This window comes from Adiantum capillus-veneris, chromosome 19, assembly GCF_014529385.1.
Source record: "Adiantum capillus-veneris isolate H3 chromosome 19, ASM1452938v2, whole genome shotgun sequence".
In the NCBI taxonomy this organism is placed as follows: Eukaryota; Viridiplantae; Streptophyta; class Polypodiopsida; order Polypodiales; family Pteridaceae; genus Adiantum; species Adiantum capillus-veneris.
Genome location: NC_140949.1, coordinates 117,067,112 through 117,139,200, shown reverse-complemented (window position 1 = coordinate 117,139,200; position 72,089 = coordinate 117,067,112).

Sequence of the window (72,089 nt, the reverse complement as noted above, 5' to 3'; positions counted from 1 at the left end):
TGGTCATGCACCTACTTAGAATTTGGTTATAATAAAGTATGCAAGATAGTCATGATTTTGGAATTTGTTGATAGACATACCCAGAATGCTAAGTCGTTTATAGATTTTTTATATGCTGTCATCATTATGATACACTATTTGGTGGTTCTGTATGAATAATGATGAGTCGAAAAAACATTGAAGTTATAAATATCTCACATATTACATTGCAGGATAAAAACCAGGTGCTGAACTAGCCTTAAAATTTATCTTAGAGTGTCTCAATAAAGATAGCAATCGGGCTTTTTTGTACAATTGTTCATTTTGCAAAATGCATAAACTTTTAAACTGCCTTATGAGGAAGTGAGGAAATTGTTGGTATTCTTTAAATGCATTTAAAAAGCTATGGTTTAATGAATTTTGCTTTCATAAATTAAAAAAGGAACTTGGGTGTATGCCATGAATGTAAGCCGTAAACCTCCCATGGAGGGTCTTACTATGAGATGGCACAAACAAAAAATTTTGAAATTTTGTTTGATTTACAAACAAGATGCTGTCTGAATTTGGTCAAACAGACAATGTTAACCTTACACACTGCGATCTTATTCTCTTTGATTGGCATAAATGAATGGCTTGTAGAATTGTTCTATCTACAAGCAAGAATTTGTCCAAATTTGGTTAGTCAGGCGGTATTGGTTTTTTTACATATTGAGATAAATGCATGCCATTTTGCGGATGCTATCTTACATGCTTCTCTAAGACTCTAGCTATTTTGAATTTGGATGGCAAACATTATGGGATCTGGGAACTATCTTATAACTTTCTTACTTGTGTGGGTGGGTAAACTTAGAGAAATAGGATTCCTCAATCAAACACATTTTATTCATAGTCTTATAGGGTGTTTATGATACTACAGGTTTGTGTTTTTTTGGGATCGGTTCTCATTGCATAACATATATACATAAAAGAAATTAAGGATATGTTTTTTGGAAACCTTTTTGAGATACAAACAAGATGCTACCAGATTTTTATAAAGACAGTTATATGTGTTAGTGATATGTGATGTATTGCTAGGTTTTGACACATGACATACATGGTTTTTTCATTGATGATGCCGTAAACCTTCTGTGAGTGTCTCCTTGAGAGATGACATAAATTGAGTATTTGAAATAGTAATCGTATTACAAGGGAGATGCTGCCCAATTTTTCTCAGGAGGTCTACAATGATCTTTGAACCAATATTACCAAAAATACATAGGTATCTACATCATATATGGTAGTAGTCATTAGCATCATTTCTTTGGGGAAACTCAATGAATATTGGGACACACATGATTCAACAATCAAAGGTTATCTTACTTAAAAGCCCAACTTAACGATCAATCCTAAGGGTAGGCTGGAAACTAGGTCTACAGGTGTGACATGAATGACAACCTGATCCAGTGTGGACACCTGCAATACACACAAACATAGCCAGTTCTAAATGAATGTTTTTGTATTGATGCAGGTAACATCGTGATCCTTCTCCATCTAGATGTAGTGGAAGCTCATTGCAAAGGGTGGACACACATAGATACAACATTAGATATCAATTTGTAATGATCAAATATCAATTTTTTGATCTAAATGACTGTATTATCCATTAGATACAGAATGTTGTATTGGTGTATATGAAATGTTAGTTGAGTTTCATGACATTTTGTAAAAAATATTTTTATTTTATTATACTATTTATTTAATATATAATTTTATACAATTCTCTAAACATGGTTTAATTATGAGGGGATTTTCATATTTAAACACACACACATGTGCACATATTTAGAATTTTAATTTGATAGGGTGAGAATGTCGGATTTTGGAGAGCTTGTTTAAGAGATCTCCAAGAGCACCTCCTCCACAAACAAGTGGCATAATGGTTTATGGCTTAGAGGGAAATCAATTGAAGTTACAAAATATGCCAAAATTAACAGCAAAATGCACATTAAATACAAATGCAAGAACCTAAATAACAAATTGACAAATCCTAATGCTAATCGAGTATCCAATGGAAAATGAGTAGTGAACTAAGAGTCTTTAAACTCAAGGACAAGCTTTTTCTAATCAATTGGATGCTACTTATGTATGATCTATGTAATGGGAAGAGTGGAATAGTAAAATGAAGGATTCCAATGATGATTAAGAGTTGTTAATCACTAGCTCTGATACTAATTGAAAGGATAAGGGGGACTTTGCAAATGTAGCATTCATGTTAGCATACTTAATTAGCACAATAAGTACTCAATGCAAGAGAGGGATATTGGTAGACTTAAAAATAACTTGATTGATGATGAGCTAACAACATGCTTAAAGTGTACAAGATGAAGCTACTTTATGTAGTAATTTAGCAAGTGACTAGGTGCACCTCTCGAGGGTCACATACCATCTCTTTGAAAGGTCAAGAAATCAACCAAATGGCCACATATGTCTCCTAGAAATATGAGATTCTCTCTTGGACCCTTGTGTAGCTCACCATGCCATGTGTGCTAGGCCATGTGCCCTCACATGCTCATATGAAGGCTACAATGCTAGTTGTCGAAGAGACGATTCACCCACTAGCTGCTGATATAGGCCAGAGGCCACAATCCTAAGATCCAAGGCATTTACAAAATTAAATTTTTGTTTTGCATTGGTGCTACTAGAAAATATCGTGAGTCAATGAAGTCTCATAATTGTTATTGTGAATCCTTTACCATAAATACACAATTTAATTTGATTCCTTTGAAATCTTCTAAATTACTTTATAATTTGTAGGAGTCATATGAGATTCGTGGGAGTCATATGTAACTATAAATTTTGTGCAATACGTGTAGAAATAAAATCATATCTGCTTCCATCATCATGTAATAACTTAAAAGTATCATCACCAATCTTAACTTGCATACGTAGGAGATTATATAGCTTATCCATCTCCATGTTGTGCACTTGAAGGTCATTATCATCTTCCATCCCCTCAATAAAGTGTGAGGAATATGCAAAGTTGCTTTTAGGACACTTGTTAATTGTATGTCCCATCTTATGACAAGTGTAACAAACCACAATCTTCATATCAAGTTTCCATTATTCTTATTGTGGTTTTTTCTTTGTGACCATGTGAATTCTTGTTTAGTGATTTCAAGAAAGGATTAGATGAAGGTTTAAAATAATTACTTGAACCATTCTTATTTCACTTCCTTTGTCAAAAACTAATTTGATTAGAATTTTTTGATTGTGGTCTATATTGATTGTGATATTGTATCCACCATTGTCCATTGTCCATCTTTTGAGATTCCACTTATGACTTTGTTTCCTCTCATTGAGCTGTGTTTTCATTTTCAAAAGGTGATACCTCTCTATAGTCACTGATCTATTGTTTGTGACACTAGCGCTACCCATTTCTTCTTTAAGTATGGAGCCTGATTCAACCCTTGTAACTTTTAGTCTTAAAAATACACATTTGTAAAGCCCTCATTATGAGGAGAAGCGACTGTGTGTAAGAAAAATCACTTGTCAGGAAGATAAAAATTCATGCCCCATTGGAATATTCCTTTTTGTCAAAATATTATGGTCGAACAATAGCCAAAAAGTGGTCTGAAAAGGGATGGTGGGTTGGCCAGCTGGCACGTTGGATGGGGGGAAGGGGGAAGACGCCCGACACACTCTACATCACAAGATAACCACTGCACTTCAATCCACTAGAGTTCACCTTCAAAACTTGCACAACTGATAGCAGACCACACCATATTTTTTCCTGTTTATGATCATGCCACAACACACACCATTCTCTCTTCCTCTCTCTCTCTCTCACACACACACAGAGGCCTCGTGAGGCACACACATCTCAAACACCGGCACCTGATCGGTGGAACAGAGCAAAGAGAAGAAAGGGGAAAGAGGAAGAAACAGAAAGAACAAATGATATGGTTTGCTTCAATTGTGGTTAAGAACATCATCTACAAAACCATCAAACCTCGGCTACAAAGGCTCCGTTGGCATGAACACAATGAGCAACCAAAGCTTGGGAAACCTTTAGATTCACCTTCACATGGCCCTCTCTCTCGAGCACCAAGAAAAAAGACACACTGTCCTCAAAACCTTCACTGGCTCCGAGCACTTTCCTTCTTCAATTTTCTCTATACTTTCAGAGTGCTGTATCAATTTTCGTTTCAAATTTATTTTGTACCATTATGTTTGTTTTTGTTTCATGATTCATTTCAGTACTTAAGAGTAGGCTAAGTAGAAATTACAACCATTGTTGGGAGCAAAGCGACACCCGAACCCTGATGACCTCTAAAACTCCGGGGGCCGATGGCACTCCTCGAGCCTATCACGGTAAAGCGAACAGGGGGCACCACCTAGCTTTGAGCGGCTAGGACGTAGACCACGATGATGTGAACACTGTAAACTTACACACACACCCACACACACACACACACACACACACACACACACACACACACACACACACAGAGAGAGAGAGAGAGAGAGAGAGAGAGAGAGAGAGAGAGAGAGAGAGAGAGAGAGAGAGAGAGAGAGAGAGAGAGAGAGAGAGAGAGAGAGAGAGAGATTGACAAATGATGAAAACCCTCGGGGGTGTGAGGGAGAATTATTTATGAAGTATTTACAATGACCTTCCTTCTAGCGAGGCAACACACCGTGGTGATAGAGAGGTAGGGAGAAAAGATGGTGAAACTACTTGGTGCATTCTCTAAAGACGACTCAATGATTGTGAAACTTGCTACCAAGAATGTGTATGTGTGTGTGCATCGACCATTGGAGTCGAGAGGTGGACGTGGCTCCCTTCACATGGTGCAATTCCCAAGGAAAACCATTACACAAGCCCCCTCCCGGTGATGCCAATAGTGTCAATTCTTCCCACTAAAACTCTACCAAGTGCTGACCTCTCATGAACTGCCCCCCCTCCCCGATAGTGACCTCTTAGTGCCCTTTTATAGGTGTTGGCTGCTTGGATTAGGGTAATCACGATTTGATTAGGGTAAGCTAATTGGGGAGACAAAGCAAGGTGGTGGGCCCGGTGTGGTTGACCCTTGCTTTGTCTTGGGAGTTATTAAAAATGAAAACCTTTAGGTAGGCCTTTGTGACCATCACCTAAAGAGAGGGAATTTACAAATTGAGAATTTTACAAGGCTTGGGTGAAAACTGAAAAAATGGTGATAACCTACGGTTTACTGAAAATGGTGTCGTGGTTGCGTCATGCCGACGAATGATGTGTTGCTGGTGCGTCGGTGTAGCGTGTACATCTTTTCGGGGTCGACCGGGGCATGCCTTTGGCACATTTCTTCTTTTTGTTGTCGATGTTGTGTGCTTTGGGTTCCTCCTTCTTTTCCGTTGTCGTCGTAGTCGTGGAATTCTTTGGTTTTTTTTGTTTTATGTGTGGTGCGTATATGCGTGTGTGTATATGTATGGGTGTGTACGTGTGTATGTATAAGTGTAGGTATATATAAGTGTGTATTTGTATATGTGTGTGCTCGTGGGTACGTGTGTGTACATGTGTATGTATAAGTGTAGGAATATATAAGTGTGTATTTATATATGTGTGTGCTCGTGGGTACGTGTGTGTACATGTGTGAGTGCGTAAGCATGAGTGTGTGTGTATATGTATTTGTATATGTATGTGTGTGCGCGCGTGCGTGCGTGGGAACGAGGGGGGGTGGAAAGCCTTATTATGTATATAATATATATATTATATTTTCTAGTTTTTTTTGGTGGTTTTTACTGCAACGTAAGGACGCGATGACGGGAATGGGGAGAGAGATGGGGTGAGAGAGAGGGTGTGTGTGTGTGTGGTGTGTGTGTAGAGAGAGAGAATCCTGTTTTGCGCCTTCGAGTTGGAGAGAGAGAGAGAGAGAGAGAGAGAGAGAGAGAGAGAGAGAGAGAGAGAGAGAGAGAGAGAGAGAGAGAGAGAGAGAGAGAGAGAGAGAGAGAGAGAGAGAGAGACAGAAATGGCCTGCTTGCAGGCTCGTGCACAGCGCCAGAGAATGAGGGAGATGGGGTGAGGTGGTGAGGTGGTGAGGGAGGGAGAGGGTAAGGTGAGCGGGTGTGGGTGTGTGTGGATAAGAGAGAGAGTGAGAGAGACCCTTATCTGCCACCGCCTTCGGGCTGAAGAGCGAGAGGGAGAGAGAGAGAGAGAATAAGAGGGCTGCGGGCTCTACACAGAATGGGAGAGGGGGGGGGGTGTTGGTTGCTTGCGCCTGCACAAGATTATCTGAGAGAGAGAGAGAGAGAGAGAGAGAGAGAGAGAGAGAGAGAGAGAGAGAGAGAGAGAGAGAGAGAGAGAGAGAGAGAGAGAGAGAGAGAGAGAGAGAGAGAGAGACTAATGAGGTGGTGGGGGGGGGGGGGAAACACCCTTGCTGGCCTCCGCCAAGAGAGCAGGGAAGGGGGGGGGGGTTTCTTTGGCAATGAAGTGGGGTAAGGGGGGTGTGTGGTTAGAGAGAGAGAGAGGGAATATTATCCCTTACTTTGCATGGAAGCTCAAGGACGAGAGGAGAGGGGAGAGTCAATGGGGTGGGGAAGAGAGGGAAAGGGGGTGTGTAGCGGGCCATGGGACGGAGAGTGAGGCCGAGGGAAGGGTGAGGCAAGCGGGTGGGGGAGAGAGAGGGAATATTTTCTGGCTATCGGCTTGCATAGAGAGCGAGGGAGGGAGTGTGAGAGGGGGCGTGTGCATGTGGATAAGAATACGGGAAAGAGAGAGTTCGCATGTGTCTATGGGCTTGACACAGAGGGAGCGCAAGAGAGAAAGCGAGAGAAGGGGGGGGGGGTGGGTGCTCGAGTCCGCTCCTGGCCGAGGGTGGCCAGTAAGATGGGGGGGAGGGGGGTCATTGAGGGTCAACGGGGTGTGGGTAAGAGAGAGAGAATATTAGAGAGAGAGAGAGAGAGTGATCAACCATTTGTAGGCAACAAGGGAGATAGAGAGAGAGGATTGCCGGGCCACCTGCATGGGCTGTGATGAATAGCACCGGGCCACCTGCGGCTTGTGACCATCACCTTGGTTGTGAGCGAGAGAGAGAGAGAGGGAGAGAAAAAAACGGAATGGATGAGGGGAAGAGAGAGATGGAGGCCTGCGAGGTTGGGGTATGGACGAGTTAGGGCCATGAGGTTGGCCAGTGAAGGGGATCAGGGAGCACCACAGACGGAGAGTGAGAGAGAGAAGAAGACACACGACACACAGATATGGGTGGGGAGACTCAAAGAGTGAGTAGTCCCCTATACACTTATGCTATGTATAAGGTATACAAGTCAGTGGACGCCTAGACTCTGGGCGGCCGGGCAAGGCACAGGCGCCTATACCCCAACAGCCAGGGCATTGCTTAAGCCTTCTGATGGTGTCGCAAAGGCTTCGGCAAGTGAAAAATAAGTTTTTTTCTTTCTTTTTCTTTGATTTCCGAAAATCGTCCATCGTTAGCCCTCCCCTTTTGGCTAGAGGCATTCATGCTTCTAGCCTTGACTCTGATTCTTCTTCAGCTGAGTTGTAGGAGCTGATATCGAGTTGCCTTCTGAATTAGCCATTCCATTTGGCCATTGGTGAGATTTCTGGGATATTCATGAATCTGCAACAGGTCCCGGTGATAGCTTGCTCCTTGGAATAGTGTCAGTTGATTAAATGGTGAGCCCATGGATTCCACAACTCTGTGTCAGTGTCCTCCTGGATCCCAAGTGAAAAATAGGATCATTGTCTGCAGTGTCCAAATAATAAAATTTGCATGCCAAATAGGACCAAATTTGTAACCACCAGTAGCTAGAGGGGAAATGAGCATCTTGGCTCCTGCAAAGACAGAATTGAGAATTATGATTCCCATGAGTGTACCAAGAATCCACCATATATGGCCGCCTTGTTGGTGTGGCGAGCTCCAGTTGTCTCCAGAATCTTGCTTACTGATGCGATTGGAAAAACTTACATCATGCTTCTCTTGGGTGTGCTCAAACATGTCACTGTCTTTTCTGATGCTGATAGTAAGCCATCTACCTTGCGGCTTAAATACAAGCATGATCCACTTACCTCTCTCCATAGAGAGGATACACTGTTTGTAAAAACTTGCACCAAATTGGGAATGAAGCCTTCATTCTTGCACTCTATCAGCCTTTTGTCTATCCATGGCTCCTTAACTCTTATCTCCATGCTGATCTTATCTCTATATGTTATAGCGGCTAGCCATAGCCATAGGTCTGATGCATCCCATGCAAATACAATTCTGTGTTGTGGAGGAGTCTGGAACATCCTTTAAATGTTGGCAACTGTATATTGATCATCAAACTTACTCTGAACACCCTCACATAAACTGGAGGCATTACCCATCTCCAAGTTTATAACACCTTTCAGTAGACTAGAGGCATTACCCATCTCTAAGTCTATAACACTACACGATAAAGTCTTGCTCGGCTGCCAAGCCTCTGGAGCAATATCCAACTCCAAACCTTCAGTCTTGCTTACCTCTTCTCTATGGTTCTCTAGTGAAACTTCCTTGATGCAAAATTCCTTTAGCTTGCTACACTGTCCTTGGTTCATGCTGGTGCACGGGATTCTGTCTTCAAAGCCCTCCCCTTTTCTTGATATGTTGCCCATCTTCTGCAAAGCCTTGCTAGCAGGCTGGTTTTCCTCTTCTCTTGTTTCTTCCATGCTCTTTGCATTCCTCCTACTCTGACGAGGCCTGTTGTTTGGCGGATACGCCGCGACAAACGTCAGCACAACGAGAACTCAACTAACAAGATTTGTCAGCTAAGGACGAAGTTGGACCCTCAGTGCGTGGAAGCAAGCATAGGGTGTCAACCTACACTCAACCGACTCTCGACTACTTCCTACAGAGGTGTCTACCCAATGTCTAAGCTATAGCCTTCAGGAGTACATAAGAGGAGATTTCCTACAACACTTTCAAGAGCCAAATACCCATCAAACGTTCTTGAAACGCTACAGAACTTGAAGGAAACCCTATTAACACCAATAGGTCGCTCTCCCTAAGGTCCATGAACCAAAACCCCAACCCTAAACACCAGGTGCAAAATCACGTAGGATGTCTGGTCGAAATTTGCAGGTCGTCGTTTCCGAAAACTAAAGTGCCTAATGTGTAGCTCTACTCAATGCGAACGCGTGGATATGCTGAAATGCGAAAACAGACAACATATGCTCACCGAATCATTAGATATAGCTCGTGGGTCGAGCTCGCAAAGCCAGATCGTACACCTGCAATGTAGGTGTTGGCACGTAGCTCTCTTCGGGGCAACACGTTGCACTTCTCCGCACTCGATTCTGACCACCGGTGCGCACGTATTGTCAAGGTAAAACTCTCACTCTCTCTCGTACACAGAGTACGCTCACTCACACAGACAAAACTTATAAAATGACAAAGGTCCCTTGCATTAAGGTCAAAAGTGGTATAAATACCTTACAATCTCAAACCCTAATGTTCCAATATAACCATTCACTTAGTCTAAATGTCAAAAATGGGATACAATGTGGAAGCTTCTGCAAGCCCCACTATTTACAAAGGTGAAATGATGATTTTTGCTCAATTAAAGAATAATTACAAAAAATAATATCCTGTCGGGCAATCATCCTCCGTTGGGTGTGTCCCGCCGCTAACACTTCCCCCTCCTAGTTCATGTCGTCCCTGACATGGCAGTAGAGCTGCTTCTTTAGTGGAGGCTTTCGCACATCTTCAAAAGAGACTCATACCGCGCATGCTGGGCCAGTAATGTCGAGCCAAATATTTCTGTATTGATGGTGAAGAAACCAGTGTAGAAGGCTTCTTCAAAGGCCTGGAGGTGGTACGAGGGCAAAAACATGATTCTCTGATAAAGGGCATGTATCACCTCATGAGAAGGCTGAGCAGATAGATCATATGCACATCTATATGTGTCTTGGAAGAAGAAGATGATGTCTGTTGCCTGTCTAGGTTTAAAGGTTTCAAAAACCGCTAGAAGGGTTTTACAGATTTTTTTGAGCATGATGCAAGAGAGGTCAGGCGAGCCAGTGAACAATTTAATGGCGCCCGTTAGGGTTTTCACCATGTATTGCTCACTCATTCTCTCGCCTGCCTTCAAGCCTAGCAGCTTTGGGTAGTTGAGCCATGTGGGTTGGATTTTCTGCAGTCAGCAGCTCTTGTGCTTTCCAGGTTTGCATCCTTGGTAGAGGGCAAAAGCTAAGGTTGTTTCTGACTCTTTTAGGCATCTCTACCAGATGAACTAAATACTGCGGGTATTTGGTTAGCCATGCTTTCTCCACTTTGGCTGAGAGTCCACAATCAGCTTAACTCCTTCTGGTTTGGAGATATCTGATTTGTACAGTGGTAATATTGGCTCCTCTTTAATCCGTTTGTTTATTGTAGCAGCTTCATACTTTAGAAGAGGATATGGGAGAGAAGATTGTAGCTATTCATGCCAAATGATATTGGCATCTAACTTCTGAATGGTCATAGACGTCGTGTCTTTTATTGCCGCTTCTATTGCCTTTTGTACATTTTCTTCTTCTTCTTGTGTCAGATCCTGGGGTTCTTGAATGTCCTCTTGCATAGTGGTGTCCACTGGATCTGACACATTTTCTATGTCAATGCCTTCCATTGCTGCTGGCTCTGTGCTCAAGTGTTGCTCTTCAGTCTGTTGTTGGCCTTTCAGCTCATCTATCTGCTTCTGATGTGCATTCTTTTTGTGTTCCGCTTGATCTCCCATGTTCACTAAGAGGTTGTTCACATCTGCATTGGTTTTTTCAGCCTCTTCTAGCTTCCTTTTGGTGTCTTCATTTTCCGTTTGCAATCTCTTTAGTTCCTCGTCCATCTTCTTTTTCAAGGCTTCTAGCTCATCTTTCATGGCCTTGTTCTCATCTTCTAGACGGTTTTGCATTACTAGGGAGCGCTCAGCCAACATCAGTCTTTGTCTCTTCTCTAGTGTCAACTCCTTTTTGAGTTCCTTCATCTGTTCTTCATATAGATCATTCTCTGAAGCAGTGCCAGTGGAGGTAGCAGCTCTGACTCTGGCCGGAGATGCCCTTAGCTTTTGGATGGTCTGATCTTTCACTTTCATTTGATATTTTAGCTCTATCACTTCATCCCGGCTTGCCTCACGTTCTAGCTCAGCCTTTTCCTTAGCATTCCTCAAAGTTTCAACCTCTTTGGACTCATCAGCAAGTTGTAGTGTCAAATTGTCCCTCTCTTTCTCCGCATCTGTTAGTGATTTGATGATTTTCTTGTACTCCTCCTCTGCTCTTTGAAGCTTTTGTTCTGTTGCCTGACTCTGTCGTTCCATCTCTTGGCATCTTTGTAGTGCCGCGTCCAGATCGGCTTGCAGCTTTGTTTGTTTCTCTATGTTCTCTTGGTCCTATTTTTACAGTGAGTCCACTTCAGCTTTGATTTGAACTTTATTTGTTTTGAGATTATCAATTTCAATCTCAGTGGCCATCAACCTTGCTCTGAGCCCGGTGAGTTTTTGCATCACTACATCCCAATCATTGGTTGGTGGCTATAGATCCAATGTATCTGTGGCCATCTCCTTCAACTCCACTAACTGAGCGCTCTGCATATATTCCTTGGGTCTTGTGCTCGACAACTCAAAAGCTGCATTAGCTGCCTCTTCTTGAGAGTACCCAGCAGCTAGGAGATCAAGAAATATTCTATAGTTTCTTTCTTCTGGATCTGGCTTCTCATCTTTTGCCTCAACTTCTGCCTTTTGTTATTCTCTTCCTTGGAATCTTTTTGCCCATCAGGTTTGTTCAATTTCTCTTTTTGTTGGGTTTGTGGAGGACTAAGAGGAGGTGGTGATGGTGGTGGGCTGGATTCTCAGCTTGATGGTGGAGTTGGTTGCTTCTTCTCGATATCCTAATCCGCCTTTGTTTTCCTCTCTCTTTCTTGGCCTTCCTGCTCTTCTAGCAGAGCTGCCGTCTCACTTCGTCCACCTCCTCTTCTGTAAACGGAATATTTGGGATATTCTCCGCTGTAGCATCTAAGATCTCGAGGTTCTTGATATAATCTTCAAACCGGTCCCTGTGAATCCTTCAAGATGATCCAGACATAGCCTCAAGGGATGGCTTCCATAACTCGCTCAGATCCCCCTTTAGCGCTCTTTCGGCTCTGAAGCTTTCCATCACTCTTTCTAGCCTTGCCGCTTTCTGTGAATTTGTTTCCTTGATTGGCACCTGTAGAGTTTCTTTCTTTCCCTTCTTTGGCTCTGGCGGCTCTTCTAGCACTGTATCTAAACGACACTTCAACCTTGTGGCTAGCCTGGGCACCTTAGGAGGTTCTTCTTCTTTGTCTTCCTTCAGCTTGAGCCAATCATTTTGTGAGGGAGGTAGAGGCCAGTTTCCCTTCGCATGCAATGCTCCATAAACGACTTTTGTTATCAACTCACCAGGTACAATATAGGTGGGAGTTTTGGTCCCCATCTTCACAAGATTGTCGTGGATGTAAGCGGCATAATTTATCTCTTTTGGTTTTCTCTTCTGCATTGCCCAGGTGAAAGTGGTTGCAATAGCTCCAGGTGGCATCCTGTATTTCTGTGGCCGCTTGGTACATATGTGGAAGTATTGATTGTATAGTTGGCTCATGATAGCCACCTTTGGGTTTGCAATATCTTCAAATGTATAGTTATTATTCTTTTCCGAGTAGACCTTAATGTCATCTCGCCTCTTTGTCACATTGTCTCCTTCGTTAGAGATGTCAAGTGCTGCTGCCACCACCTTCTCTGTGATGACAATCATTGTATTAGGCTTGCCTTGGAGATCTGTAACTCGGGCTATGCCATCCTCTTTGATTGTGGTGACAAATTCCCACACTCTTTTAACATCAATCCCTGCTGGCAAGTCTTCAAAGTAATTTTGGAGATCCAGTTTCTCCAAGTAATCCCCCATCTTTCTCTTGACAAATTCATTGAGCTCTCGAGGTATCATGGGTAGCTCCACTGCATTTCCCTTCGGATCTTTAAAGACTCCTTGGTAGATTCTCAGATCATTGGCCTCTAGCAGGTCATCTTGAATAGAAGTGCTTGTTGGCTTCAGGTTTCCCTCTAGGATAACAAAAGGCTCCACTTCTTCTAAGTAGTCCTTGATGCTCATCCTCTTCTTCTTTGCAGGTGATTTTGTGGCTGCCATGGATCCTGTTGCACTCAGTAGTCCAAAGTTAGCGTTTTTTACATATTAGCTGCTGATAAACTGAGTTCTGACTACCCAAATGACTTGAAAATTGAAATAAGAACCCAAAAGGAACTAGGGAAACCCTGCATGTGCCCACAATAGATTTTTGGCTGAAAAATAATCATGTAGACATCCTACGCGTAGGATGTCTACCTTCTCTGTTTTTGGTGAAAATTGACAAGCTTGTGGCCCTTGACTTGTGCAACATGGCTATGTAATTGGAATTGGGTTTGGGCATCAAAAAGTGCAATTTTGAGCAGATTTAGGCTTTTGGCTCACAAATTGGGTAGGATGTCCTAAACAGGTGGCAAATGATATTCAATTGGGTGGAAATTTGATATATAGGCTTCTTATACCATGTAAGAGGCTCCCATGAAGTCAATTCCTGCACAGAAGGTCAATATGACACTGGAGACATCCTACACGTAAGATGTCTATTTTCTCAAAATGACTTGAAGTTGGTTCTGTGGGTAGCCCTTAGCATGTAGAACATGGCCCTGCTCTTAGATTTTGATTTGGATAAGCATTGGTGTTGTTAAGAGCATGTGTAGTGTTTTTAGGCTCAAAAAGTGCATCTTGGAGGTTTTGGTGGCTAAATGTGATGGGAATGGCTTGAAATTTGATATGTGAGCTTGTGGAGGTGTTTTAAAGACATCTAGAACTCAAAAACACCAGCTGGAGGTCAAATAGGTCAAATAGACATCCTACGTGTAGGATGTCTATTTCATTAATTTTCATATCTGACCCCACAGTTAGCTGGGCAATGTGCTAATGAGTATATTGTGCAAGTTTCATGTGATTTGGACTAGTTTTGGTAGGTCTATGAGCCATTATTACCTCTATTCTCTGACTTTCTGTTTTTTGATGCCATATGAGGTCAACTCTTCTCCAAATGTAATGAAACTTGATGGTTAGCATGTATAGACTATGTATGAGGTGAGATGTTGAGTTTGGTTCCAAAACATGGCCTTGAGACATCCTACTCCTGATGAATTTTATATGAGAACTGCTACTGGTGCATGCCTTGAGCCCCCCTGAGTCCCCTTTAAGCCCTATTTCAATAAAAAAGTCAAAAAGATAGATAGAAACTCCCTGTTTGGCTTTTAGAGCCTCTGAGCCGTTTTTTGACTCTTGGAGTGCTTTTCGGCGATGAAATTTCTTGATGTTAGTCTCCATAGCTTCATGGTTCCTTGGGGATCCTTGCCATATGGTTTTTGTTGGCTTTGGCTTCATTGGGAGCTCCGTTTGGCAATTTGTCGCTCTGGAAGCGCCCATGGTTGCGTTTGCATGCTGTTGATGATTTGTGGTGGTCTACCACCATAGGACTTGGTTGTTGATGGTCTAGGAATGTCGCTCATGAAGTTTGGTGGCAAACAGACATCCGGTTTGGTCGTGAGAGCTAGTTGATGCTTTGTGTGTCTGATGCCGTTTCGGACGCTTAGTCCCGCTTCGGGTCGCCTTATGGCCATGTGGGCTATATAGCCTTGTAGAGCATGTCGAGATGCTCCTACCCATGACTTTTGGTAGCGTTTGGGCGCCTTTCCACCAATTTACCATTTGGTGGCCTCTTGCAGGCCTCTAAAAGTTAGGGTTTTTTCCAATGGTTTTTTTGCCGCATTTGTGCATTCAAGAGTGGTCTCCTATGCTATGGTAAACCTCCGATGAAGCCTTATTGATTTTGGGTTAGCCGTTAGGTGGCCACCTCTACCTGTAGGTCTCTACTACTCGTTTCCCGTGTGAACCCTACACTAGTTTTTGCGACAAAACATCAAACATACGCGAAAAGATCAAGGTGGTGAGCCTACCTCTCATATCTGGAGCCTGTCGGGTGGTTGTGCGCGTCGTAGAAGCAGCTGGAAGTCCGGTTCTCTCTAGGTGGCAAGAGCTCTCTCTCTCAAGAAGGAAATAGTAGAAATGAGCTCTAAGTGAAGTGAAAAAATCTTATAATGGGGGTCCACGAACCACTTTCTATAAAATTTGACATGTGTTCCCAACTTCTTGCGAGATGCAGTTTAGGCTCAAAAAATTCTTGATTTGGACTCCATTTGCCCAGTTTCCGAGAAATTTGACGTTTCGGTCAAAATCTGGCCAAAACACGCCTTCCGCTCCATTCACATAATTGCACCCCCATTGTACCATAGGTTTTCCTATAGTCACTGATTATCCCCATATTTTTTGTTTTTTATTACAATCGTATTTCATCTGCTTTTTGTATTTTTGAAGTTTTTCTGCCGATAATTAGTAAAATTAAAAAGAAAATAGCAAATTAAACCCAAAAAATCCCCAAAAATCCTAATAATTAAAAAACATCACCGCAAAACACTATATACACTCATATGAAATTTTTATGGCCGGATTTCTCCGTTTTACCAATATTTTGTTCGAAAAATGGCTATTTTTACATATATACACACACCTAGGGGCCTGATTTGGCGTTTGGCCCCATATACTTGTAGATTCATGCTGTATAAGGGCATATGTACTTAGGTTAGTCCAAAAAATTTTGCAATCAAACGAAAACCCTTCAAAATAGTGAAAAACATGTCCTTTTTTTCTCTTTTTACCTTCATTGGGTCTGCATTTGAGAATGCCTCCCCCCTCCTAGTCGGAGTCCTCCCGGATGACAAGGTATCGCCTCGGTGTATGTGTGTGCATGGGTTAAAAATTGTGCTAATGCTCGGCCGTGTAATGTGGCCCTATTTGATGCATACTCAATCAATGCATGGAAAAATCAATGCTGTGCGAGAGGAGGGAATAAGCAAGATACTTATTGACATTCGACGTCGAGGTTTCCTGTTTGTTGTTGATTTTGGTTGGCGGATTTTCTTTGCAAGTAAAAGTTGTAACTCCACAACTCTCTGTTTGATCGTATTTCTTGCAAAAGTCGCTTGGTTTGCCGCTACTGTCGATATGGCCATGGTTGTCTCCGTGGAGAGAATTGTCGTGGCGGAATTGGCCGTAGTATTTTTCTCTTTTTCTTTCCATTTGTAGCTTTGTTTTGGAGATTTTTGTAGGTTTATTGCCACGTCCATGGTCGTCATTGTTGTGCTGCTGATCGGCACCCACATAGATTGGTTTGCCTGTTTCATATGTAGTGTGTTTCTGCATGCTGGTGTTGCTTGTACTGAAGGGAGTTCCTGTTGCTTTGGTTTTGGGATCCAAATGCAAGTCGCATTTAAGTTGTTACTGAGCATTCTCTTTGGGATCCATATCTTTTTTATTCCCGTGGTTATTGGTTGAACTGCGTTCTTCTGCTGACTTCTTTTGTTGTATTGTGGTTTGTATGCCATGTCACCTCTATCCTTCCGCACTCATACTTGTTTTTCACATGTTGCTAACCTTGATCTTTTCACTGCGGTCTGTGTTGTTTTATGTTTGTAGTGAACATGGTTGATAGTTCCCTGGTTGTTCTCCATGGGTATCGTGTTGTTCTTTAGTGGCACCCATCCTTTTGGTTCTTTATCCAGTGATTGTGGTGCTGTCATCTGGTTCTTCCGGGTTTGTTGGGAAAAGGCTACCACCTGTTGTTCTTGTGCATGCTGAATTTTGACTGTATCCGAATTCCAATCTATCTGCACATTATACTCTTTTTGCCAAGGTTATCCCAACAACATGGGGTACAGTGTGCTCACATCTTCAACCACGTAAAACTTGTGGGGGTAAATATATTGATGTATTTGTACATGCAATATAGTCCAGCCGAATATTCTTAGTGAATGTGATGTACTACTTTCCAGCACTTGTGGAGTAGGATGTAGTTGATCTTTGGGCTTGAGCTGTTTATATAATTTGTAAGAAATCAGATTTGCTTGAGCCCCAGAATCAAGCAATGCCGTCGATTCAACTTGATTGCTACCCACTTTGACTACAATTATTGGTTCCACTGTGTCTTCACCAAAATTCTTTAGTCGAATAGCATTGGGCTTCTTCTTGTACCCTCTGTTTCTCCTTCATTCGTTTTTTTTCTTGATGGATTTGTTGAAGCATATCCTGTGTTAGTGGTAAATAATACTTTTTTAACCGACACCCACTAATCCAATTTGGCATTTCTTCTCTTGCCAATGTAGCAAGTTTGACAGCTCCACTTTGTGATAAGTCACTAATCACAAAGGGTCCCATCCCTCGCTTTTTAAGTTTCTTGGCATGTTGCTTCAAAGTATAAACAAGTACATAATCACTTGTTTTGAACTCTTTGGTGCGCACATGCTTGCCAAAAAACTCTTTTTGTCTTCTCTTTTTAGCATAGATCGAAGCTACAACTCTTAGTCGAAGTTCATCTAGCTTTTCAAGATCATCTATTCTTGAAGAGAGCTCATGCCCTGTCCATTCTAATTGTTTCGCTACTCGTGGAGTTGGAACTAAAAACTCTATGGGTAATATAGCGTTTAGTCCAAACACCATGTTGTACGGTGTTGTTTCGATTGATGTTTTGTAAGCTACCTTGTATGCCCATAGTGTTGAGTGTAACTGTTGATCCCAGTCTGTCCTTGACTCTGATACAATTTTAGTCAGAACAGTGCATAGTGTTTTATTTGTGGCCTCAGCTTGTCCATTTGCCTGTGGATGATATGGAGAAGATTTTCTATGTATGACCATGCATTCCTCTAGCAGATATTCAATGACTTCATTAAGAAAATGTGTTCCTCGATCACTGACAATTTATTTTGGTAATCCATATCGTAGAAAGACATTCTCATACAAAAATTGTGCAGTGGTTCTTGTGTCTGCATTTTGTGTTGCCTTAGCTTCCTCCCATTTTGTGAGATAGTCCGTAGCCACAATGATATATTGGGTATGGGTGCGATATGCAGGGGGTGAAATAGGCCCCACAAAATCAATGTCCCATTTTGCAAATGCCCATGCTCCCATCATTGGCCGTAGTGGCATCTCATCTCTCTTTATCGGCACCTTAGTGCGCTGACATGCGTCACAACGCTTTACAAACTCCTCAACATCCATATGCAATGTACGCCGCCATATTCTTGCGGTTAAGACAATTTTTGCCGTCTTATCGCGTGAAAAATGACCTCCACTTATTCCTCCATGTGCATGTTCTAGAATTAGCAGGTATTCGCTTTCACTCGCACAGATTCTAAGTTGATTGTCCTTTCCTCGCTTGTAGAGTTGATTTCCAATTAAATTAAAGTCGCGAGCCTCCAACTCGATAGCCCTTTTTCGCGCTTTTGTTATGTTTTCAGGAAATGTCCTTGTTGTTAAGAAATCAATGATATATTGACTCCATACAGGTGCAATGTTTACTCGAAACAGTGTCGCGTGATCCACCGGTCGTTTGGCACTACATATAGTACAATTGTTAACATAAGCATGTGTGTCAGCATACATAGTGTTAGGAAATAAGACGTAGCTAAATAGATAATTGAGTAGATTACTTAATGGAGAGAGACAGATTTACATACACGAGATTATAGAGTAGAGAGAGAGAGAGAGAGAGAGAGAGAGAGAGTACACACGATATACGTGGTTCACCCAATGTGGGCTACGTCCACGGGAAAGCAACCACTCAATGGCTTTAGTACTTCAAAACAAGAAGTAATTTACAAAGGGATTATACCCTTAATGGAGATCCCGCCTTGCTTCACTCTCACCACCTCACACTCACCTTGTTGCATCAACTTCACACTATGAAATGTGTGTAGAAATGGCCTCCTTTTATAGGCCAAAAGGGCTGCCCTCTCTGAATTCGGCCACCGGCCATTGAATTCGGCCACCGGCCACCGGCCATTGACTTTCGACCACCGGCCACCGACCATTGACTTCCGACCACCGGCCATTGACTACCAACCACCGGCCAACTGACCGGTTGTTTTCCGACCACTTTCCAGCCGCCGTCCGGCCATAATATTCCGGCGAAAAAAAAGTCTCGGGGGCCTCCACCCCCGAGGCCTTTAAAGTTGCCCCTAATTCTTGTCCGTGAAAATTTTGGTTTCCGGTGAGTGATTTTCCTTCACACACGATGGCTTCTCCTCATAATGGGGGCCTTACAAATGTGCGCTTTTACCACAGAAAATTACAAGGGTAAATCAGGCTCCATACTTAACAATCTCCCACTTGGAGACTGATCTCCAAACCAAACCTGTGACTGCTTTCCATTCTGGCTTCTTATCCTTGAATGCCGATTGAAGATGAGCAAAAGCTCAACTTCTCCTTGTTGACCACCTTTGTAAACATGTCTGCAGGATTTTCACTTGTATGCACCTTTCCTAGCTTTAGTTGTCCCTCTTCCAAAAGAGTGCGTATGAAGTGATATCTCACCTCAATGTGCTTTGTCCTTGAATGAAAGGCTGAGTTCTTCGCAAGATGGATAGCGCTTTGGCTATCACTGTACAAGACACAATTGTCTTGTTTGAATCCAAGCTCTTCTAAGAATCTGTGAAGCCACAGAATTTCTTTGCTTGCCTCCGTCATTGCTACATACTCTGCTTCCGTGGTAGAAAGTGAAACCACTTTCTGCAGCTTTGAAGCCCAGCTTACTGCTGTGCCTCCAACCGTGAACACATAGCCAGTAGTGCTCCTTCAAGTATCTTTGTCACCTGCCATATCTGCATCAGCATACCCTTCTAGAAAAATATCAGTTCCTCCAAAATACAAAGCATTTGTTGTTGTCCCTTTTAGATACCTAAGTATCCACTTCACAGCTTGCCAATGCTCTTTACCTGGGTTGTCCATGAACCTACTCACAACTCCCACTGCATGTGCAATGTCTGGCCTTGTCTAGACCATAGCATACATTAGAGAACCTACCGCTGCAGCATATGGAACTTTAGACATATAGGCTATCTCATCTTGTGTCTTTGGACACATATCCTTTGTTAGTTTAAAATGACCAGCCAAAGGTGTAGAAACTGGTTTTGCATTTTGCATTGCAAACCTTTCTAGTACCTTCTTGATGTAATCTTCTTGAGATAGCTTTATTGTCTTCTTCGTCCTGTCCCTTGATATTTTCATACCAAGTATCCTCTTTGCAGCACCTAAATCTTTCATTGAAAAAGATATGGACAGCTCCTCTTTTAGGTCTTTGATGTCTTGCATGTTAGCACTTGCAATCAACATGTCATCAACATACAATATTAGGATGATGAATTTCCCATCTCCCAAATTCTTCGTGTAGACGCAGTGATCCGAGTTGCATCTTGTGAATCCATGATCCAACATCCATCGATCAAACTTCAAGTACCATTGTCTTTATGCTTGCTTTAAACCATACAAGCTCTTCTTTAATCTGCAAACCATTTTCTCATTACCTTTTACTTCATACCCCTTTGGTTGAAGCATGTAGATTTCCTCCTCTAAGTCACCGTGAGGGAATGCCGTATTTACATCCATTTGCTCGAGATTTAGATCATGAGCAGCCACAAGGCTTAAGACAAGCCTAATTGAGTTCATTTTTACAACAGGAGAAAATATTTCATTGAAGTCAATACCTTTCTTTTGAGAAAAACCTTTTACCACAAGCCTAGACTTGTACCTTTTCTTCCCACCTTCTTCTTCCGTTATCTTGTACACCCATTTGTTTTGAAGTGCCCGCTTATCTTTAGGCAACTCAACCAACTCCCATGTTTGGTTGTGATATAGTGAGTCCATCTCCACTTGCATGCTCTTCGTCCATTCTTCTTTGGATTCATGTTGCATAGCTTCTTCATATGATTCCGGCTCTCCAGAATCTGAGATCAAGAGATGGTTGAAGGAAGGAACAAACCTTTCTGGAGGTCTACTTGCTCTTGTAGATCTTCGGGGAATAGGTTGAGGCTCCTCATTTGGTTGACGTTGTTGCACATTGTCACCGTTTGCAGTCCTTGAGTCTTCACCGTCCTCAAGCTCCATGTACTCATCACCTGTTTCTTTTGTTTGTTTTCTTTCCAAGTAATCTTTGTACATATTTTGTTCGTTAAAAATTACATCCCTACTCCTTAAGATTTTACCATCTTCAGGATTCCATAGGCGATACCCAAAGTCTCCTTCTCCATAGCCAATGAAGAAACACTTTTTGGAATTTGCATCTAACTTTGATCTTAGGCTTCTATCTATGTGCATGAAAGCCTCACAACCAAACACTTTGAGAAATGCATAATTCACCGGTTTACCTCTCCATGCCTCTTCTGGAACTCCCCCATCCAATGCCGTTGAGGGTGACCGATTGATTAAGTACACAGACGTACTTACAGCTTCCGCCCAAAGCTCAAGCGGTAGGCCTGCATGTAGCCGCATGCTTCGTACTCGTTCCATGATTGTCCTGTTCATCCTTTCCGAAATCCCATTTTGTTGAGGTGTCCTTGGGGTTGTCCTTTCCCTCCGAATGCCATTGCTAGCACAAAAGCTTTCAAAAGCTTGGCTGCAATATTCGCCTCCATTGTCAGATCTGAGGCATTTAACCTTGGTACCTGTTTCATTCTCCACAAAGGCTTTCCACCTTTGAAATATGGAAAATACATCGGATTTATTCTTCATGAAATAAACCCATGTTTTTCTAGTCGCATCGTCTATGAATGTTACATAGTACAATGAGCCACCAAGTGATGGTGTACTTGCAGGACGCCAAACATCAGAATGAACCAACTCAAGTTTTTTATTTTTTCTTTCATTTCCTGATTTTTGAAATTTTACCCTCTTTTGTTTGCCATAAACACAATCTTCACAGAACTCTAAGTCCACTTCTTTCAAACCTGGTAGAAGCTTCTTTGTTTGAAGGATTTGCATTCCTTTGGCACTCATATGCCCAAGTCGATAGTGCCACACCGCACTGTCAACTTCTGTAGTTGTTGCACAAGCTGAAGGTTGCGTGCTAACAGTACACAAGTAAAGTGTACCGACTTTTTCACCCTTGGCAACCACCAAAGATCCCTTTGAGATCTTCCACCGTTTGTTTCCGAATGCAATGTTGTGACCTTCATCGTCCAATTGTCCTGTAGAGATCAAATTTTTGCGAAGAGAAGGAACATGCCTAACATCTTTAAGCTTCCATTCATTTCCGTTAGCAGTTTTGACAGAAACTGTACCTTTGCCGACAATCTCACAAGCTTCATCATCTCCCAAGTATACATACCCAAAATTACCTTTAGTGTAGTCTTGGAAATGTTGCTTGCGTGGTGTCGCATGGAATGAAGCCCCGGAATCTACTATCCAGGAATTAGACACATTGTCTAATGAGAGAATTAGAGCATCTTGCTCTACTTTACCTGCCACATTGGCCTCCGATGTTGGCTTGTTGTCTTGAGACTCTGTCTCCTTCTTCTTCTTGGACCAGCAATCCCTCTTGACGTGGCCTTTCTTGCCGCAGTTCCAACATTCAAGAACTGACTTTGTGCGTGACTTGCTCCGCCTTGAGCGATCACGAACCTTTTGGTTTTTGAACCTCTCCTTAGGCCTTCCTCTTGTTTCCACTGATAGTGCAGCACTTGATGATTCTCCTGTGCTTCTCCTTCGCATTTCCTCGCTTAGGAGAACACCCACAACATCATCAAACTTAAGAGTATTTGTGCCAGAGATAGAATTACTTACAGCCATCACAAGGCTGTCCCAACTATCTGGTAGAGATGATAGTATAAGGAGAGCTCGTACTTCGTCATCGAAATTGATTTTCACTGATCGAAGTTGACTTATGTTTGTGTTAAAGTCATTTAGGTGTTCTGCAACTGAACCATTCTCTGCCATCTTTAGATTGAACAAGCGCTGCATAAGAAATACCTTATTGGATGCTGATGGTTTCTCGTAGAAGTCGTCAAGTGACTTCATCAAGTCCTCCGTGGTCTTCATCTCCGAAACATTGAAGGCCACCGTTGACGCCAAGCTTAACCGGATTGTTCCCAGTGCCTTTCGATCAAGGACAATCCATGCTTCATCTGCCATTGTTCCGGGCTTCTTCGCAAGACCGCCTAGTGGCAAATAGAGGTCCTTCTGGTAGAGATAGTCTTCAATCTGCATCTTCCAATGTTGGTAGTTTTTGCCGTTGAACTTCTCAATCTTGAGCTTCCCTTCCTCCGCCATAACTCCCACTCAATTCAAGGAATCCTTTCCTTGAGATAATTTAGCTACGAGAAAACCTTGCTCTGATACCAGTTGTTAGGAAATAAGACGTAGCTAAATAGATAATTGAGTAGATTACTTAATGGAGAGAGACAGATTTACATACACGAGATTATAGAGTAGAGAGAGAGAGAGAGAGAGAGAGAGAGAGTACACACGATATACGTGGTTCACCCAATGTGGGCTACGTCCATGGGAAAGCAGCCACTCAATGGCTTTAGTACTTCAAAACAAGAAGTAATTTACAAAGGGATTATACCCTTAATGGAGCTCCCGCCTTGCTTCACTCTCACCACCTCACACTCACCTTGTTGCATCAACTTCACACTATGAAATGTGTGTAGAAATGGCCTCCTTTTATAGGCCAAAAGGGCTGCCCTCTCTTATGAGAGACAGCCATGTGTAGCCGCCCTTGTGCGAATAAGTCCAAATCGGACCCTCCAATCCGCCCATGTGTGGCCGCCCTTGAGAAGACAAGTCCGCTTTTGAATTCGGCCACCGGCCACCGACCATTGACTTCCGACCACCGGCCACCGACCATTGACTTCCGACCACCGGCCATTGACTACCGGCCACCGGCCAACCGACCGGTTGTTTTCCAACCACTTTCCAGCCGCCGTCCGGCCATAATATTCCGGCGAAAAAGAATATTCCGGCGAAAAAAAATTCTCGGGGGCCTCCACCCCCGAGGCCTTTAAAGTTGCCCCTGATTCTTGGCAGTGAAAATTTTGGTTTCTGGTGAGTGATTTTCCTTCACGCACGATGGCTTCTCCTCATAATGGGGGCCTTACAAATGTGCGCTTTTACCACAGAAAATTACAAGGGTAAATCAGGCTCCATACTTAACACATAGTTGGCCAATAAACCCCTAATTGTTTCAGTCTTTAGTGTATTTTCATTGTTGAACAATGAAATGCACAATCCTAGACGTGTTCTTCTTCAAGATAACACTCGAATTCCTCTAGATTTATACATAATCGTAGAATTTGTTCCGAGCCTAGATGGTACAGTCGTCTTGCAATCAACAGGAAGTTTTTTGTTTGTCAAAATATTTGTTGTTTGGATCTGTCTTCCTTGTTATCAAATCTACCTCCAAAGGAAAGAATGCTAACAATTTCCTGAGACCATTTAGGTATCATTTCAATATTGAAAAGATAATCATCACTCCTTCAGGAGGTTCCCCGTTTTGCAGCCTTGAAAGATGATCCGCCCGTAGATGAGTTTTATCCTTTTTTACTACCACTGTGAAGTCAAAATCTAGCAATATAATAAACTAGCGTACAATTCTTCCAGTATTGCATGGTTTATTTACTAGATACAAAGGAGCTTGATGATCTGTGAAGAACACAAATTTGTTTGCGAGCAAGTAAAGCCGAAATTTCTTTACAACATAAATCATTCCTAATCCCTTTCTTTCAGTGGTTGTGTAGTTCTTTTCTGCACTATTTAGCTGTCGGCTTGCATAACAAACTGGAAAATCCATTGTTCCGTCTCCAGGTTGAGCCAGAATACTCCCAATTGCGTATGCAGATGCATCAATGTGAACATGGAATATCTTTTCTCAATATGGTGCTTTGAGTACAGGTGCTGATACAAGGTTTTCCTTAAGCTTTTGGAATGAAGTTTCACACTCCTCAGTCCAGTCGAAACTGACTAATAAACGATACAGAGGTTGTGCAATGACTGCATACGTATATATGAATCTTCGATAATATCCGCAGTGTCCCATGAAGGATTGTAATTGTTTGGCATTAGTAGGCCTGGGCAAGTCTGCTATGACTCTTATTTTGTCTAGGTCAGTGGTTATGTCATTTCTTGAGACAATATGTCCTAAGATGCAGCCTTGCCTAACGATAAAAATGCACTTTTCTGGGTTGAGACAGATTCCATATGTTCTGCATTTCTCAAATACCTTTTGTAAATGGTCAATATGTTCTTCTCGTAGAAGAGAGTGGACACAGAGATCATCCATATATATTTCTAAGAATATTCTTAGGTATTCTTTGAACGCATGAGTCATTAACCTTTGGAAGGTAGCTAGGGCATTGGTTAAGACAAAAGGCATAACTCTGTACGCGTATATTCCCCATTCTGTGGCAAATGCTATTTTGTGTTGATCTTCTATTGCAATTGCCAATTGGTTATACCCTGAAAAACCATCTAAAAAGGAATAAGCCCGTTTCCCTGCAACCCTCTCAAGCACATGTTCTGTGATCGGCAAGGGATAATTATCCCTTATTATGGATGCGTTTACTTTTTTGAGGTTTACACACACATACACACAGCTTTTCGTTCTTTTTGGGGACAACCACAATGGGTGACACACAATCTATATGTTCAATTTCATAGATGAATTTAGCATCCATCAGCTTGTCAATCTTCTCTTTGACTCGTTTAGCAAATGTGTCATTATATGTGTAAGGACGCTGTTTGCTAGGTTTGGCATCTGATTTCAACGGAACTGTATGTTGGCATATCGATGGATCAACTCCTTTGAGGTCTTTGTAGGACCATGCAAACACATATTTATACTTATTGAGAAGTTGTGTTAGCAGTTCTTCTTCTTCAGGCTCTAAATCAATTTGCTATATAGACAAGCTGAGGGTCTTCGCCTGGCGCATCGAGGTCTATCCGTTTTGCATTTTCCGGCCCATCGCAAGATTTTTGATTTATTCTTTCCTTGATTGGTGGTGTCATTATGATTTTTCTGTCCTGTATGGTGAATTTTCGATAGTGGGATGGTACATACATGTTTTCTTTTTCTGACTCCTCCTTACCATCACTTTCTCCCTCAGTAGTCCATACCTCTCGTAACGACCGTTTTAGTTCTTGGTATTTCTTTTTACGCTCCATTTTGGTCCACTCTAGGTCTTTTGTTTTTTCCCGTTTTGATTGTTGAGATTTTTTTGATTTTGTTTCTGTTTTAGTCTTCCGTACTTGTTTTATTTCCTCACGCGTCCTTTCCCTTCGAACTCTTGAGAATCTTCCTGATATTTGGTCTTTTACACAATCCTCTACCTTGACAAGCATTAGATAGTGATTTTTATCTTTTATCATGGGCATCAGGTTCTCTCTAATTTTATTTTCTACTCTTTTTTTCCTATACCGTTCCTGGCGTCTAGGGTGTTGATTTGCAAAATCATAAAACTTGATATTCGCTGTTTTCTCCCCACGCTCGCTTGAGCTGTCTGAACACTCGTTATCTGCATCATTATTTAACTCCAGATGCTCAAAGGAGTCATAAAACTCTTCTTGTTCTGGTGGGTCTACATTCTCATCTCCTGATGGTATAAGGCTTACCATGTAATAGGGTAGCACATCATAGCCATCCTTAACGTAAAATTTTGTCGTTGGGCTATCTTTAATGGTACAGACATCCAATGTTGCTAGTATGTTTTCCCATTACAGAGGTTCTAAGGCATCTTCGGGAAAAGATTTCAAAATGTAATCCTTGTCCTCAATAGCTCTTTCTAAGATGCATTCCTCTCTTTTTAAGCTCCCACAATGTGAAGCTCCGCACATCCAAGCTATTTTTTTTGCCCTAACCATGCTGGGAGTTCGGACCCTACCAATGTAGCTGAATCAAATTCTTCCACTGATGTCTGGTTCACATCTTTGTAACTATGGTCTTTTAAGTATATTTTGGTTGTAGTCTCGCCATGTCTGAGGTATATGTGGTCGTAACCCCAATCCTAGACCATCTTTAATTGCCTCATGAATGGTCTTCCCAAGATGATCTCGTAATTGTTCTTTTTGTCGAAATCAACTATTGCAAATGTATACTCATACTCGATTCCGCACGAGGTGACAATTACTTTTTCTAAAAGTCCTAGAGGCTTTTCCATGAACCCATCTACCAGTTGCAATTTCATTCTGGTAGCTCTCAAAGCCGGTTTTCCCCGTTTTTTCTAGATTTCCTTGGTGGCGATAGCGACTCCTGCTCCACTGTCAAGAATAGCTTTGGAAACTACTCCTTGAAATTCTACTGGTAGTGTGGTATTTCCATGTTCTCCCTCACAGTATTCTCCAACCTTGTTTAAAGGTACTGGCCTAGTGTTTAGTTGAGCCTTGTCCAATTCTCTGATCCCTTCCTGAAGCTTCGAGGTGGGGTCTTTTACTCCAAATTTTTCTAAGCATTTGCCTATGGTGGTCCACATGTTTGGTCGTAACCTCTGGAGTTTGGATAATGTGATTGTGCATGCCATAGGGGTGGACAATAACTCAATCCACCCTTGTGAGTCCATCACTCTGTTGGAAAAAAGTGTTTGAGATGGGATTGCTCTCACCTCAGACTTAGCTTCATACTCCCTAGGTAAGAGGGTAGAGTTTTTAGCGAGTCTGGTTGGCTGTGCCCCAAACTAATTGATCCCTGGTCTCCCCCTTGTGAATGCATATCAAAGTTCATTTGTGACCGGTATCAAGGTGAGAGTAAGCCAAAAACTCAAGAGTCGACAGAGCCTGGAAGACAACCCATAGAACGAGTTCGAAGAGATGAACCACCTCTTGCAAAAACCATCAGAAATTATGGCTTAGGGGCACCTCTGGGAGAGGGACCGTCCACTACCGAAGGCTAGAGGAGGTATATCGAGTAGGACGAGGAGAACCAATGATGAGATTTGTAGACCATCATAGAATTAGACCTTCTCAGGTGCAAAAATGGGTATACAAGAAATACACGAGAAACAGATGAAGGAGTACAAGCGGAAGTGCGATGCGAGAGAGAGTGCGAGAAGAAGAGCACGACGATATGGTGAACTCGCTCTACTGTAATGTGTAGAGCATAGTGAGTTCTTATTAGGTTTTTACAAAAGAATATGTGTACATACCTGGCGGCCCGCCCACTTACCTGGGCGACCACATTGGGCTTTATACCCCAACAACCTCCCACTTAAAGTCCAATGTGGTACTTTAAGTGTGAGAGAAGCTACTATACAAGCTAATATACAAGAGATGTAGAGAAGTGATGTACTACCCTACACCTATCTGCTTGCGAAAATGCGCAAAGCTCTTTGAGGGAAGTCCTTTTGTAAGTAGATCAGCAGGATTTTCTATGGTGTGAACTTTGACAAGCTGAAGTTGCTTATCCTCGAGCGTTTCCCTGATGAAATGATACTTCACATCCACATGCTTTGTCTTTGAGTGATAAACTGGATTGCGAGCCAATTGTATAGCACTTTGACTATCACAAAATAACAGAGGCATCTCTTCTTTGATTCCCAAATCTGTTACTAGTCGATTAAGCCAAATTGATTCTTTGCATGCCTCTGATGCTTCAACATATTCAGCCTCTGTAGTAGACTGAGTAACACAATCTTGTAATCTAGAACGCCATGATACTGCTCCACCAGCCAATGTAAAGACATACCCTGACGTAGACCTTCGGTTGTCTAAGTCACCTGCATAATCTGAGTCTGTAAAACCCTTTACACTTAGCTCCTGACTCCCATAGCATATACGCATACTCTTTGTAGCTTTCAGGTATCTCAATATTCCTTTCACTGCCTCCCAATGTTTCTTGCCTGGGTTTGATATGTATCGACTTACTACTCCCACTGCAAATGCAATGTCTGGGTGAGTATCAATCATTGCATACATCAAACTACCCAATGCAGACGCATATGGAATCTTATCCATTTCAGCCTGTTCTTCCTCAGACACAGGACAATCTTGTTTGCTAAGTTTCACATATGGTGGCAATGGAACACTCAGTGCCTTTCCCTTCTCCATATTGAAACGTTGCAAAACCTTGTCAATAAACTCTGTTTGAGATAACCAAATCAACTTCTTTGATCTATCTCTCTCAATGCGCATACCAAGTATATGACTTGCCTCACCCATGTCTTTCATGTCAAACGATTTTGCCATCTTTGACTTCAAAGCTGAAATTTCTTCCAAGTGCTTGCCAGCAATCAACATGTCATCCACATACAAAATAAGGATCAGCCAACTGCCATCCTTAGCATTCTTTGTATATAGACAGTGATCGAACTCACTACGTTTGTAGCCTTGAGAAAGCATAAACTTGTGGAATTTATGGTACCATGCCCTCGGTGATTGTTTTAAGCCATAAAGACTCTTTAACAACTGGCATACCCAATCTTCCTTGCCTTTCTCAACAAACCCTTCTGGCTGCTGCATGTAAATTTCCACATCTAAATCACCATGCAAGAACGCTGTCTTGACATCCATTTGGTGCAACACCAAATCTAATATGGAAACCAATGCAAGAAAGCATCTCAATGTAGTCATCTTGACCACCAGAGAGAAGACTTCATCAAAGTCAATGCCTTGTTCTTGCTTAAAGCCCTTGGCAACAAGCCTTGCTTTGTACTTTGGCTGACTATCATGAGCGCTGATCTTATACCTGTAAACCCATTTACAAGGTAGAGCCTTTTTGCCCCGTGGTAATTTAAGTAGCTTCCATGTCTGGTTTTTATGCAGAGCTGTCACCTCTGACTGCATGGCCAATTGCCGATTCCCGGAGTCCTTCATTTGCACTGCTTCCTTGTAACATGAAGGCTCATTGCAATCAGTCAACATGACATAGTTCATAGATGGAACAAACCTATCAGGAGGTCGCATGACACGTCCAGATCTACGCACAATAGGTGGCTCAGGCTTAGCCACAACCTGTGGTTCCACTCTATCCTATCCTTGCTCCTCTTGAGCCCTGACATTTTGTCTTGCACGTGCAGGTCCATCTTCTTGGAAGACAACTCTTCTAATCTCCTCAACCCTCTCTGGTTTAGAATGATATTTGGATTCATTAAAGTGAACATCATTGCTTTCTGGATTCGGGATCCCAAAGTCTGTACCCCATCTCACCAGAATTACCATAGCCTAGGAAGATGCACTTTCTACTCTTTGGCTCAAGTTTGTTCCTAAATTCCTTTGGAACGTGAGTATATGCCTCACAACCAAAGACTCTGAGATGCTTGTATGAGGGCATTTTGCCTGGCCATACCATCTCTGGCACTTAATCCTTCTGCAAAACCTTGCTAGGAGATCTATTTACAAGATGAACAGCTGTTGATACAGCTTCAACCCAAAACCCATTTAGCAGCTGTGCATTAGACAACATACTTCTGACCTTCTCTTGTATGGTCCTATTCATCCTCTCAGCAACACCATTTTGAGGAGGATTGTAAGGAGCAGTAAGTTCACGTTTTATACCTTTTGACTCACAAAAGTCCTGAAAGGCCTTTGAAACATACTCTCCACCATTGTCAGTGCGTAAGCATTTAAGCTTCTTGCCACTATGATTCTCCACAAGTGTCACAAACGTTTTGAAAACACTAAACGCTTCATCCTTGTGCTTGAGAAAGTAAACCCATACTTTCCTCGAGTAATCATCTATAAATGTCATAAAGTAAGAAGATCCCCCTAGAGATAGGTTAGGCATAGGTCCACACAAATCACTATGAACAAGTGCCAACTGTGTATCTCTTCTACTGCTTCTATGCTTATGTGGCTGCTGTGTTTGCTTACCATACAGACAATGTTCACAGAATTCAAAATCATTAAATGAAAAGCCAGGCAAATAACTAGAACGAGACAAGATTTCCATTCCCTTCTTGGACATATGTCCTAACCGGCTATGCCACAAAGAAACGTTCGGCTGCTCGATTACATTGATTACATTTTTAGAGACATTTGATACATAAATCATGTAAAGTCCTCCAGAATTTACTCCATGTGCTACAGCCAGAATCATCAAGTAAAACTGTGCTGATCAAGCTCTTTGTAATTGCGGGAACATGTCTCACATTCTTCAGCGTGAAAGAAGAGCCATTCTGAAACTTCAATTGAACATCTCCAACACCTAAGATCTCACATGTCTGCCCATTGCCTAGCCGAACATGATCTTTAGTGGTCACATAAGAGGTAAACCACTCCTTGTTTGGAGACACATGAAGTGATGCCCTTGAGTCTATAATCCAGTCACTCAGTGCATTTCCATCACATGCTGTAAGAAGAGCTGAGTCCATTGTATTCTTCAAGAAGTAGATGTCTCCTGACACTATACTGTCATCCTCTGCAACAGTGTTTGTCACATTTATTTCTTGAATCTTCACTGAGGACTTGTTCTTCTCACCATGGTCTTCAGCTTTCTCTTTGCCTTTTTCTGCTTTCCATTCTCTGCAGTTTCTTTTCATGTGACCCTTCTTGCCACAATGGTAGCATTCTCTATCACTCTTGCCTTTAGCACTGCGGGACTTGCTACGAGACTGATTCCTCTTTCCACCTTTGTACTTTTCTTTGGTCCTTCCCCTGACAACTAAGGTTGTTCCTTTGCCTTTGTCCATTGTCTTTCTATTGGTTTCTTCAGTAAGCAGACTTCCTTCTACACCTGCTATGTTCAAACCATCTGGAGGTGCAGAATTACTCAAAGCTGTGCGAAAAGTGTCCCAACTTTCCGGCAATGTGATCAGCAGGAACATAGCTCTAACAGGTTCATCAAACTCGACACCTTGAGCTGACAACTGACTATAGATTGTGTTGAATTCATTCAGATGATTGGACATAGGTGTCCCTTCTTTCATCTTCAAGTCAACAAGCTTCTTAAGCCAGTATACCTGTGAAGCTGCACTCTGCTTCTCATAAAGACCACTCAGCTTTAACCATGCTTGATAAGCCAACATCTCGTCTGCTACATTGAAGTAAATGCTTTCTGCCAAAGTGAGCATAATGGTAGAAAGTGACAATTCATCCATTTCGCTCCATTCATCTTCGTCCATATCTTCTGGTTTTATCCCTTCTTTATAGGTTTTATCTGCTTCTTTTGTACCAACACGTGCCAAATCTGCTTCTTCCACAATGGGAAATTGGTTCCATCCAGCTTCTTGATATTGTAAAGAGCAGTGTCCTGTGATCCAGCCATAGCTATGCTTCAAAGTGGTTTACTTTCCTGGGAAAAATTTGGCAGAGTTTCCCCTGTAAACTGATCTCTGAACCAATATCAACCTGTCAAATGAACCAAAAAAGCTTCAGATTCTGCATAAATTTTGGCAGAGTCTCCTTGGTAAAATGGCTCTGGTGTACTCAAAAACAGCTCAAAAACACTATCTCTCTGACACTGTAAGCTGTGGGTAAACCTGTCCTGCACCTGTACTGTCTCTGACTGTCTTGTCACTGTCCTGTAAGCATAGACTGCGACAATGCCTCAACGGCAGTAAAGCAAAGATGCAATCCCAACTGTCTAACTCACAGTCAATACATCCTAGTTGCCTATGTAAGGGTGCTCGAGGGATCGCTCCAAGACCTGTATCACCGAAAGGATCTCAACATTCGAGAATCCCCCAGCTCAATAAAACCTCACTCGACCGTCAACAAAGGCTGCAATAAATCTGACAGTACAGAGACTTCCCACAAAGTCATAAATCCACAAATTTCCCACTGTATGCTGTAACCGCTGCGGCGGTTGTTTGCTGCGTGTCTCACAGCCAGCAAACCCTCAACAGACATACATCATCTCTGACAATACATCCCATGTGGAAGTACCTGCAATGTCAGGATGAAATCTGAAATATCAAGCAGCGAACACAAGCTACCTGATGAACTAGTGGATGTCGCCTACAGTCTGTGTGTAGATGCGCCCGTGTCGAATGTGACACGCCTCCAAGAACTGTGAGCTGTCCTTCGATGTGTAGACAGCCACAAATCAACATTCTGGGAGTGTCGATATCCTCAGCACCTGCAGTCGTAGGCCGAAAACCCCAAATTTGCAGAGTCGGATCTGCACCCGCCGAGACCACGTAGTCGAAAATGGCCTGCGCAGACCTTTGTCGAAGCCGAACGGTGACTGAGATGACCTCAGAATGAAATTCTGAGCACACCAAGACCTTCGGGCGCTCCCACGAGATTTGGGGCCGTGTCTTTGCCTGTCGAATTTCACTCCAACCTGAGCTGGTGACTCTAGCCTCCTACAGTGCTGCCCCGAGCCTCGATCTGAGCTCTGATACCAGTTGAAGGAGTACGAGCGAAAGTGCGACGCGAGAGAGAGTGCGAGAAGAAGAGCACGACGATATGGTGAACTCGCTCTACTGTAATGTGTAGAGCATGGTGAGTTTATTAGGTTTTTACAAAAGAATATGTGTACATACCTGGCGGCCCGCCCACTTACCTGGGCGACCACATTGGGCTTTATACCCCAACAACAAAGATCCTAGGGATCATGTAGCAGCCTTTGTGTGTGTAATTAGAGATGAAGAGGTGTTAGACTTCCCTACCCAATTTGCAGGGTTTGGACTTACCCTAGAGGAGGATGCTGCTACTTGGTTTGACTCTGTGGAGCGTAGAGACTTTGAATCTATGGAGGAGGTGTTTGACGAGTTTATTAAGGAATTATCACAAAGGAGGATAGCTCATAATACAGTCTCACAAATCCATAAATTCAAAAAAAAAGAGGGGGAATCTATGCGAAAGGTAGCCCTGCGACTAAAAAGATATGTGAAGTTCTGCCCTGTGGAAGGACTGCCAACTCAACCCAGACTTATGCTTATATTTATTCAAGGACTAAGGAACGTAGATATCCAGAAGGACTTACATCTGAAGAGGAGCACGACGTTAAATGAGTTAACTAAGGAGGCTCTTTACCTTGTAGACAATTTTGCAGTCTATAAGGAGGGTGAATTCAAGGATCTTGATGACGATTCATCCTCACAACAAAGTGGAAGCAATTCCGCTGAGACAACACCGAAAGGATAAGTAGCTGTAAGCCATGAGCAGCTTGTAGAGAAAGTACTAAAAAAGATTAATATGTATACCAAACCTCAGGCTAAACAGCCAAAGTGGTGTGCTATTGAACAAAAATGGACAAACCATGTGACAGAGGAATGTTATTATAACAAGGGATATATGAGAGAGCGACCTTATGCTCCCCAGGCTCAGGTAGCATCTCCTCAACTTCCACCAATGCCTAGGTATCAAGCAGGCAACCTACCAGGACCTGTAGGTGTAGAAAGACCACAACCAGTATTGGGGCAACAACCACCCCTACTAGGATTACGACCAGTCGGCATAAGATACACACCAACAGTAAATGAACCAGGAGAGAAGGCTTTGGTACCTATGCATGCATATTACAAAGATTCCAATGGATATGCTACAAATCCTGTCTATTATCCATCGGAAGAACCCCCAATGCCAGAACTTTGAGCATGATGGGAAGTACAGGACCACCAACAACTGCACAAGCAGTAAGAGAAGGAAGATATAGCTTGGATGAATGAACACTGTTGTTCATAGCCAACGGAGGCATGGGTGGGCAGAGACATGCATACCAACAAAGAGGAGCTCAAGGAGCACCTCAACAGCCTAAGGGACCCTGCTACAAGTGTGGTGGAGACCATTGGCTAAGAGACTGTCCTCATGATGAAATCATTAGAGTCAACGCATATTGCACCGAGTGTGGAATTACTCATTTGATTCATGATTGCCCTAAGAACATGAGCAAAGGAGCAAAAACTACCTTGAACATGCTGGAAGCAGTGCCTTCCAGTGGAGGGTCAGAAAACAAAACAGTAATACCTATTCAGGCAGTGACACGAGCCCAAGCTCAAAGAATGACAAATGAACCCATAATTGAAGAGCCAAAGACCAATTCCCCAAGTGCAGAAATGAAAAATCAGAGAAGAACTTGGAAAGCTAGAAAGGCGCGTATAAAAGCCAGGAGAGAACGAGAGAAAATGGCTCTATCTGAGGAGTTAAAACACACAAAGGATAGATTAGGATGGTTAGAGGATCTAGCTAGTCTAAGCTCACACACTGCGGCAACCATAGTGCCAAATACAACAGATAAGACAATTGATGGTTTCCAACTTAAAACATTGGTAGAAATGGGTAAGGATTGTAACGGTCTAGATGACCTGCGGAAGCAAATCCGTGATGCCAACGAAGCTAACAGGGTGAGCCACCAAATAAATAGCATGAGAAAAGAGAAAAATGAGATCTTACCTCCCATTGAAGAATTTGAGGCAAGCAAGGTGGTGGTTCTTGTAAATCTCTTAGCCCTCGTGCGGCTCGATAACCATCTCGGTTTCGGTCTTGTTCTAATGTTGCACTTTGTCGAAGCCATGCCTGTGATGATGGTTGGGTTGCTTGTTGGTTCTGGTAGTTGAAAGTTTGTTGTTGGTTAGAATGTGAGGTCACATTGTACTCTTCTGAAAATGGATTTGTTGACTTGCTAGGGGTATAGGTGAACCTTGACACTTCTTCGGGGGCATATGTTGATGTTTTTGGAACTGTTGCCTTTTCTACCTCCTCTGGGAGAATACATTTGTATTCTCGTCCGTACCTATCAAAACAAAAATGATATCCTTCCTCATAGCAATTTCATAAGAGAATAAGTAAAGAACTTTGTCTTTGCTTAATTGATTTGGGTAGGGTTCTTTGCATCGAAAATAAGAGACTACTCCCTCGCTCTCATGCTTGTAAGTTCCCACATTCTCATTATAGGTAGAGACCCTGGTTGTTTGTTTATCATACATAAAAAGAGCTCCAGGTCGATCAATTTTTGGAGGCGGTTCTTGAGTTTCTGAAACCATTTTTCCTCTTGCCACATTATCTCCATATCTGTTGTAATCCTCAGGGTTACTAACTATCAGATAGTGGTTCCCCTTTTCGTCTCGGAATCTATCTCCATCATCATAGACTGGAATTATCTCCAGTCTTTGATCAGGTCTTTCTTCTATACAAATACACTTGCGTCCTCGATAGTCAGAATAAACTAGGGCTCCCCTAGATTTTGTTCCTTCTAAGAAGATTATAGTGAACTTGGCATCGTTCAAAGTGTTTTGGGAGGTACTTCCTCCTAGCATTGGTCCTTCATCGGAGAAACCTCCTGGCAGTTGACCACCCATCATGAAGAAAGACTTATCTGATGAAGTGTCAGTATCACTACCCTCCTCAATGATCGGTGCTAATGGATCTAGCCTTGCCTGAGTTACACTCTCCTTGGTGGACACTAAGCTACCTTGATCACCTGCCACTTTTTGATCTCTAAGAATGTGTCTTCTTGATCTTAAATTCATCAAACTTAGCAATGCAATTTATCACAAATCCAACCACTCACCTGGCAAAGGATCAGTTTTTGCACAACTTCTTGCCTTGCCGCCGCTGAATATACCTGTACACAAGCGTTTAATTTCGGCAATTGAATCAAAGCATTTAATCGCTAGAGGTGGTCATAGTAATGATTGGTATAACTGGAGGGTTAACCTCAACCACTACTATATTTTATACGCTTCGGATGTTTTTTTGTTAGGTTTGTTAATCTGGAACTGTACTTCACTCGAATGTTAGTCAGTTTACAGGGAAAGTCTTAATTCCGTCTTTGCTCCGTCAAAAGGTCGAACAAGGTCCAATTTCACTTCTAAAAGAAGTTTTGGAACTCTTAAGTCAATTGGAACATGACTCTATGTCCACAGTCAGCTTTTCACTTCACTAAGCCCCTGTAGACATCCTACGCGTAGGATGTCTACCTGCTTTGTTTTGGCTAGATTTTGCACTATAGATTCCCTTGATGTGCTGAGTCCACAACTGTTTTTACTTTTTGATTTGGACACCTATAAGCTGGTCAATTGATAAGAAATCTGTTCCAGCAGCCTGATGTTGGTTTGACCAATCAAATCAACTCCAATTTGGACCAAAATTGACTAGGAGGCTTGCCTCAGGCTATACAACACCCTGCTATGTCTACAGTCAATTTTTGACTTCAATTTTATGCAATAGACATCCTACACATAGTATGTCTAACTGCTCAAAATTGCTTCAAATGCAAGTTCCACAGACTCGTCTTAAGGTGCTGATCACTTTGGTATGCTCAAAGTTGGATTTGGAGAGCTAAATCACACAGAACACATCCTACGCGTAGGATGTCTAAATGATCTGTTTGACCCCAAACTTGAGCCACAGCTTCCCCTTGATGTCAGAAACCCAGTGCTATACTTAGATTTTAGTTTGGATTTCAAAAGACCCCAATTTTAGCTATCCTAGCCCTTTTCAGTCAAAAATGCTAAAGTCTGCTTAAAACCCAATTTTCTCACCCAGTTGAGATGAAACCTTTCTCCTGCACTCAATAAATCATGTAGATCATGCCCATGCAGCCATCCTATGGTTTTGGTCTTAAAATAATGCAATAAAAAGAAATCAAAGCGAGCGAAACTTGCAAGAGAAGATAGAGACTAAGAGATGGGCGGGGGGGTGGGTTTGTAGAAGCAAAGGCATGTATACACCAAACGTGTTTCGCTTAATAAGCTCTTCAGTGATGTAAACAATAGGAGGTTATGGAGGGGGTATATATAGTGAGGTGTGGCTTCAACAAAAACTACATCAGGTACTGTATTAAAGAGGGGTAGTACCCATTGAAGGAGAGATTGTGACCACTCTTTAAGTGGGTACCATACAAAAAAGGGAGGGAAAGGGAGAGAGTGGTAAAACATGTACAAAAAAGGAAAAAATCCAAGTATGTTGACTCTGTCTAGGAAATGGGTGTAGTAATTTAGAGGGGTTGCACATGACCAAGAGGTCAAAGATTAACGAAGTAAGCTGAGGCAGGGCTTAGTCAAAAATGGAAGGTGGAACTTCTTTTTTATGGGGGGAGGGTTTAGAGAGCAAAGTGCCAAGATTGGGTGCATTAGTCCAACATATCAAAGGTTTAGGTAAATGTGCGAGTTCGGTGTTGGATTTAAGAAGTTTAGTGAGGGGTTTGATAATGGAACGGGACAAACTGAGATGGCGTATTAGAGGTGAGAAAGGAATTTTGATGATGGTTGGAGCGGGTTTGGTTTTGGACACAGATTGGAGGAGAGAGGGTCTCAGGTTGCAGGAAAGGTATAGGAAGCAAGCTTCCAAGAGGGGAGAGGGATAACCCTTTGTTCTTAGCCTAGCAAAAAAGAGGTTACGAATGGAGATAAAGCCTGAAAGGGAGCTTTCTCTAATAATGTATCTCCTAAGATTTGAGAGAATAAAAGCGATCTTTTGGTGTGTAGGGTGCCAAGATTGCCAAGGGATGTAGTTGTAGGAATTAAGGCTTTTTTGGTAGCAATGGGTATCTAAGAATCCATAAGCACCAAAAGAGGGTCCCTTGAAGAAATGAATATCTAGAATACAAGCTTCTTGCGAGGATGTCGTAACGGAGATTTTGATATGTTCTTGGAGAGGATATCCATACTTTTGGAGGAGCTTGTTTAGGCTAGAGAGCGGACCGTCCCATACTCCAAAGGCATCATCTACAAATCTCTTGAAGTAGAGAAGGGAAGGGGAAGAAAGGAGATTCATGCCCTCTACTAAAAAGCAAAGAAAGAGGCAGGCATAAACAACCGCAAAGTTTGACCCCATAGCGGTGCCCTTAATTTGGTGCCAAAATTGTCCATTGAAAGAGAGATAATGGTGGTTGAGGATAAGAGAGGCTAGGGACAAAATGAAGTGGATCTTAGGGGAAGGGAAGACACCCTTAATGGAATGCTTAAGGGCAAAGAGGCCATCTTTAATGGGGATACTGGGATACAAAGACTCCACATCAAAGGTGAAAATGATAATGTTGGGAGGAAAAGAAGTAGAAGCTAGGTCTAATATCAGAGAGTGAGAGTCCTTCAAGTGCTGACTTTTGGACAAAAGAATGGGGTAAAGTTGTGCATGGAGCCATTTAGAGGCGTTCTCCAAAATGTAGCCTTTGTATGAGCAGATGGGACGGCCGAAGAGGATGGGTTTGTGGATTTTAGGTAAAAGAAAGAAGGGGCAGGGTTTTGGGTTTTCATGTAAGGAGGAGAGGATAAAGGCTCTTTCGTTGCCGAGAAGAAGAGGGTAATTGAGGACAATAGAGGAAAGGAGGGAGTGTACAAAAGGCAAGGGGGGTGTGGAGATTTTAGAGTAGGTGAAGGGGTCCATGAGATGACGCAAGGCTTCATAACCATACCAAGACCTAGAGAGGATTACGGGACCTAAATTCTTATCTGCAGGTTTGACAATGATGTTATAATCCTTTCTTAATGATGAGATGGAATTCATTAAAAGAGGTTTAGGGTGAAAAGGAGGAAGAGAGGAGAGAAGATTCTTAAGGAGAGAAGATGTAAGTTCAAAGGTTCGGCTAAGAGAAGTGGAGGGAGAGGGAGGATTCCAAAGAGGATTAGAGATAGAGAAAGGGGAGGGAGGAAGAGAGGGTTCATTTTTAAAAAACAATTTGAGTTGTAAACCTCTTTCTAAATTGGAGTAAGCTTGAAGAAAAGAGGAGAGGGGGGGAGGGGGAGAGGGAGGAATGTAATTGAGACCCAGGCCTACAAGCCTTTGTTCGGAGTGGGAGAGAGGGCGATTGGAGAGATTATGGTAGGAGAGGTTAGTAACCTTGTGCTCAAGGGAGAATGTAGTAATTTTGCTAAGAGACAAAATCTTAAAAAGGTGGGGGTTAGTGAGGGGGAGCCAAAATTTACAACGTTTCCTACCCGAGTGAGGGGAGTGGGAAAGGAGAGGAAATATACATGGAGGAGGGGTCCAAATATGGGGAAAGAGAGGGGCTTGTGAGAAGAGCAAATGGACCCAAGTGGTAGGGTGCTCCTTCCCTACTGCACTCTCCTCCGTTGCAAGTTTTTTGAAGTTCTAGGCAAACTGTGCTTAGGGTGGAGGGGCTTGGATTGTGGTGTGGGAGAGTTGAGGGGATAATTGGGGGTTTTGAGTAGAGAGGGTAAGGGCATGATGTTGGATGAGGATGAAGATGGGAAGGAGTTATTTGGAGTGCTTAAAATGGGAGGATTGTAAGAGGGGGAAGAAGAGCAGGGGTGGCCCAAAGGAGGCGAGATTTTAGGTCTTTTAAAAGGTTGATGGGCAAGGTTTTCATGGGGGACTCCAATCAAAGGGGAGGGCTTTTTGAAGGTTTGGCGAGAGGTATTTCCATGTGAGTTTACCTTTGGCGGAGAGGGTTTGTAGTGGTTTGAGCGGAGGGAGTTGTTAGCGGGCTTCTTTCGGGGGGGTGAAAGAAGCTTTTTCATTTGTGTTGTGACCTCATGAAGCACCAATTCTCCCACCGTTTCCTCCTTTGGTAACGACTCCACTTCTTCCAAGATGGAGGATTGGGTTCTCTTCCTAGCATTGTGTGTCGCTATGCTTAAGGAGGAGGCTAAATGGGCTTGGAGAATTTCATTTTGAAGATGTGCATCAAAATCGTTGAGGGAGGATTGCTTCCAAAGCAAGAGTTGATTTGCCCAAGTCGCGGGTTACACTCTTGGGAAAGAGATGGGTGCCAGCTTTTTGGTGAGGTCCGCCAACCTTTCTTCCACAAGATCGCGGTACTCATCAAAAGATTTTTGGAGGTTATTGACAAGCAAATCTTGGGCTTGGATGTATGCTTTAGTGCAATCCAATTGGAATTGGATATTGAGGGCGTTAAGCTTGGCTCTTAAGAGTGCCTGAGCTTGAGAGTCTTCTATGGTAAGGCGAGGCGGCTTCATACAAAGGCTATGTGGTGCTTTTTGCAAAGAATGGAGGTTTTTCAAATGAGAAACGTGCGATTTGGATTTACTAAGCTTGTGGTTGAGTGCTTTAAACTCCACTAAAGAAAGGGAAACAATCTTACTAAACTCCAAGGGCTTTTCGATTGCGGGTAGAATGGGAGAAAAAGGAGAGGAAACTCCCGCAAGGGAAGAAGAGCTTGCGGGAAGAGAGCCAAAAGAGAAGGGAAGGCAAGGGGAGGATTAGTGAGGATGCCTCCTTGAGTGTTATTGGAGATCATGCTACCAAGTTTGGTTTGAGGAGAGTTGGTGAGGCCGAGGTGACGGGAGGGGTTAGCGATGCCGAGGTTTTTAGTCACGGGAAGGGAAAGTTGTTCAAGATCCTCAAGAGGTAGGTTGGCGGTGAGGCCGCGGATTTCTTCCGAGCTAAACAGGGTTTTTTTAGAGGAAGTGGAAAAGGTTGCCGTTGGAGAAGGTATAGTGATGAGTTTTGCCGCTGTAGTAAAGCCGGGAAACGTAGGATTACTACGGGAGGGGTGATGGGTTTTAAAGGAATTACAAGGGCCGAGGAAGCGGACGATGATGTTAGAGGAATTGGGGGGTGGATTGCCAAATTGGAAGTCGGAGGTGCCGTAATGGAAGGGGCCGGAGCAAGGACCGAAGAAGTACCTTCTAATGCCATAGGGGTGGGAAAAGATCCCCCGTTTGTCGACGAAGAGGGTGCCGAAGTTGCCATACAAAAAGGGGTTAATGGTGAGAGCAACTCCCTAACCCACAAAGCGAAGGTAAACACACCTAGCCACTGCCACTGCTTCAAGACACACTGGGTCCCGCCACACGGGCAGACACTTGAAGATGATCAGCACTGGTGTTGGGCTATGACCTCCACCCGAGAGGTTCGAAGATCACTCTCGCTGGCGAGGAGGAACAAGGTTTTAAACGGGCTGAAGTTTACCGCCAACTTATCACTGTCGATGACGCAGCCGGCTTTAATTATGAAGCCATGCAGGAAAAGAAGCGGCCGTAATTGCGAGGTTATAAGCGCGCAGCAAAACCCGTGTTGAAGGCTGGGACGACTGCAAGGGAAGCAAAACGGCAGTCGCGACAGCGTTTTTGCAGTTTCTCCTATTCACCTGTTACTTGCAGCCGCTCGAGACAGGCGCATTATAGCATTAGAGCCATGCAGATGGAGCTATTGCGCCTGCGCCGTGGAGAAATACTAGAAACTTGGTAGGCAGAAAAGCTGGAGAAGCACGAGGAGCCGCTGTCGAAGTTGCCGAGAAAATCGGGTGATGGCTTTACACCGGAAGCGGGGAGATGCCGAAAGGTGAAAGTTGCCGCCGCCTTGAGAGAAGTGGTTGCCGCCGCCTTGAGATAGCCTGTCCGAGATGTTGGGGAGGAGCCTGCACCCGCAAGATGCTCGTCGGGCAGATGACTCCTTAGGGTAGTGTATGTTGTTTGCAAGTGAAGGCAGTAGGTTGTTTGCAAGTGAAGGCAGTAGGGGCACTGTAGGAGGTGTGGGAGGCAAGTGGGATGTAATTAGCTATGGGGGGAAAAGGTGCGCTGAGTGAAAGGGGGAATGGTGGAGATGGAGTTGCTGGAGATGGTGCGGGATGGAAGTAATGTCGAAAAAGGAGAGCAGGGGCGAGCATGTCTGTAAACATGAGTTAAGGTGAGCTCCTTGAGGCGAGCAAAAGTCAGGGCACAAAAATTTCTGTTGGAAGTGAAGGACGAAACAGGTTCCTAAACGGGTTTCTGGCGCAGGGGAGAGCTCGAGGCTCTGCTACACAATTTTTTTTGGTTTTGGAGAAGTATCAAGGCTTTAAACAATGGGGCAAAGCTTAAAACCACAAGATTTTTAAAAAGCCAAACGCCTAAGGCAAAGCTTAAAGTCCAAAGACTTTAAAAGCCAAAGTCTAAAGTCAAGCTTAAAACCAGAAGACTTTAAGAAGCCAAAGGTAAAAGACTTTTAGAAGCCAAAGGTAAAGGAAAAGGCTTTTATTCCAAAGTTAAAGGCTTACATTTGAGGTGGGTTCCTGCCGGTGAGGGAAAGGGTTGAGGAAAGGGAGGGAGGCCGCGGACCCGAGGGGGGGGGGGGGGGGGGGGGGGGGGGGGGGGGGGGAAGGGAAGTAACATGACGGGGAGAATGAGAGAAGTGCGGAAAAGAGATCTTGATGACGATTCATCCTCACAACAAAGTGGAAGCAATTCCGCTAAGACAACACCGAAAGGATAAGTAGCTGTAAGCCATGAGCAGCTTGTAGAGAAAGTACTAAAAAAGATTAATATGTATACCAAACCTCAGGCTAAACAGCCAAAGTGGTGTGCTATTGAACAAAAATGGACAAACCATGTGACAGAGGAATGTTATTATAACAAGGGATATATGAGAGAGCGACCTTATGCTCCCCAGGCTCAGGTAGCATCTCCTCAACTTCCACCAATGCCTAGGTATCAAGCAGGCAACCTACCAGGACCTGTAGGTGTAGAAAGACCACAACCAGTATTGGGGCAACAACCACCCCTACCAGGATTACGACCAGTCGGCATAAGATACACACCAACAATAAATGAACCAGAAGAGAAGGCTTTGGTACCTATGCATGCATATTACAAAGATTCCAATGGATATGCTACAAATCCTGTCTATTATCCATCGGAAGAACCCCCAACGCCAGAACTTTGATCATGATGGGAAGTACAGGACCACCAACAACTGCACAAGCAGTAAGAGAAGGAAGATATAGCTTGGATGAATGAACACTGTTGTTCATAGCCAACGGAGGCATGGGTGGGCAGAGACATGCATACCAACAAAGAGGAGCTCAAGGAGCACCTCAACAGCCTAAGGGACCCTGCTACAAGTGTGGTGGAGACCATTGGCTAAGAGACTGTCCTCATGATGAAATCATTAGAGTCAACGCATATTGCACCGAGTGTGGAATTACTCATTTGATTCATGATTGCCCTAAGAACATGATTGCCCTAAGAACATGATTCATGATTGCCCTAAGAACATGAGCAAAGGAGCAAAAACTACCTTGAACATGCTGGAAGCAGTGCCTTCCAGTGGAGGGTCAGAAAACAAAACAGTAATACCTATTCAGGCAGTGACACGAGCCCAAGCTCAAAGAATGACAAATGAACCCATAATTGAAGAGCCAAAGACCAATTCCCCAAGTGCAGAAATGAAAAATCAGAGAAGAACTTGGAAAGCTAGAAAGGCGCGTATAAAAGCCAGGAGAGAACGAGAGAAAATGGCTCTATCTGAGGAGTTAAAACACACAAAGGATAGATTAGGATGGTTAGAGGATCTAGCTAGTCTAAGCTCACACACTGCGGCAACCATAGTGCCAAATACAACAGATAAGACAATTGATGGTTTCCAACTTAAAACATTGGTAGAAATGGGTAAGGATTGTAACGGTCTAGATGACCTGCGGAAGCAAATCCGTGATGCCAACGAAGCTAACAGGGTGAGCCACCAAATAAATAGCATGAGAAAAGAGAAAAATGAGATCTTACCTCCCATTGAAGAATTTGAGGCAAGCAAGGTGGTGGTTCTTGTAAATCTCTTAGCCCTCGTGCGGCTCGATAACCATCTCGGTTTCGGTCTTGTTCTAATGTTGCACTTTGTCGAAGCCATGCCTGTGATGATGGTTGGGTTGCTTGTTGGTTCTGGTAGTTGAAAGTTTGTTGTTGGTTAGAATGTGAGGTCACATTGTACTCTTCTGAAAATGGATTTGTTGACTTGCTAGGGGTATAGGTGAACCTTGGCACTTCTTCGGGGGCATATGTTGATGTTTTTGGAACTGTTGCCTTTTCTACCTCCTCTGGGAGAATACATTTGTATTCTCGTCTGTACCTATCAAAACAAAAATGATATCCTTCCTCATAGCAATTTCATAAGAGAATAAGTAAAGAACCTTGTCTTCGCTTAATTCATTTGGGTAGGGTTCTTTGCATCAAAAATAAGAGACTACTCCCTCGCTCTCATGCTTGTAAGTTCCCACATTCTCATTATAGGTAGAGACCCTGGTTGTTTGTTTATCATACATAAAAAGAGCTCCAGGTCGATCAATTTTTGGAGGCGGTTCTTGAGTTTCTGAAACCGTTTTTCCTCTTGCCACGTTATCTCCATATCTGTTGTAATCCTCAGGGTTACTAACTATCAGATAGTGGTTCCCCTTTTCGTCTCGGAATCTATCTCCATCATCATAGACTAGAATTATCTCCAGTCTTTGAGCAGGTCTTTCTTCTATACAAATACACTTGCGTCCTTGCGATAGTCAGAATAAACTAGGGCTCCCCTAGATTTTGTTCCTTCTAAGAAGATTATAGTGAACTTGGCATCGTTCAAAGTGTTTTGGGAGGTACTTCCTCCTAGCATTGGTCCTTCATCGGAGAAACCTCCTGGCAGTTGACCACCCATCATGAAGAAAGACTTATCTGATGAAGTGTCAGTATCACTACCCTCCTCAATGATCGGTGCTAATGGATCTAGCCTTGCCTGAGTTACACTCTCCTTGGTGGACACTAAGCTACCTTGATCACCTGCCACTTTTTGATCTCTAAGAATGTGTCTTCTTGATCTTAAATTCATCAAACTTAGCAATGCAATTTATCACAAATCCAACCACTCACCTGGCAAAGGATCAGTTTCTGCACAACTTCTTGCCTTGCCGCCGCTGAATATACCTGTACACAAGCGTTTAATTTCGGCAATTGAATCAAAGCATTTAATCGCTAGAGGTGGTCATAGTAATGATTGGTATAACTGGAGGGTTAACCTCAACCACTACTATATTTTATACGCTTCGGATGTTTTTTTGTTAGGTTTGTTAATCTGGAACTGTACTTCACTCGAATGTTAGTCAGTTTACAGGGAAAGTCTTAATTCCGTCTTTGCTCCGTCAAAAGGTCGAACAAGGTCCAATTTCACTTCTAAAAGAAGTTTTGGAACTCTTAAGTCAATTGGAACATGACTCTATGTCCACAGTCAGCTTTTCACTTCACTAAGCCCCTGTAGACATCCTACGCGTAGGATGTCTACCTGCTTTGTTTTGGCTAGATTTTGCACTATAGATTCCCTTGATGTGCTGAGTCCACAACTGTTTTTACTTTTTGATTTGGACACCTATAAGCTGGTCAATTGATAAGAAATCTGTTCCAGCAGCCTGATGTTGGTTTGACCAATCAAATCAACTCCAATTTGGACCAAAATTGACTAGGAGGCTTGCCTCAGGCTATACAACACCCTGCTATGTCTACAGTCAATTTTTGACTTCAATTTTATGCAATAGACATCCTACACATAGTATGTCTAACTGCTCAAAATTGCTTCAAATGCAAGTTCCACAGACTCGTCTTAAGGTGCTGATCACTTTGGTATGCTCAAAGTTGGATTTGGAGAGCTAAATCACACAGAACACATCCTACGCGTAGGATGTCTAAATGATCTGTTTGACCCCAAACTTGAGCCACAGCTTCCCCTTGATGTCAGAAACCCAGTGCTATACTTAGATTTTAGTTTGGATTTCAAAAGACCCCAATTTTAGCTATCCTAGCCCTTTTCAGTCAAAAATGCTAAAGTCTGCTTAAAACCCAATTTTCTCACCCAGTTGAGATGAAACCTTTCTCCTGCACTCAATAAATCATGTAGATCATGCCCATGCAGCCATCCTATGGTTTTGGTCTTAAAATAATGCAATAAAAAGAAATCAAAGCGAGCGAAACTTGCAAGAGAAGATAGAGACTAAGAGATGGGCGGGGGGGTGGGTTTGTAGAAGCAAAGGCATGTATACACCAAACGTGTTTCGCTTAATAAGCTCTTCAGTGATGTAAACAATAGGAGGTTATGGAGGGGGTATATATAGTGAGGTGTGGCTTCAACAAAAACTACATCAGGTACTGTATTAAAGAGGGGTAGTACCCATTGAAGGAGAGATTGTGACCACTCTTTAAGTGGGTACCATACAAAAAAGGGAGGGAAAGGGAGAGAGTGGTAAAACATGTACAAAAAAGGAAAAAATCCAAGTATGTTGACTCTGTCTAGGAAATGGGTGTAGTAATTTAGAGGGGTTGCACATGACCAAGAGGTCAAAGATTAACGAAGTAAGCTGAGGCAGGGCTTAGTCAAAAATGGAAGGTGGAACTTCTTTTTTATGGGGGGAGGGTTTAGAGAGCAAAGTGCCAAGATTGGGTGCATTAGTCCAACATATCAAAGGTTTAGGTAAATGTGCGAGTTCGGTGTTGGATTTAAGAAGTTTAGTGAGGGGTTTGATAATGGAACGGGACAAACTGAGATGGCGTATTAGAGGTGAGAAAGGAATTTTGATGATGGTTGGAGCGGGTTTGGTTTTGGACACAGATTGGAGGAGAGAGGGTCTCAGGTTGCAGGAAAGGTATAGGAAGCAAGCTTCCAAGAGGGGAGAGGGATAACCCTTTGTTCTTAGCCTAGCAAAAAAGAGGTTACGAATGGAGATAAAGCCTGAAAGGGAGCTTTCTCTAATAATGTATCTCCTAAGATTTGAGAGAATAAAAGCGATCTTTTGGTGTGTAGGGTGCCAAGATTGCCAAGGGATGTAGTTGTAGGAATTAAGGCTTTTTTGGTAGCAATGGGTATCTAAGAATCCATAAGCACCAAAAGAGGGTCCCTTGAAGAAATGAATATCTAGAATACAAGCTTCTTGCGAGGATGTCGTAACGGAGATTTTGATATGTTCTTGGAGAGGATATCCATACTTTTGGAGGAGCTTGTTTAGGCTAGAGAGCGGACCGTCCCATACTCCAAAGGCATCATCTACAAATCTCTTGAAGTAGAGAAGGGAAGGGGAAGAAAGGAGATTCATGCCCTCTTCTAAAAAGCAAAGAAAGAGGCAGGCATAAACAACCGCAAAGTTTGACCCCATAGCGGTGCCCTTAATTTGGTGCCAAAATTGTCCATTGAAAGAGAGATAATGGTGGTTGAGGATAAGAGAGGCTAGGGACAAAATGAAGTGGATCTTAGGGGAAGGGAAGACACCCTTAATGGAATGCTTAAGGGCAAAGAGGCCATCTTTAATGGGGATACTGGGATACAAAGACTCCACATCAAAGGTGAAAAGGATAATGTTGGGAGGAAAAGAAGTAGAAGCTAGGTCTAATATCAGAGAGTGAGAGTCCTTCAAGTGCTGACTTTTGGACAAAAGAATGGGGTAAAGTTGTGCATGGAGCCATTTAGAGGCGTTCTCCAAAATGTAGCCTTTGTATGAGCAGATGGGACGGCCGACGAGGATGGGTTTGTGGATTTTAGGTAAAAGAAAGAAGGGGCAGGGTTTTGGGTTTTCATGTAAGGAGGAGAGGATAAAGGCTCTTTCGTTGCCGAGAAGAAGAGGGTAATTGAGGACAATAGAGGAAAGGGTAAAACCTACCTTCTAAACACTGGTCGACTCAGATTTTCAAAATTCACAGGAGAACACCCTTTAGACATCCTACGCACAGGATGTCTACTGGCTTAAAATTTAATTTTTTTCTGATAGAAGTACTCCCTATTCTCTGCAGCTCTCTCAGAAACACTCACAGAAACGTTTGAACTTCACTTCAGCTTCTAAACACTCTTTTCCGTCTTTTACAACCCTTTGATGAGCCTAACAACAACTATAACATACATGAAGTGCTCCAGATCATAAATCATGATGTCCTACTTACCCTACTCCTACTCATCATGTGAGATGGTGATATTGGTGTCTTCGTTGCTTCCTGGCCTCTCTGGACTCTCAAGCTATCCTTCCACCGCCTCTACCACTCCAACACCTACTCTCTACACCACAACTTAACTAATACCTAAAACTATCTAATTCTACCAGAGTCTACCTAAGTCGAAGGATCTAGGCCAGACACTCGCTCCCTAGACTCCTCCTAAGACCTAGAGAGTCCACCACCCTCTGATCCTATCTAAATGTAAAACAAGACTCTGGCTAGCCAGAGAATCCCTATCCTCAAGGACTAGTCTCGGTCACCTACCTAGGGTTTTCGTCCCCGACATCGGTGCCAATGTTGGCAAATACGCCGCGACGGACGTCAGCACAACAAGAACTCACCTAACAAGATTTGTCAACTAAGGACGAAGTTCGACCCGCAGGCGCGTGGAAGCAAGCATAGGGTGCCAACAGAGGTCTACTTTCTACAGAGGTCTCTACCCAATATCTAAGCTACAGCCTTCAGGAGTACATAAGAGTAGATTTCCTACAACGCTTTCAAGAGCCAAATACCCATCAAATGTTCTCGAAACGTTACGGAACTTGAAGGAAACCCTATTAACACCAATAGGTCGCTCTCCCTAAGGTCCATGAACCAAAACCCCAACCCTAAACACCAGGTGCAAAATCACGTAGAATGTCTGGTCGAAATTTGCAGGTCGTCGTTTCCAAAAACTAAAGTGCCTAATGTGTAGGTCTACTCAATGCAAACGCGTGGATATGATGAAATGCAAAAACAGACAACATATGCTCACCGAATTACCAGATATAGCTCGTGGATCGAGCTCGCAAAGGTAGATCGTACACCCGTAATGTAGGTGTTGGCATGTAGCTCTCTTCGGGGGCAACATGCTGCACTTCTCCGCACTCGATTTCGACCACCAGTGCGCGCGTAGCGTCAAGGTAAAAATCTTACTCTCTCTCGTACACAGAGTACTTTCACTCACATAGACAAAACTTATAAAATGACAAAGGTCCCTTGCATTAAGGTCAAAAGTGGTATAAATACCTTAAAATCTCAAACCCTAATGTTCCAATTTAACCATTCACTCAGTCTAAATGTCAAAAATGGGATACAATCTGGAAGCTTCTGCAAGCCCCACTATTTACAAAAGTGAAATGACGGTTTTTTCTCAATTAAAGAATAATTACAAAAAAATAACATCCTGCCGAGAAATATCTTCTCTGTTTGCAGTGGTTTGGATGACAGCATACTGTTGTCGAGCTCCAGGGTTCGGCAAAAAGAGTAGCTCTTTCATTTTCCTCATCCAGCAAGGTAGGCTCTCCTATTGCAACATAAGCTCTGGCTCCTCTACCTCTTCCTCTGCCTCGTCCTCTATTGCCTCTACCTCTTTGATTATTTTCTTGTCCTATCTGAGTCTGAGGAGTGGTTCCGGTAGAAACTCGAGGATTTTTCCCCTCAGGACATTGACTCCTGTAATGTCCCATTCTATTGCATCCATAGCATCTGATATTTGGAACGGTCTGCTCTATAGTGGCTGCAGCTGACACTGCCCTCCGTTGATTTCCTTGGTTATAATTTCCCCTTGCTCTTCCTCTAAAGTTATTGTAGTTGTAATAGCTCCTGGCAGGGGGGGTTTCCTTCAGCTGCAAGTGGTTTAGCTCTTAGAAGAGCATCTTGAATAGCGATGGGTCTCATAACTTCCAAGCGGGTACTTAAAGGTTTGTTGAGACCTTGACAGAAATGAGCAATCTGTTTTCCATAGTCATTGGTGGGGTGTAATGTCGTAAAGACACATATTTGGTGTAGTACTCTTCCAAAGTAAGCCCTAACTGTTTGAGGGAGAAAAATTCATTCATTTTGATAGCTTGGTGAGCTGGAGGAAGATATCTTTCTTTAACTGCCTGCTTCATTCTTTCCCAAGAGGGACTAATGGAAGGGTTATCTCTACAGTATGGTTTCCACCAGAGTTTGGCATCTCTGGTGAGTCGAAACATTCCTAACATTGCCTGATTTTCCTAAGCAGTTCGTGCTGCTAAGAACTAATCATCCATGGCGTCGAGCCAGGCTTTGACGTCACGTTCTAAGTTGGTTCCTTCTCCCTTGAAAGTTGGGAGTTGAACTTGTTTTAACAATACTTTCTTTTCCTGAGTGGGAGTATAGAGACTTTTTGCATTTCTCTGGGTTTGTAATTAATGAAAATCCTTTAGTGATTACACTACTTTTGTTTTGTCATGCAAGTTCTCTAATCTATATACTTTTAAAACAATGAAAACAGAAATCTGACAGTCATTATCACCCTCTCAATTAAACTACACGAGCATGTCATAAAATCATGGTATATACAAAGGTTAATACAACACTAACTCATACTATGTACAAGATGGACTCATGCTATATACAATGTGTAATTCTCTAAATCAACATCCTCTTCACCACTGGTGGGTCTGACAGGGGATCAAAAAATATGACATCTTTTGGTCCCCTAAACTTTGGGCCTACCCTCATGGGCCTGATCCTACCTGGGTATATTACTGTGGCTACCTGATCAAATACCCACTGATTTTGTGACACTTCTACCCCATCTATATAATGGTATGATCTGGATCTTCAGTCCCATTGAAAAAGAAAACTTCGATGGTCCGAAGTGTTTCTGCCCACTTGAATCTTTTCAGATTGAGTGTCAACCCTTCTAACTGTCCCGCATCAATCAGGAAAATTCCGCCAAAAAACTGTGACCAGCTGATTCCCCATGTAGGAGGAGGGGAAAACATTAAATCTAACAATTGCATGATGCCTTTGCGAAGTACAAAGTTATTAGAACTGCAAGCAGCCTCGAACATGATGTTGAAAATCACAAACTTTTGGTAAGCTTGGCGGATATTTTCTTGTATTGATAGGAAAATTCTCATTTCACAATATACCATAATTAAAAATGCAATATAACTTGTGCCTATTTTTTCAAATTTTACCCTCCTAAGGTCAGGACCTTATTAAACCATGCTCTGATACCACTTGTAAGGTCCCCAATCCCGCCGACACCAAAAACGGGATGGTACCATTGACAGGTCTCTAGGCCTACTAAAGTCAGAGTCCTTAAACAAGAAAAATTCCAAGGAATTCACCCTTACCATTGACAATGGTTTAGGTTTATAGCCCTAGAAAGAGACCTAGTCCAGTCTCGCAGTGGAAACGGGACCATTAAAAAAATTTCTGGCCCTATAACTTCATCATTCAGATTTTGGTTTCCTTAGCAAACGCTTTCTTCCCCCCTAACATATGTGAGGGCACAGCCGTTGGTGGATTCCTCTTCCAAGTGAAGAAGTTTCTAAACGTTTTAGTACGCAGGAATGGATAGTTACCTGATTAATCAGGTTCACCCGTCCATGATTGACAACCTTAGTCAATCCCCACTTACCACCCCGCACTTACACATGATTTCTGTGTTGTTTAATTACTACCACATTCTTGTCACAATTAAAACAATGATTCCTTTTTAACTTTCACAACTGCATTTCATTAAGACAACCTTTGAAAACAGTATTTGAAGACATTCTTTCAGCAAACAAACATCTTTAGATTTAAGACAAGGTACTATCATTCTGAAGTATCTCTGACCAGTACTGGCTTGTCTCAAGACCACCTATACAGGGGTGAAAAACGGAACCCATTCCTTATTTATAAAAACCAGGGTGGAAAAAGCCATCACCCAAAGTCCGAGCGCCCATACGCCAACCGGCTACCCATACAACCGGGCGGTTCCTCTAGGATAAACTTGAAAGTACTATCCACAAACACAAACAAGCACGAGGTAAAGACTCCACGCATGCTGAGGAAACCAACTCATCCATGATGGTATCTCCATCATTACTCATTACCTGGCGTAAAATATTTCCAAGGAATCAGAGGTGTCTTGAGACAAGCTGTCTTAAGGATGGTCAAACATTTCTTTCCTAGGTCAATCAGTCATAACCCAATCATTTCTTTCCTATTTAAATCATTGCTCGTTGGTTTCGTGGAAGTTACCTTCCATTTACAGCCAGTTTATCCTTCCTAACCTTACGTATGCAATGTTAACTTAAAAATGAACTTTAAAAGATTTTAGTGAACAAAATAGAAATCCACCTGGGACTGCTCGTCCATGTGCTGTGGGGCGGGTGCCCGTAGACTTTTCTACGTTGGTCTATGGCTAGGCCCAGTCTCATGGTCATTAGTGGCTTTGTTTCGCTTGTTGCTAACATCCTCTTCCTCAGTAAGAGGATTTCCCCTAGTTCTCTTTGAGCCATGTCGGTAGCCTTATAAAAAGACTTAATCCATTAGAAGTTTAATTGAATAATCTTCTTTTTCCTTTTTTACCCAAAAATAAGGATTATTGGAGTAAGTAGGTATCTTTAATAGTCAATTTGATGAGATATTCCTCCTGTAACTTATTTATGCTATAAGTAATTTTCGATAATTACTATTTAATTTGGGAAGCCCTTTAACTAAGTTTCTCCTTAGTCTATCTTCCATTTTAGCCTTAGTAAATTATAATTTCTATCGGCTAATGGATTACTCACCCTAAATTGTAATTGAATATGTTCTATCTTTAAGAATTTTCATAACTTTGATTTATAACCTTTCCCTCCTATACTTATGGTCTAAATTAAGCAAAATTTTACTGATAGTAATTTGTTATACCATCCATTTATGCTGAGGTAATTTTCCCATCCAATAGTGATTTTGGACCTCAGGTATTTATTTAGTAATTAGATAAATTCATTTACTAATTTTCTTTCTCTATTTTATACGCAAAATCGGTTACTTTTATTGAAGATAAATACCTAAACTATTTATCTGAGGTTGGGGTATTTATCACAAATTCCTCAAGGTGTGTTCTACCTCTGATATTTATATCAAATATTTTTGGATTAATTTACTATATTCCCCCTTTTATTTTCCTCTAAAAATAATGTAATTTTACTAGGATAATTAGATAAAAATAATTATCTGAGGATAACATAAATATCATGGGTTACCTAAGATATAATTAACCTCTCATAAATAACTCAATATTTTTGAATCAATTTGATAATATCCCCCTTTTAATTTGTCCTAAAAATAGAGTAATTCTGCTAAAGTAATTAGGTAAATTATTTATCAGAGCTTTACATAATTATCATGGGTTTCCCAGCATATAATTAACCTCTAAAAAATAACTCCTATCATTTTGAATCAATTTACTAATTTTTCCCTTTTAATTTGTCCTAAATATAGAGTAATTCTACTAAAGTAATTAGGTAAATTAATTATCTGAGCTTCATATAATTATCATGAGTTTTCTAAAATATAATTAACCTTTTATAAATAGCTGAAATCATTTTAAATCTATTTGCTAATTTCCCCTATTTAATTTGTCCTAAAAATAGAGTATTTCTGCTAAAGTAATTATCTGAGCTTGATCTAATTGTCACGGGTTTCAAAACATATAATTAACCTTTGAAAAATAAATCAAATCATTTTGAATCTATTTGCTAATTTCCCCTATTTAATTTGTACTAAAAATATAGTATTTCTGCTAAAGTAATTAGATAAATTAATTAACTGAGCTTGACATAATTATTACAGGTTTTTTAACATGTAATTAACCTCTGATAAATAAACCAAATCAATTTGAATCCATTTGCTAATTTCCCCTCTTTAATTTGTCCTAAAAACAGAATAATTATGTTAAAGTAATTAGATAAATTAACTATCTAAGCTTAATCTAACTATCATGGGTTTCTTAACATATAATTAACCCGTGATAAATAACTCAAATCATTTTGAATCTATTTGCTAATTTTCCCTATTTAATTTGTTCTAAAAACAAAGTAATTTTTCTAAAGTAATTAGATAAATTAATTATCTGAGATTCACCTAATTATCACAGGTTTCCTTACATATAATTAATCACCAATAAATAACTCAAATCATGTTGAATCAATTTACTAATTTTCCCTATTTAATTTGTCTTAAAATAAGAGTATTTCTACTAAAGTAATTAGGTAAATTAATGATATGAGCTTGACATAATTATCACGGGTTTCCTATCATATAATTACCCTCCGATAAATAACTCAAATCATTTTGAATCTATTTGGTAATTTCTCCTATTTAATTTGTCCTAAAAACAGAGTATTTTGGCTAAAGTAATTAGATAAATTAATTATCTGAGCTTAAAATAATTATCACAGGTTTCGTGATATGTAATTAACCTTGGATAAATAACTCAAATCAATTTCAATCCATTTGCTAATTTCCCCTATTTAATTTGTCCTAAAAGCAGAGTATTTCTGTTAAAGTAATTAGGTAAATTAATGATCTGAGCTTGACATATTCATCACGAGTTCCCTAACATATAATTAACCTCTGATAAATAACTCAAGACATTTTGAATCAATTTGATTATTTTTCCCTTTAATTTTCTCTAAAAAACAGTGTAATTCTGTCTAATTAATTATGAAAATTACTTTGAAGATTGTCTTATGCAGCTCTGATAATTACCGATCTTGTCAACGCTGGGTTGCTCATAAAGGTTCTTGCAATGCATAACATATCCTCAAGAGTCAAGTCACCAAAGCTCGCAACACGCTTGCCTTTTAGATTTTGCCAAAACTTGCCACATGCATGTGCTTTCTCTTGCGCTAAAAGAATTTTTTTTGACTTCCCACCTTCTCCTCTTTTTTTGAACAAGTGCTTTGTATGTGTGTAATTGTTCCAAGTAACTTTCCTTGTCTTTGCTTGCATCCAACCTTAGCAAGTGTTTTTGGGCTTGACTACATTCCATGTCGAACCATTTCTTCTTGGTGCTACCCTTCTTAGGTATTTTGCAAGACATGTGTTTCACCGAAAAGCATTCCCTCGCACAAGAGAAAATTACTTATTTGAAAACTTTCCACTTGCATTCTAATGTTGGGCTCTCTTGTGTGTGTGTGTGTGTGTGTGTGTGTGTGTGTAAGAGAGAGAGAGAGAGAGAGAGAGAGAGAGAGAGAGAGAGGTGTGTGTGTGTGTGTGTGTGTGTGTGTGTGAGAGAGAGAGAGAGAGAGAGAGAGAGAGAGAGAGAGAGAGGTGTGTGTGTGTGTGTGTGTGTGTGTGAGAGAGAGAGAGAGAGAGAGAGAGAGAGAGAGAGAGGTGAGCAAACACTTGATATTAAGATTAAACTAGTCAAAAAAGATACATTTCGTTGAAGCCATTAAGGCTAGATTACATGGGCACGATTTGAATATGGCTAGAAAGATCTCCACACAAAAAATGCTTCTCCCTTCGTTGCATTACTCTTCGTCCGCCCAGCAAGAAATAAAATATTATGGAGTCAATGTCGGTAGTCTCCTCCACTATGTCATGTGAAAGTTGCAAAAGATTGCATTGCTGCTTTATTGTAATTACTGTCATAGGATTTAGGTCTTACGGTCCAACACTTCCACGTCTATGACAACATTGTTTGCCGAACTTGCTGCCTCTTGATGCATAGGCACATAGCAACCTTCAACAAAGGTGAGAACGCTTGTACCAAAAGGAGATTATTAGTGTTTGTGTCGCAAGCATATACTTAAACACAATGAAAGTGTCAAGAGCAATCTCGCAACATATGCCATTTGTTTCTTTCACATACCACCCTCAATCAAGAAGCTTATCACACAAGAGGGAATCAAATGATTTGCAGAGCAGCATAGTTTTAGTAACATGTACATTGCAGGTATAAAATAACTCAAGAAAGAGACCAACAGAATAGAAATTTGCAAGTTTCACCAATTTAGTGGGTACAAAGTTTTGAAGAGACCTCTGAACATCCCTATAGAGCCTGCTCCTCAATGCCTCACTCATTTTTATGTTGAGAACGGGCCAATCCACGGAGCTCCAATTGGTTGGTAGAGAAACCTTCACCAAAACTCCTCTTTGATTCCTTTGATTGATTTGGTAGAAATGGTCATAGAAGAAAACACCCTCGTCTGCAAGGCTTTTGCTAGTTCTGCCTGCATACTGCAAGACCCCAATATGAGCATGGGTCACAGAGATGAGACCTATAATGCACTCCAGTGGCTCCCATTCCTCGTATGAGGAAGGATAAAAGTTTGTGAATGTAAAAGAATAGAAATAAACACAAACATTTGTATAACCTAAATTAGATATCTGTAATAAGAGAAAAAAAAAACAGATTCACATTTGAAATGCAAGATAACATTTATAGAGAAGTGCCAAATAATTAACCCACAGTTGCACCGTGGATTATGCACCATGGAGACATCACCGCCATTATCAATCACATCAAAGTGAGTGAAAACATGTTGAACAAAGACCTCTTTCATAGTCTTCTTACCAACCTCGACTTTGAAATCCAAAACTCTTGCTTTCCATGGAGAACGAAATATATTTGTTGCCTTTGAGCTTTTTCTCCTTCTTGGCTGTATAAGAACCCAAGAACCTTTGCTTATCCTCTGCTCTTGCCACCTATTATTTGTAGTGAGAGAGTTTGAGATTGAGACAGTGCTTATGCTACTACATGGTCTTTTCGGCACACTAATGGTGAGGTTAGTTCGGGATCGTGTAGAGCAACCTCTAGAACTTCTTGGAGGAGAATAAGACGAAGCCATAGCTATAATGGAGGGAGAATGATTTTTAAAATCCTTTCATAAAGGGAGTGGATATATTTTAATAAAGGGAGAGAATTAGCTATCAATCAGTAGTCAAGTCTTAGCAACTTGACGGCTGCTGGCAGTGGGCCCTACTTTGTGAGACAAGGTCTTGCAAAAATGGGACAAATCTCAATATTTTAAAATGCTGTCTTTCATTTTTGTGATATTTTCCATGCATTTCTATGTTAGTAAGGTTGCTACTCATTGATTGCACCTTCTTTTCTCTCTCTTCAACAAGGCCCTCCAAATGACCTCCAAAATTTCCTAATGCTTGGTCTTGACTTTCTAGTACTTACCATCTTTGTCCATTGTCTTCTCATCCTTGGTGCAAGATGGAGTAATTGGGGCCAGGTTATTTTTGGACCCTGCATTAAAACATCTTGAACTAGGTCATATGGTTTAGAATACTTGCCCATCAAAAAATCCATGATGCGGATCTTCCACCGAGGCTTAGACGCAGGCTTGCTAGACTCTCCTTTTCCTTTCATCTTTTATTCCCTTTGAGAGGCCTCTTCATGACTAGCACGCTTTACCCCCATGGCATCTACTTCTTCTACTTTTCCTTTTCCTTTGTCCTTCTCTTTGACACACTCTTCCACCTTCGCCTTTCCCTTAGCTTCAAGGCTAATGACACTCACGCTTGGTTTCTAGTAGGTGGTGGGGGTAGAGGTGGATTAGAGGTTGCGGCGGTGGTGGTGGTTGTACGGGTGGTCGAAGGATTTGGAGCAATGAAATCGGCTCTGGTTGCCTGGGCGGCGGTGGCCTCGCCCTTAATAGAGTAATCTGATTTTGCCTTATTGCTCTATTGAAGTTCTGCCTTCTTGGATGAGGATAGTAGTACATGCCATGGCCGTCCTCTCCATAGTTGTAACAATGGTAGTCCTGATTCTATCTTCACTGCCCTCTTCCTTGCACTGGATTTTTGGCAGGTGCATGCACTTGCTACACCAAATGTACTGAAGGATTCTCTAATTGGTTGGTGATTCGGTTGAGCAGGTCTTGTTGTTCTTCAGCCGGTTCCTGTGGTTGATTCCTCTGGATTGTTTCTATAGGTGCAGCTAGGTGTGGTCAGGCCCTACCCGGTTCCTCTCCCTCAGTAGTTCTGACTTTTGGACGCAATTTCTTATCTTTAAGGCGGGCTACTTCAACTGATACATCATACGTAGTAGGAAACCTTCCCTTCACTTCTCTTTAAGAATTGGACATAAACCAACCACAAACTGGTCTTTCTTTAGGAAATTGGGTGCCCCTTTGCCCTGCCTCAGTGGTGCAACCCATCGTCCCCATAGATCCACAAACTTTGATTTGTCTGCTGCATATTCAGCCATACTTCCTTGCTTCAACCCCATCAGCAATTGCCACAAATTTTTTGATGTGGTGCCTTTTCAAAGCACTATAGAAATGCTGCTCTTAGCAAGTCCCACCTCTCCTTGCTGGCTTGTACCAAGGCGTTGTACCATGATCTTGCTTCCACTTTCATTAATAGTGAAAAAATACCCAAACGTGAAGCATCATCATCCCTTTTAGAGACGACACATGCTATTTCAAGATTATCTAGGAAATTTGAAGCATCTTCGCCCACCTTACTCGTGAAGGTTGGGAAAGAAACATTTGCCAATGAAAAAAAATATTTTTTTCAAACTCTTCCCCCCCCCCCCCCCCCCCCCCCCCCCCCCCCTTAAACACAAGTAGCTTAGCGGCTTATAACGGCTTATTACAAGGTTGGGTGGATATATCAAAACATGATGAAAATTGAAACATTAAAGGAGTGATGGTAATCTAGCACGAGGAGGATGATAGGATTTGGGGAGCTAAGGATCTCTCCTAGTGTCACAGAACCAAACAAGAACACAATCTTCTGCTCACGGAAGATTTTCCTATCTACATATATATGCACGTGCATGTGTTGCAAAAAACTAAATGGAAAAGCGGTTGTTTTGTTATTCATGATGCACAGAGTGTGGGGTAATCACTTCTATACTTACCATGCCGGTGTTGACAAGTCGGCACATCCACAGGAGGTTGTCACCCTTCATAGGCTCCACCTTCCCTTCATTGCTCAGCACGTATGGAGTGATGGCGACATATTTGACCATTCTAAGCCTTTTAGCTAGCAACACTTGCAAGTAGTTACCTAATTGGTTAATTGCATGAATTCCACACCATTGATTGTAGCTCATATTCGGCGCATTGGGTTTCACTCGTGGTAGACAATTTCTTCAGGATGAGTTGTACGAGGAGAGAAGGAAGGCCCTCTACCCACCTTCCAAAACAGCAAGGACAATATCCAAACCACTCCTCTCTAGGGCATGGGAACCTCCTTATCACCTCCACTTTGGGGTCATCGAAGTGAACTGGTAACACACTCGCATGCGTGCCGCAAATCGATAGGCGATCTTTCATTGTTGCTTTACTTTGGATGACCTTCTTTCTAGTAGCCTAGGTACAATTCTGTTTTCCAGATCCAAACTCCAAGCACTCACGTGGCCAGGTGTTTCTTCTTCCTTGGGGGTCATGTGATTTAGGATTGGCCTAGCCCTCCTTTTCACTTTGCACGAGCAGCCCCTTTGGGCTACTTAGGAGCAGAGGCTACACTTCTATTTTTAGATTCCTTAGGGAAGACAGGATTTACTAACCTCTTTCCTTCCTTAATATGGATGATTTTTTGGTGGTGGACGTTAATGTAGAGGATTTTTGCTTCTCCTTTACTTCTATTAATGGCACTTATTGATAAAGTGCACTGGGTGACGGCGGCAATGAGAGCAGCCTGCTACCCTCCCTTGGGTGGCTCTTGATTCATGGTTAGAATTAGAGATGGGAGATAGAGAACTTACTTCCTAGATTTTAGACGACGGTATATTCGAGCAGTAGCACTTCAATAAAGGCTCTTAGCTTCAATTTCTTCCTCCTTCATTCTCAATTTGGTGAACTCCCGCAGCCACTTGTCCATGGTTGATGACATGCATCATTTTTATCGTTGTAAACTGAAGGATTTTGAGAAGGCCTCCTCCGTGGGGGCACCAAATGACAAGAGCAAGCACAAAACAGACCCCAGTGGCCTATACACTAGGCTTGTGCACACAGAACTCATCACGGGGAGTGAACAAGGGGCACTGTAAGGACATGGGTCCTATGGGCAAGGCCACCAGCACGGTCGGATAGTGTATACGTTAGGGGGAGGCTATAAGATAGCACGGTTGGGTGGATACTAGCATACAGACCCCAGTGGCCTATACTCTAGGCCCATGCACATAGAACTCATCACGCGGAGTGAACATTGTAAGGACATGGGTCTTATGGGCAAGACCACCGGCACAGATGGCCACTGTGTACACTAGGGGGAGGCTATAAGATAACACAGTCGGGTGGATACTAGCACACGCATTACCACCGCCCTTTCAGGCACCACCTAGATTTGAGAGGCTAGGATGTAGACAACAGTGATTTGAATGACAACAACACAACGCACCGCAGGGGAGGGAGAGAGAGGGGGGGAGAGAGAGAGAGAGAGAGAGAGAGAGAGAGAGAGAGAGAGAGAGAGAGAGAGAGAGAGAGAGAGAGAGAGAGAGAGAGAGAGAGAGAGAGAGAGAGAGAGAGAGAGAGAGAGAGAGAGAGAGAGAGAGAGAGAGAGATGAAGACCGTTTGGAATATGCGGACAAACTTTATTCAAGATGGTATTTACAAAACCCGTCCTTTCGTGAGATGGAGATCGTGGTGTGTGTGTGTCCCAAAGCCCTAGACCTTCCACTCTCCTTGTATATGTTTGGAGGTAGGTTTTCTGCTTTCTGCTTTGACATACTCATTTTATAATGGTTTTGTTTCTTGCAATGGTATGGTCTGGTTTTTTGAAAACTTCAAGTTTGCTGAGATACCCTGGTTTACATCCTTCTGAGAAATTCCTTATGGCCGACGGCGGTCAAAGTTTTCCACTGGGTAGGTATTTAAACTTATGCCTTATCTTGTGATAGTAGGTGTTTAGCTTGTAAGGCTGAAGTTTTGCATTGTTCCACAACCTCAGGAGGAAGACTGCAGAGTAGATCTAAGGATTCAACAGTAATGGGCACACACTGATTCAGGATCTCAAAGTCCCAAAGTTTATTTTCTCGACGGATTGCATCCAGTTCAATTTGTCTGTGGGGAAGAATTGGAATAATTTTAGAAAAATTTCTGGGCATGGATTTCTCTAATTTTTGAAAAGTGGGGTCATCTGAGAAACTTAGGGCATCCTTCTCATCTTGTTCTAATAGATCAAGATCTAAAAGAGGGTTTATAACTTCATGAGACTGTCTAATTTTGATAGGAAGAATAGGGAGGTTGTTTAAGAAGTAGAGTTTGTTAACAATAGTAGGTAAGGAAGAAAAGTAGAATACCAGATCAGCAGAGTCTTGGGCATCAATAAAACATAAAGAGGCCAAGAAGGATCCTAGGGCAATATCTAATTGAGTAGGGTCTTTCCTTGCTAATGCTAGGAGTTTTAACCAATCATTCACTGAGGCAATTTTCAAAGGCGAGAGTTGTTGTTCCTGTAGTGCCTTTTTCTCATAATCTAGAAGACGCTTGTGAAATTCTCTTCCCTTAAAGCAAGAAAGTAAGCATTGGGTACCGATAGGAGGGATAGGGATGTATTTTTTATCAGAATATCCAAGGCGTGCTAGAGATGTTATCCATCCACCCCGAAAGAGATTGTTATAAATCAAAATAAGTAATAGAAATGTAGTCAAGTTCAGTATATGGTGGTTGCCCGACCAAGGACAACCCGGGACCGACCACCGACTAACCGGCCAAACGACCGGCCGTTTTTCAACCACTTTTCGGTTGTCATCCGGCCATAATATTTTGATGAAAAGGAATATTCCGACAAATCCTTTGCTCGACACTGGCCATGAAAATTTTGGTTTCCAGCGAGTGATTTTGTTTTCCGACGAGTGATTTTTCTTCACGCATGATGGCTTCTCCTCATAATGGGGTCCTTACAAATGTGCATTTTTAATACAAAAAATTACAAGGGGTAAATCAAGCTCCATACTTAACAATCTCCCACTTGGAGATTGTTCTCCAAACCAAACCTGTGACTACTTTCCATCCTGGCTTCTTATCCTTGAATGCCAATTGAAGATGAGAAAAAGCTCAACTTCTCCTTATTGACCACCTTTGTAAACATGTCTGCAGGATTTTCACTTGTATACACCTTTCCTAGCTTTAGTTGTCCCTCTTCCAAAAGAGTCCGTACGAAGTGATATCTCACCTCAATGTGCTTTTTCCTTGAATGAAAGGCTGAGTTCTTTGCAAGATGGATAGCGCTTTGGCTATTATTGTACAAGACACAATTGTCTTGGTTGAATCCAAACTCTTCTAAGAATCTGTGAAGCCACAAAATTTCTTTGCTTGCCTCTGTCATTGCTACATAATTTTCTCTCGTGGTAGAAAGTGAGATCACTTTTTGCAAATTTGAAGCCCAGCTTACTACTGTGCCTCCAACCCTGAAGACATAGCCAATAGTGCTCCTTCGAGTATCTTTGTCACCTGCCATATCCTTGGAGCCTTTTCAAAAATGGGGATTGGATTTTATTGGGCCTTTTAAACCAGTAGCAGCTAGCACTGGTACTAGGTATATTTTGACGGCCACGGATTATGCGACTAAATGGGTGGAAGTATGTCCTTTGAAAGATAATACAACAGTTTTTGTTGCTGGGTGCTTATTCCAGATATGGCTGTCCTATTGAGTTGGTTAGTGATCGGGGTAGCCATTTCTTGAATAAGGTGATGGAGTGAATGTTGCAATTTTATTTGTGTTTCATAGGAAATCTTCTCCATATTACCCTCAGGAAAATGGGCAGGCTGAATCAACTAATAAGCAATTGGTTCGCATCTTGACAAAGCTAGTTAATCTGTATAGAATGGATTGGGATGTCAAACTTCCTTCCGCATTATGGGCCTATTAGAACATATAAAGTGGCAACAAGACTAACTCCTTTCAAATTGGCATTTGGAATGGAGGCAATCACCCCTGTGGAGCAGGTGGTTCCAAGTTTGCGGATGGTGATTGTAGATAGGCTTCTTCCGGAAGATTCCATTGTTTATTGTTTGGATGTTTTGCAGGAATTAGATGAAGAGCGATTGCATAGTTTTGCGATGTTGCAAGATTTGCAATCCTGGCAGAAGAAATGGCTGGATCGCCCAAAAGCTCGACAATTTTTACGAGGCCAGTTGGGTCTTGTATTTAATTCCCGCCTTGGGAAGATGCCCGGGAAGTTGAAATTACGGTGGTCTGGGCCGTTCTGGATTTTTAAGTCATGTGGGCCTACCTCCTTTTATTTGGCTGACTTGAGGGAGGAGGTGATTTTTTTGCCGGTGAATGGGTTCTGACTGCACCATTATTTTTCACCTACCTCGATTCAGTGCCCCTTTGCTGTGGTACAAGATCCAAAAGCCACTGTAATCATGATTGGGGATCATTTAACATGCAATCTTGAAAAGCAGAAAAAGGGTTATGATGATTGTGACACCGTGGCATGCCCTATTTTGAGAACTTTTTGTGAGTTGTGTGCATGCAGTAGCTATCTTATACTTTGCTCACGCTATTTGCAGGGCTTTTGCAAGGTTGTGCTTCTTCGTTCTTCTTTTCTTCTGTGTGTTGTTGCCACCATGACGGCCTTCTTGTTACAGTGCATTCCATTTACTCCTGTGCAGTAGAGCTGGCTCTTAGACGAGTGGACACATGATTGCAAGATTTGCACTTGCGCGTCTTCGCCAACCTCAATTAGTAGGGTATTCCTATTCACCCGCATGCCCCGACTTTGATTGAGTAGTTAGCTCTTAATGATATGGTGTAGGTTAACAATCAACAAATTCAGTTTTGATAGCTGAAAGAATTTCAAGATGTTGTTGCCTGCCAAGTGATGGTGTTGTGTGAGCGTCACATATTATTCCTGCTAATGCAGAGGCAGAGCTGGAGTTTGGCTTAAACATGAAGGGAAAATATAAGTTATCAGGGCTCACTGATGCAGTGATAAGAGATGCATATCGTTGGTTCTTGGAGGCAATTTGATTGCAAGCCAAAACCTACACAATTTCTGCTAAAGTGCATAATGCATTGCATTCGGCCAACTTTGGGCCAGTAGCTTGCGTAGCGATCGTCCAAGAATGATTGCTAGTAGAATGTCAATGAGTGGTGGGGTAGACGGGACGTAGTACTCCAACGAATACCAAGGTTGGGCAACTTCTTACTCTGGTGTTTCCCTTGCAAGACGTTTTTCCTCTTGCCCTTCGCCCTTTGTGCCACTTTGAGGATGATCGATTTCTTGCACGCAATACTATGCAGTCGACATAGGCTCAAAGTTTGGCAGTTCTTGTTGAGAGGGTATCTCAAACACCTACTCGAGTATTGGATGTGACTGGTACTTCAATTGTAGTGGTAGACTCTGGTTCACAGGAGATGGCCACTTCAGGGACATCAAGCCGAAAGCGAGGACGGGAGGAGGTCGTGCTTTCAACACCACCTCCTATTGCGACATTGTCTTTGATCGGTGACAGAATGCCAGAGGATTCCGTAGTTGCACACTAGCGCGACGAAGAATGTAGGAGCAAGTTTGGTGTTAATATAGCAGTTTACCACTATGGTGGGCACTATTCCAGTAGCTCTACCTTGGGAGACAAGTACCACAAATCCCTTGGATCTAGCTCCAGGCGTGAGGAGCATTTTCACAGTGCATTGTGGATTCCCTACGGTCGGTTTGGCCAGCTCCAGCACTTAGGCACTCGTTACCAAGCTTGAAACATAGGTGGCTGCTTTGCAGGCTTGCAATGCGGAGCTGACAAGCCAAAACTCAGCATTGGATGGTACAATACGGCAGCAGGCTGATGAAATGCAGGCTTTGAGGGGGGCTAATTTTGTGTTGTCGCTTCTGTTCAAGATGAGCTTCTTCAATTGCGCACACAGAATAGCCTAGCCAATTATTTAGCATCACATCTTGGTGATGTGATGATTAATATGAATGATCTTGATGCCTTAACAGTGGAGTTGCAATAGGACCTGCACATTTTTATGGAGGGTCAAATGCAGAATTGGAGGTCAAGGCTATCTGATGAGGTGCTAACACAACAACCAACTCAACAAGTTGCGGTGAGCCAGCCTGAGCCGCCGACTAATGACAAAGGTAAGAGCATTGTCCAAGAAGGTTTTGATAAATCTAATTGGGTGAATGCTACAAAAGAATGTGTTGAGGCCCAAGCCCATGTCTCTCGTTTGCAGTGGGTGATTTTTCGTCTTTGTAGGGAGCAACGTAATGTCTGTTTTTGGGCGGAGACACTGGCTCATTCATTTTCACTCAGTCTCCCTCCATGTCCACCTTTTTGGTCTACTCTAAACAGATACTTGGCTCGGTATTACCCTAATCATACCCCTCTTGCCCCTTTACCACAGACCCCTCAGTCTGTTTCCCTACCAACACAATTCATGCCAAGCGATCCTTGGCCAGAGCAGCTTGAGATAGATCCACAGTTGTTGGCGGAGGTTTACAGGGCCCATAGGCAAGATTTTTGAGGATTTGGCTACATCGATATTTCCTCGTCACCAGAGTGGGAAGAGGAGTAGCAACCCGAGCCTTTGACACAAAGAGGCTAAAGCTGTGGGTTCACACAATCCACCGTGCGTGCTAGGTAATACGGCATAAGCGGCACATTGCGGTCTTGGAAATGTCCGAACATTGCAGACTAGGAGTCATGCGGCTTTGGGACAGTTCTTCATGGGATATCATGAGACTGGACGGGGTTTTGCATTGTTCTCGATCTGCACTGAAGCAACGGGTGTATTTGGGGGGGCATACTATTCTTTGTGGATATTTGTTCATGCAATCAATATATCATTCTCATGTAATGTGTTCTGTTACATATCAATGTAGACGACGGTGTTTAGTCCTTGTGTATTGTCTTCTATTTTGTCTTCATATAACTTGTTGTTCATATAATGTAAGGCAGTGTGAGGGTATCCATTCCCGTAGTGCTTATTGTTCCATTGCAAAGCAATAGGCATTATAGCTGCTTGTTGGAAATTGATGCGCAAAGCCATCATGGTGTGGTGGATTACTTTGGTAATAGAACCAGGTCTTGGGAGTTGACATACTCGGCCATCTCTTCAGGTAATCCCACACAAAACTACTGCTTTTGCTCAAAAAATTCTATCTTTTGGAAGACAGTAGCCTTGAGATGTAAGTCCCAAAACTTGTCCACATAATTGTGAATAGACTCATGGGAGAGAAGCTTTAAATTTCACCATTTGGTGAGCACTTTGTCCTTTGCATCGCTTGCAAGGAATTACTTCATGATGGAAACTTGTAGAGTTTTCCATGTATTTGGGGCTTCACCGTTGCCACAAAGGCTAGCCCACCATTGACGAGCAGATTTTTGGAAGTGTATAGCTACATGGTGTAGCTTGGAGGACTCCGTGAAGCCCTCGTCTCCAAAGGCTGCATCAAATTGCTGGATGAAGCCCTCGTCTCCAAAGGTGCCATCATAGGTGAGAAAAGAGATACTCTTTCCTCCCTCTTTGAACTTCTTGAGCTTTTGTGACCTTCACCATGCAGGGAATGATTTGTGATGTCCTGCCCTCTTGTATTCTTTAGGAGAATAGCCATAGCTTTCATCGGAAGAGGAGGAAGGTGAAGAAGAACGAGAAGAGGGTTACCTCTGTCTTGCCCTTTACTTCCTTTGTTTCCTCTCTTCCCTTTTGGAGTGATGAGGAGGACTGTGTGTTAATCTTTTCCTCTTGGGAGGAGTTGAAAATTTTCTAAACCGCTGTCTTCGTGGAGCTAGACCTTCAGAAGAACTTAAAGTTTCATTACTTTCTTGCTCTTTGGATTCCTCCTCTCGTATGGGAGAGAGTCTTGTTTTGGGGGTCTCTTCAAGAGGCCTCATAAGAGCTCTCTCCTCTTGGAGAGGAAGGAAAATCCCGTAAGCACAAAGTTGTTGAGTAACTTCGGCTTGCAAAGTAGAGTTGCCCATAGCTTGTTGTAACCTAGTAACAAGATAATTGACAAACATGGGGGCATAATCATTAGCACCTTCATGTGCAAAATCAAAGTTGTCAATGTTCATTCTACTCTCTTGGTTACATTAGGAAAAATATGGACTCTCCTAGGGCCCTTTTGATTAGGGAAGGGTTAGTGGAGGACCAATGAAAGGGCTCTTGGGATATCACCTATAGCCTAAGGAGAGATAGGGGGGCAGCCTATTTGTCCCCCTCTTCAATGCTTGATTCCTAGAGAGAAAGGGGAGGTGGACTGGGGGGGGGAAGAGGTGTCATAAAGCCTAGAGAGGGACCCTTGACAAAAAGGGACCCCAAAAGAAAAATCGCGCAAGTCAAAAAACCCTAAAAATTTGAAAAGTCTCAAAAATGACCATTTTCCCTCCAAAATTGCCCAAAACATAACCAAACATCAAAAAGTCACTTTTTCTCTTCAAATTCCCTCTCTCTATCTCTCCCACAATCTTCTCTCCCCTGCCCCCTCCCCTCCCCTCACTCTCTCTCTGTAGTCAACCCCACCATAGCCAAAAGCTCACTCTCCATCTTCTCTAGCTCTCCCTCCCCTCCCCCCTCCATTCTCTCTGTGCTGTGCAGTCCACCATAGCCCAAAGCTCATCACTATCCTCCTCTTCAGCTATCCCCCCTCCCTCTCCTCACTCTCTCTACAGTCAACCCCACCATAGCCAAATGCTCACTCTCCATCCTCTCTAGCTCTCCCTCCCCTCACCCCTCCATTCTCCACAATGCAGCCCACCATAGCCCAAAGCTCATCACTATCCCACCATAGCCAAAAGCTCACTCTCCATCCTCTCTATCTCTCCCTTTCTCCCGTTCATTCTCTCTGTACTATGTAGACCTCACTATCCTTCTCTCCAACCCTCACCCCCCTCCCCCTTCCCAATCTCTCTCTACTGTGTGGCCACCCGACCTCTTCCCAAGAATGTCCACCCATACCATGCATAGAAAACCCAAGTTGGAGATACAAAAGGTCATACTGCACAACACAAAGAGCTCGAAGGTGGAATGGATCCCACAGGTATTTATCAAGGCTCATGGGTCTACATGCAACCGTTCAGTGTTGGTCCTCATGGAGTACAATGTCGAGGCATACTGGAACGCCATTGGAAGTGAAGACTAATGGCTTTCAAAACAAAACCTGGGATGGTGGCCATCACTCAACATGTGTATAGTGTAGCTGAGATCCACTTGCAGAGAGCTTCAAACCAATTTTCACCTCATTGTAAGTCTAATGCTAAGTCATCTTATGGGTATGTCCTCTTTAATTTGCATGTGTTCATATTTTTTGACAATGGTATTTGTGAACGTATTTTTTTATCCAGCTTACTTGCAAAGCAACCGCTTGAATGCCTCTCGGGTACCTTTATGGTTGTGCATACTATAGATAAGAACTAATCTATATAACTCAACAATGTATATTAATTTAAACTATAGTAGCTAACACCATATTTGTTGTATTACAGGATGTTACTGCAGTGGATGGTTGGGCTCAACTTGGTTTGGTGTCAAGTGGAAAGTGCGACTTCTCCAATCAAAAGATCATTCTAAACAGTCTTTGTTTGGTGTGTATACTTGTGGATATGGGGGTCCATGGAGTTATCAATGATGAGACAAGCCCTGCTAAGAGCATAGCAATTGCCTCAGTCTATATTCCATTCAATGTATTTGATCCAGTACATAACATCCCAAGCTATTATTGTAGCCAAGCTACAAACTTTGTAATGAAACTACTTGAATAGAAAGCACTCTTGTTTCATTACATTTTTGTCCACTCTAGTTAATCTTCAACTATATGATGTTGTGCTTGTGATCAATTTTTGTTTCATCTAATCTTGTATGGGTATTGTGCTTCCTGCCAAATTTTTGGTGCTCATAAGTGAATTGATTTTTTGGTAGCAAGTACACCTTTTCAATGTGCCTTCATGTAGATCTAGTAAGCCATCTAATCTCAAAGGTCAGGTTTGATTCATTTTCTGTTGTATGAGCACTTAAAGTTTATCTCAAAATGGTGGCAAGCTTTAAATTCTTAGAAGAATCCCATACTCAAAACTAATCTAAGCAAGATAGAGCAATCATATTATCTTGTGTTGCAGGCATAGACATGAACCTCCTTTGGCATTGAACAAACATTTAGTTCATGAGCACTTAGAGTTTATCTCAATATATTTGGCAGGCTTCAAATTTTTGAAAGAACACACTCAAACCTAATCCAAGAAAGATACAACAATCATATTCCCTCATGTTTGCAAGCACACACATGAATCCCCTCTTGGCATTGTGCAAACACTTCGTTCTACCTTTGCCATGAATAATGCAATGGCATGCTATTATGTTGTATTTGATATGAATTTGTGTAAGTTCAACCATAAGCTTGTGTTCTTTGAAATCCCCAAGGAACACAGACTATGAAATCAAAATAAAGAAAAGAGAGCGAACAAACAAGATAGAGATAGGGGATATACATATATATATATTGTACATAGATAGATGGAGGATAAATAGACAAACAGACAAATAGATATAGATAAATGCATTAATAGATAGATAGATAGATGGATAGATAATTTGATAGATAAATAAATAGATAGATAGATACACATGTAGATAAAAAACACAAAGATAGATAAATAGATAGATAACTAGGGATAGAGAGAGAGAGAGAGAGAGAGAGAGAGAGAGAGAGAGAGAGAGAGAGAGAGAGAGAGAGAGAGAGAGAGAGAGACCCTTTTGGAACTCAAGGGAATTGCCCCTTTATTGAGGATACACTCTTATGATGGATAAATGACATGATACATGGATCAAACCCAAGACAAGTTACTCCTTAGATTGCTTGCTAATTGAGTATGCATCATGTATACTTTGAGCCATCTGTATAGCAGAGAATGAGTAGAGAATGCATCATGCACATGGTGAGCCATCTATATCCATTTGTAGTAGAGGATGAGTTTTCTTTTTCTAGATATATCATATGAGCTATAGTTTTGTAAAATGCTTCTTTGGATGGATGTTCATGGTTATCCTGTAGGCCCAAGGCCACCATGCCCAAAACTAAGCAAGCACAAAGAGTAGGAGGCAAGGCAGGGGGTGCATAGGCCTTGGGAGGCCCAAAAAAATCCTGCCACAAGGGAGCGCATTTGGGCCTTCCATACGTCTATGGAAGGCGCATGCGCTCCCTTGTGGCAGGATTTTTTTGGGCCTCCCAAGGCCAATGCACCCCCTGCCACAAGGGAGCGCATTTGGGCCTTCCATAGACCTATGGAAGGCCCAAATGCGCTCCCTTGTGGCAAGATTTTTTTGGGACTCCCAAGGCCTATGCATCCCTTGACTTGCCTTCTTTTTGTGCCAGCTTGCTTTGGCATGGTTGACATGGTCCTACAGGATGTTCAAACTTCACTCAACCATGCACTGAATAATAGCTATCTCATACCATGGCGCGTTGAAAGCCCCCCTTTGATTTTCAGGACAGTGCCCCATAGTGTGTATGCTCTAGTTCTGGTCTCTAAAGAAAAAGGGGGTGCTTTTCTTGGTTGTACAAGACACTTTTTAGTCTCACAAAGGCCTACTAGCGAAAGAGAGTTGAAGCAAATGGCCATAACATGCACAAAAGGGAGAGATACAGAGAGAGATAATTGATTCTTAAAGAAGCTACCCATAAAGGAGCCAATATTCTATTAATACAAAACACTACTCTATAAGTTTATGCAAAAAATAATTGATCATACATGGCTAGCTAGCTGAAAGCAAAGAGATATGGGGGGGGGGGGGAGAGAGAGAGAGAGAGAGAGATAATAAAGGTTTTCTAAACCCATCCCATGCCTCTTTTCCATCCAATGCATGAATAGGCACCCTTGCCTCCTCTCCTAAACTAACCAACTAGCCCCTACCTTTGAAGCATTGGTTGATATAGTTTTGCAGCCTCAGAAATGCTACCATGATGCAATTACATGGCCCATCTTGATGCAGGCTTATGAGTGATGGGTAATCCTCCCCACTAGCATAATTCTCAACATTGGCTCAACACTTTCTATATTAGTTATGAACCCCTAGTATTCACCAATAATTTACCGTATTCATGTGACACACTTGTATAAGCATCAAACCCCTCAGTAAGAATCAAATCTTCAAAGAAATTGCTACATGGAAACTAATTTGCAAGATCAAAGATTTCATATATTAAAGCCATAGCGCTTGTTGTTACAAAACCATGTCCATTGCAGACCACCTCAAACATGATTTTATGAGATTACAAAGTAAAAGCTATGTCGATAGCTTTGGGCATTATGGATACATGATCGGCATGTATAGAGTACAGATCTAAATTCTTCAAATGTTGCCTCAAATACACTCAGGTTTGAAACCAGTGCCCTTGTGTAAAGTAACATCGCCATTGCTTGACATACTTGACCTTCCTATGCTTGGGATCCATCTCTGTTTCATGGCTATGGAGTTTCCACCTGTGGTCCAGGGGCACCCTTTTGTGTCCTTCCAACTAGAAAGTTTGTGATGTGACTCCACCTTACATGAAAAATAAATATTCTATTCCATAGCTTGCAAGAAGTTGGGTATGCTAGAGTCTTTTCCATAGCTTGTAGAAGTTGGGTATTAGTGTTGTGGGATGCAATAGAGGCAAAGGTGGATGTGAAGACAACTACATTAGCTTGTAATCAGGGTGGGCTTGGTTGATAGGGGAAGTTGAGTGGGAGGGAAGGGTTAGGGTCAGGGGAGGGGAAGTTGACATTGAAATGGAAGATTGAGGAGGTAGATGAAGAGGTAGTTGCTGTAGATCTTGGCTTACGGTAGACTTGGTATTTTTGAGGGAGGACAGTGAACAATGGAAGAGGGTACAGGGATAGAAAGAAGAGAGTGGAGAGGAATGTGACAGTGAGAGGAAGTGTTTAGCAGGTAGATGAAGAGGCATATCCAGGAGTGTGTGAGAATGAGAGGGAGGGTTTAACAGGTAGATGGAGAGGGAGATGCAAAATTCTATAATGAAGAGGGAGATGCAGCAGGTCCTGGCTATGGTGGGCATGGCTACTTTGAGGAAGGGGAGTGAGAGAGACAAAGAGGAGACATGGAGAGAGAAA